This window comes from Pituophis catenifer, unplaced genomic scaffold (assembly GCF_029215685.1).
Source record: "Pituophis catenifer annectens isolate HBS135680 unplaced genomic scaffold, rPitCat1.0.hap2 SCAF_5, whole genome shotgun sequence".
Lineage (NCBI taxonomy): Eukaryota > Metazoa > Chordata > Lepidosauria > Squamata > Colubridae > Pituophis > Pituophis catenifer.
Genome location: NW_027256885.1, coordinates 6,731,365 through 6,803,453, shown reverse-complemented (window position 1 = coordinate 6,803,453; position 72,089 = coordinate 6,731,365). Strand labels below are relative to the sequence as shown.

Here is a 72,089-nt window from a genome sequence, read left to right as displayed (position 1 = left end):
GACTTTCGAAAAGTGGATGAAGGAGAGAGGTATCCTCCATTTTAAATCATCCCCTCGAACTCCGTCCGAGAATGGCATTGTAGAAAGGAGAAATGGCGTGCTGCAGAATGTCATGAACTGCCTACTTGCAGATGCTGACATGAGCCAAGTTTTTTGGGCAGAAGCGGTCAAAATGGCTAATTATCTAGTCAACAGGACGTGGAGTAGTGCCATTAACCAAACCCCATACTTCCTGGTCCATGGAAGGAAACCTAGCCTCTCACACCTGAGAATTTTTGGTTCCTATGCCTGGGTCCATATTCCCAAGCCCCTCAGAAGAAAGGGGGGCAAGGCATCAAGGAGGCTCAGATTTATAGGTTATGCAACCGGCAGCAAGGCCTCTAGGTTTGTAGACAAAAATAACCTTGTCATTGTCTCTAGATCAGCTTCCTTTGAGGAGGGGTCAAATTGGTCAAAAATTCATTCCAATGAACCTGGTTATTCCCCTATTAGAAGCGACACTGAACAAGCAGCACCACCTGAAGAGGATGAACCAACAAACTCCAAGCAACTGACCAGCGAAGATCCAGATGGTGATGAATCCCTACCTGACTCTGACGACTCAGACAAGGAATCCCTGGGTGACTTCACACCTCCTGCCTCACCTAAACGACCATATCTTCGCAGCGCCTGGGACAGAGGCCCGCCCCATTTTGATTGGAAAGATACCTCCGGCAGCTCCAATTCTGACACCGATGCTCCGGATGACAATGATGATGGTGAGTGGCAATTTCCCAGACGGTCAAAACGCTCCAATAAAGGGGTGCCACCCAAAAGGTTGGACATTGGCTGTGTTGCCTCGGTCAACAGCGTTACCATGGCCCCTAAAACGTACTCAGATGTCCTCCAGCTTCCCGAGGAAGAACAGCGCAGGTGGAGGGTGGCAATGGAGCGGGAAATGGACAGTCTCAAAAAATTGAAAGTCTTCATCCCCATGGAAGTCCCCAAAAAGAGGAAAGCAATTGGCACCCGTTGGGTCTACAAGGTCAAGCCAATGCCCAACAACAAACTCCTCTATAAGGCCCGGCTGGTAGCACAAGGCTACGCACAGTGCTACTTGCAGGACTTTGATGAAACATACTCCCCCACCGTGAGAGCGGAAAGTGTGAGGGCTGCTTTGGTCACCGCAGCAGCACATGGGGAACACATTTTTCAATTTGATGTGCAAACTGCTTATTTACACGCACATCTAAAACAAGAAATTTACGTCAGAGGTGCCCCTGGATTTCAACGGCAGGAAGGCCACACCTGGCTTCTGAAGAAAAGTTTGTACGGCCTCAAACAATCAGGCAGACTGTGGTACAAATGCCTGACTAAAACTCTCAAATCACTGGGTTTCCATCCATCTCCAGCTGATAAATGTACCTTCACAAGGGATACCAAAGGGGGGCTGGAGAAAGTCCTAGTGTATGTCGATGACCTTTTATATATAGGGCCTGACAAGGGGGGAAGTATTATATTTGCCAGGACCCTACAAAAAAAGTTCACTCTAAAGTCTTTAGGATATGTGGACAAGTACCTAGGCGTACAAATCATCACTACACCAAAAGGTTTTGCTCTCTCCCAAAAGGAAAAGATAGAGGAACTCTTGGTGAAATGTAAAATGGAAGATAGCAAGCCAACGGCTATCCCAATGCAGACCGACTATTATGGATTGGCACACAAGGATAGCCCAGAGTTCCAAAATAATACTCTATTTAGGTCAGTGATTGGCTCATTACTATATATAAGTAATTGGAGCCGTCCAGATATTGCCCTGGCTGTAAACCTGCTATCTAGACAAGTGGAACATCCTACCCAGTTCCACTGGTTGGCCATTAAAAAGCTACTAAGGTATCTCAAGACCACAGCAGATTACGTGCTTCGCTTGGAACCTGAGAATAGAGACAAGGCCCAATTAAAATGCTTCGCGGATGCGGACTGGGCCGGAGATACCAAGACACGTAGGAGTACTTCGGGCTTCTTGGTACTATTAAATGAGGCACCCATCCATTGGCATGTGGGGCAACAGAAATTTGTTTCGTGCTCCACCGCTGAGGCCGAATATGCATGCTTATCAGAGGCAGGGAACGATCTGATATGGTTTGATGCCTTAATTTCTAGCATCTGGACACCACCGACTTTGCCCATCCAAATTATAGAAGACAACACCGGGGCCATAGGCATTGCCAAAGCCTATGCGGTGGGAAAAAGGTCCAGACATATTGATATCCGCTATCAAAATGTTAGGCGACTAGTAGAGATGGGGTTTATATCTTTATCACATTGTCAGACCAAATATCAAACAGCTGATATTTTCACAAAACCTCTACCAGCAGATAGGCACAAAGATCTGTGTAAAAAGTTATGTCTCACAGGGTAAAATCTGTTGTGCATTGCATTTGTATGTTTGCATGCCATTGGCTCGCAAGGAGGGGAACTGTCAAGTATTTGCAAGCCATTGGCACATATATCATACAGACACTAGTGGAGGCAGAAAGTGCCCCCACCCCTATGTGGAGAGGAGGGGCTTACACTGAGTATAAAACCCCCTCTAACCTTTCCACCAAGCTCTCTTTTACGTTTGTTCTCCATGAGACATGATCTTTGATAGGGGTAGTCACAAACGCTGTGTGCCCCCTATCCTAATGGATATTAAGACAGCCTTTGTATATAGTTAATATGTTTTGTTATATGAATAAATACATTTATCACATTTATTCATGCATCTGCCTTTGGACTCTTCTATGCTCCTGGGTGTTTCTATGATCCCAATTTCCACAGAATGCCTTATATAATTTGTTCCATAGTGACAATATGGCTGCAACCAGCAGATTGTCAAGAATTTTCCATAACTATAAACTCAAACCTGGTGTCAAAATGGGGGAACATTTGGCAACGCTTAAAGCCATGAGGGATGAGCTTATACAGAGGGGGGAGCCTGTTTCTGAATCCACTTTAATTAGTGTGATGTTGAACTCCCTAGACAAATCCTGGAGTCCCTTTATTATTTCTCTAGAAGGGGTTTCTAGGGAACAAAGAACTATAGAATACTTTTCTGGCCGCTTTATTGAGGAAGATTTAAGGCGCAGAGATGAGGAACAACAAGAAATGAAGGAGGCATATCACAGACCTAGGCCTCAGAGGAGGCGCCAGGACACAAGTGAAAGGATTAATACCCTTCCCACCTGCTTTGACTGTGGCATACAAGGTCACTTTAAAAGGGAGTGCCCTCGCTCTAGGGCCAACACGGCTGGACTTAAGCACAATAAAAATAAAAGAGGCCGTGGAAGAGGGGGAGGTGGTCATAAAGGATACCAATTCTGTAGTGTCACTAGTGACAATCACACCTCCCAGGTAAAGGATGCTGAGGGGCTGTGGCTTCTTGATTCAGGTGCATCAACGCATATAGCCAACACGAACCAACGATTTAAGGTTTTACACCCACTCAAGTCCTCAGTAAAAGTTGCCACTGGGGACAAGGCAGAGGTAACTGGGGAAGGTGTGATCAATGTGCCTGGTATAGGAGATATCACAGGGGCACTGTTTGTTCCCTCAGTCAAGAACAACCTTTTAAGCATCTTAAAATTGACTGAGGATAAAAATGTAAAACTGGTTTTTGAGAAGGGTGGAGGTTATGTTTTCGAAAATGGGGGTGTTGTTGGCGATATTGTAAAAATCAACAATTTGCCTTATTTTTCCCCAAAAGCACAGGTCAAAAGGCACAAGAAACCTAACAAGAGGGCTCAGGGAGCTAACGCCCAGATAGAGCAGAAAGCTTCTGTGCAAACCCCCAGGTTGTCCAAACTCAAGGACCCTGGACCTAAAACCAATGAAGCTTTTAAACCAGCTCCTAGGACATCCAAAGCCATTAAGGCTGAGCCCATTAAGGTCACAACTCCTCAGCCAACCCTGAGGAACTCTAAGGTGACCATTAATCCAGTGCCTACTCTCATTACTGAACAGACCAAGGCTTGTAATGGTAAGATACATAAGGTTGACAAAGTATGCATGGGTAAACCTTTACATTTGGATTGTGCTCATATATTACACCGCAGGCTCGGCCATGCCAGCTTCCCGGTTATTAAGAAAATGCAAGATTTTTCTGATGGGCTTAAGATAAAGAATTGTAATACCTATTTGGAATGTGCCATCTGTAAGGCAGCAAAATCTAAAACTGCTGCTATACCTAAGGTCTCTTCCCGTCGTGCAAGGTACCCTTATCAGCTGGTACACATGGATTTGGTTGGTCCTTTTAGACCCTCCCTTGGTAGGGGGCGTTATTTTTTAACGGTAGTAGATGATTACTCTCGTTATGGCCACGTATTTATTTTAAAGGACAAAACTGAAGTCTTTACCAACTTCAAATATCTTTACAACCAGATCCAAACGCAACACAAGGTGTGCATCGCTCAGGTGCAGAGTGATAGGGGGACTGAGTTTACATCCAAGACTTTCGAAAAGTGGATGAAGGAGAGAGGTATCCTCCATTTTAAATCATCCCCTCGAACTCCGTCCGAGAATGGCATTGTAGAAAGGAGAAATGGCGTGCTGCAGAATGTCATGAACTGCCTACTTGCAGATGCTGACATGAGCCAAGTTTTTTGGGCAGAAGCGGTCAAAATGGCTAATTATCTAGTCAACAGGACGTGGAGTAGTGCCATTAACCAAACCCCATACTTCCTGGTCCATGGAAGGAAACCTAGCCTCTCACACCTGAGAATTTTTGGTTCCTATGCCTGGGTCCATATTCCCAAGCCCCTCAGAAGAAAGGGGGGCAAGGCATCAAGGAGGCTCAGATTTATAGGTTATGCAACCGGCAGCAAGGCCTCTAGGTTTGTAGACAAAAATAACCTTGTCATTGTCTCTAGATCAGCTTCCTTTGAGGAGGGGTCAAATTGGTCAAAAATTCATTCCAATGAACCTGGTTATTCCCCTATTAGAAGCGACACTGAACAAGCAGCACCACCTGAAGAGGATGAACCAACAAACTCCAAGCAACTGACCAGTGAAGATCCAGATGGTGATGAATCCCTACCTGACTCTGACGATTCAGACAAGGAATCCCTGGGTGACTTCACACCTCCTGCCTCACCTAAATGACCATATCTTCGCAGCGCCTGGGACAGAAGCCCGCCCCATTTTGATTGGAAAGATACCTCCAGCAGCTCCAATTCTGACACCGATGCTCCGGATGACAATGATGATGGTGAATGGCAATTTCCCAGACGATCAAAATGCTCCAATAAAGGGGTGCCACCCAAAAGGTTGGACATTGGCTGTGTTGCCTCGGTCAACAGCGTTACCATGGCCCCTAAAACGTACTCAGATGTCCTCCAGCTTCCCGAGGAAGAACAGTGCAGGTGGAGGGTGGCAATGGAGCGGGAAATGGACAGTCTCAAAAAATTGAAAGTCTTCATCCCCATGGAAATCCCCAAAAAGAGGAAAGCAATTGGCACCCGTTGGGTCTACAAGGTCAAGCCAATGCCCAACAACAAACTTCTCTATAAGGCCCGGCTGGTAGCACAAGGCTACGCACAGCGCTACTTGCAGGACTTTGATCAAACATACTCCCCCACCGTGAGAGCGGAAAGTGTGAGGGCTGCTTTGGTCACCGCAGCAGCATATGGGGAACACATTTTTCAATTTGATGTGCAAACTGCTTATTTACACGCACATCTAAAACAAGAAATTTACGTCAGAGGTGCCCCTGGATTTCAACGGCAGGAAGGCCACACCTGGCTTCTGAAGAAAAGTTTGTATGGCCTCAAACAATCAGGCAGACTGTGGTACAAATGCCTGACTAAAACTCTCAAATCACTGGGTTTCCATCCATCTCTAGCTGATAAATGTACCTTCACAAGGGATACCAAAGGGGGGCTGGAGAAAGTCCTAGTGTATGTCGATGACCTTTTATATATAGGGCCTGACAAGGGGGGATGTATTATATTTGCCAGGACCCTACAAAAAAAGTTCACTCTAAAGTCTTTAGGATATGTGGACAAGTACCTAGGCGTACAAATCATCACTACACCAAAAGGTTTTGCTCTCTCCCAAAAGGAAAAGATAGAGGAACTCTTGGTGAAATGTAAAATGGAAGATAGCAAGCCAACGGCTATCCCAATGCAGACCGACTATTATGGATTGGCACACAAGGATAGCCCAGAGTTCCAAAATAATACTCTATTTAGGTCAGTGATCGGCTCATTACTATATATAAGTAACTGGAGCCATCTAGATATTGCCCTGGCCGTAAACCTGCTATCTAGACAAGTGGAACATCCTACCCAGTTCCACTGGTTGGCCATTAAAAAGCTATTAAGGTATCTCAAGACCACAGCAGATTATGTGCTTCGCTTGGAACCTGAGAATAGAGACAAGGCCCAATTAAAATGCTTCGCGGATGCGGACTGGGCCGGAGATACCAAGACACGTAGGAGTACTTCGGGCTTCTTGGTACTATTAAATGAGGCACCCATCCATTGGCATGTGGGGCAACAGAAATTTGTTTCGTGCTCGACTTCCGGTTTGCTGCTTGTCCCTGCTGGACGCTCCTTCGGGATCGTCGAACCCACTGCCTGTAAGAGCCGCCTTTTTCAGCGGAATGGCGGCTCGAAAAAACTCCGTTTCCATTAGGAAACGGAGATAGAGCCGGCTGGGGTGGGTAGAGTCCTTTGCCTAATCCCAAAAGTTTTTTATTTACTTTTGGGAGGGAGCGGAAGAGACTCCCCGTATCCCCAGCCGATGCTCCGGGCTCTGGGAAATCTCTGCTACACGCAGAGCTAGGGGGCAAAAGCAAGCCTGTAAATCTGTCAAATAAATTAATTAAAGAAGATATGAGTTGGACCTCTGATCCTGAAGCGCAAGTATTCTTTTTATTCTATTTTGCCTAAGAAGTGAAGTGAAGGGAAAAAAAAAGTTTTTTTTTTAAAATGGCGATTGCTGCTGCGGCTTGAAGAGAGGCTGAAAGGGAAACTCCTTCCGTTTTCAATTACAAAGTAGCAGAATGAATATTTTTGGCTGTAACTGAGGCAAAATCTCACTCTCACTTCTGTTTTTTTTTTTTTTTTTCTTCTCTTTGAGGATCTGATATTGATCTTGGTTGGAAAAAAGTTTTTTTTTTCTCTCTTTTCCAGTAAATTTTGTCTGCGTGGAAAAATGGCACTGAGACTTATAAAACTAGACAAACAGGCAGTGGGGGGGGATTCCCCCATTAATAAATTACATCAAGTTTTAACTCTCCAGTCTCAGAAACCTGACTTTAATATAATAGAATTTCTTCTTGAGGAGATTGTAAGAAGGGATGAGATTGTGAATCAGCAACTTGAAAAATTTAAGTTGGAAATCAAAGAAATTGGTGAATTGGTGAAATCTAAGTTTGGCTTTTTGGATCGAAAGATTCTAAAAGTAGCTAAAGGCTTAGCAGACTTTATGACTCAGTTGGAAGCAAATACTAACTCTAAAATGAAAGAAACTGAGGAGAATTTGGATGACAAGATCCAAAAAATTAAAAAGGATTTGGTAAACATTCAGGATAATAGTTCAGAAGACAAACTTAAAATGGAGGCTGATCAAAAGTCTGTTAATGAAGAAAATGTACAATGTACAAATGTACAACAGAGGATTGAAAGAGAAGTTTTAATGATCCAATACAATTTTACAGAATATGCAATTAGACTGAGAGGTTTGCAGGAAGATGACAGAGATGATTTAAGGAAGATATCCTCTGAAATTCTGGCTGGGATTTTAAAGGTTCAACCTGATGAAGTGTTTTGCAGGATTGACAGAATTTATAGAATAAACTCCTGGTTGGCAAAACAAAGGCAATTGCCTAGAGATGTGGTGATTTATTTTACAGACAAAGAAATTAGAAATAATATTGTCCAGAATTCTTATGATTCTGCTTTGCAATTTCGTGGAAGAAAGATTTGGATTTTTAAGGAACTCCCGCCCAAGATGTTAATGGAGAGGAAGAAATTTGGTTTTCTAGTGAATGAGTTAAAAAAAAGGAATATTCTATTTAGGTGGGACGTCCCAGTTGGTTTAATATTGAGATACCAAGGAGTAAGATACCAACTGAATACTGTCGAAAAAGCGGAAGAATTTTATCAAAAAATTTTAAAAATAAATTTAACATCTTTAGGCATAATACAGGACAAGCAAAAGGAGTTGGAAATAAAGGGAAAACATCAAATTACAGAGGCTGTGGTAGATAAACTGTCTTTGGACTCTTTGGATACCCCAGCTGGACTGTCTATAAATTTGAGAGCAGTGTCATCTGATTCTAATGTGATGAACTATCAACTTACAGACAAGTGCGCAAATCAATTAGTTGATATACAAGTGATGGAAAAGACATATGAGATAATAAAACAAAACCAACAAGATCAATCTACAAAGCAGAATGACAACCGAACAGCTGATACACAACTTGTAGGAAGGAAATCTGGATGGAAATGCAACCCGCAAAAGAAAAAGAAAAGAAACAGATCTTGTAGAAATAGTAGTTTCTAAACCAAGCAACAGTGAAGCCAGGGATTTTAAAAAAATAAATGAATATGTGAAAAGATATTGGAGGCGAATTATTGTTTAACACTATCTTGAGGAAAGTGGCAGATCTCTGCAATGCCGTGATTTTGGGATGTGGAAAGAGCCTTATACTGTTGGATTTGAACTATCTATTTTGGATTTCTTTTACCGATAAATATATTATATCTATTTTGAGTTACAAGGCAAGAGAGTCATGCTGGGGCATGCAGAAGATCTGGCTGTTACCCACTAAGATGATGGGGATTTATAATCCTGATGAAAACCACAATTACAACTATATGGAATATAATTATAATGTCACTCGGGTGGTTGTTTTTACTTTTATATATACATGAGGATATTCATTATTGATGGGGGCAGAAGATGACTGAAGATTTTGAATAAACTGTTGCACCAGGATGCTATGTTACCCTATTATGGATGACGGATTTAATAATCTAGTGGAAAGACATCAAAGAAGATACTAAATGAATTATAAATTTAAAGTTATTGTCTTTTCTTTTTTTTATAAAATGGAATGTATATATAGACATATGTATATTTTAGCAGAGTGGGCAGTGGATTATATTTAGAATTGTAGTGCATGGTAATCTTGCAGGAAACTGGGTTGAAATAGGTTAGTTTAGTGATTGATTAGTTTAAGAAAAAGGATTTTTAAGTTATATATTTCGGGGAGTGGAAGAATTGGATAGAACTGAATAAATGTTAAATTTGGAGAAGGCTGCTTTGAAATGTTAAATTAATATATATAAAAGTAAAGGTTATGTTGTTGTAATAATAATAATATTTTATAAGTTTGGGGGAGGAGAAAAAGGGTAGATTGTGAAAAGCGGAGAAAAGCGGAGTTATAAGAATACTATGCTAAGGGTCAGTATTTTGAGGAGTGAGTAAGGGTATGGTAAAATATTATGTAATTAATTATGAATTAGTTTATTGTTGTGAAGAAGAAGTCACAGGGGGGGATGGGTGGTGAGGGGGGGTTAGGGAAGAAGGGAGGAAAAGGGGGAAAAACTTGTATTCGAAAAACTTTTTCAATAAAAAAAAAAAAAGAAATTTGTTTCGTGCTCCACCGCTGAGGCCGAATATGCATGCTTATCAGAGGCAGGGAACGATCTGATATGGTTTGATGCCCTAATTTCTAGCATCTGGACACCACCGACTTTGCCCATCCAAATTATAGAAGACAACACCGGGGCCATAGGCATTGCCAAAGCCTATGCGGTGGGAAAAAGGTCCAGACATATTGATATCCGCTATCAAAATGTTAGGCAACTAGTAGAGATGGGGTTTATATCTTTATCACATTGTCAGACCAAATATCAAACAGCTGATATTTTCACAAAACCTCTACCAGCAGATAGGCACAAAGATCTGTGTAAAAAGTTATGTCTCACAGGGTAAAATCTGTTGTGCATTGCATTTGTATGTTTGCATGCCATTGGCTTGCAAGGAGGGGAACTGTCAAGTATTTGCAAGCCATTGGCACATATATCATACAGACACTAGTGGAGGCAGAAAGTGCCCCCACCCCTATGTGGAGAGGAGGGGCTTACACTGAGTATAAAACCCCCTCTAACCTTTCCACCAAGCTCTCTTTTACGTTTGTTCTCCATGAGACATGATCTTTGATAAGGGTAGTCACACACGCTGTGTGCCCCCTATCCTAATGGATATTAAGACAGCCTTTGTATATAGTTAATATGTTTTGTTATATGAATAAATACATTTATCACATTTATTCATGCATCTGCCTTTGGACTCTTCTATGCTCCTGGGTCTTTCTACGATCCCAATTTCCACAATGTCTATATCCCCAATAACAAGACCACTCAACCACTGGCCAGAGATAAAAATCAGGTCCAGAGTGTGACCTCCCCTGTTAGTAGGGCCATGAACTAACTGGGTCAGGTCCATGGCCGTCATGGAAGCCATAAACTCCCGAGCCACCTCAGACGTTTCACCAAGTTGCCTTTCCTACCAAGGAAGATGGGATCCTAAACATCCCAGGATCCCCTTCCCAATGTTAGGATCTCATCTACTAATGTCCCTCCATTAGCCTCCCTCCCCTCCCTCATTGACTTTGCTAACATTAGGATCTCCGCTGCCCCATCCATCCGTTGGCATTCCCCACAGACAAGGAACTTCTTGCTCTCGGCTGCTCCCTGACCCGCTTCCCCACCACAGGCCCAGGAGGAGCTCTGCCCTCGCCCCGCTCCACCCTGCGGCCCTGGGGAATGCCCGCTTGGGGGTCCTGGGGCTTCTGTGGGGTCCCACCTGGTTGGAGGGATCAGGAATACTGGGTGGCAGGTGGATCTGCCAGTCCTCCTCTGCTTCTGCTTCTGCTTCTGCTTCTGCTTCTGCTTCTGCTTCTGCTTCTGCTTCTGCTTCTGCTTCTGCTTCTGCTTCTGCTTCTGCTCCTGCTCCTGCTTCTGCTTCTGCTCTGCCAGATCTCCTCGGCCTTTGAACTGCGGGTGGAGTTTATCTTGGGAACAAAGTCCACAGGAAACCTGATGAGATAATCGACCTTTCCAGCTGCATCTCATCAGCTCTTCTGGGTTTCCTATCCTAAAAAGGGTCCCTGAAATGGGGACCTTTCCTCCCCGTCCTTGGAGGTCTTCTTCAGTGTCTGCTCCAGCCTGGGAGGCTGGGGGAAAGGATGAGGGAAGCAGAGGGTCTTCCTCAAAGCAGGAGACCCTGGGAAGCCCCTTACCTGCCCTTCCCCCTGAGCCTGGCGAGAGGGTGCAGCTGCAGCCCACTTCCTCCAAAGGCTGGACCACCGCTCTGTCCGTCCAGTCCCAGGTTCAAGGCTCAGCCTGGGAATTGTAAGGAAAGCCTCGTCTTCTGCTTTCTCTTCAGGGCGTTCAGAAAACGAAAGAGAAAAGACCAGGAAAAAACAAACAAAAACGTTCGTTTCCTCTTGAATGATTCACGTTGAAGTCTCTTTACTTTGCAAGAAAAAATAAACAGGAAATGTGTTTGAGAAATGAGTTCCACAACCATCCAGCAGAGGGAAGCAAAGACCTCTCTTGGTCCTTCACTCCTCTAGGCAGATGTTTCCAAACTCCACAACTTTAAGATTTCTGGACTTCAACTCCCAGAATTAAACCATCATCATTGCAGACTGGGGAATCCTGGGAGTTGAAGTCCACAAGTCTTAAAGTTGCCAAGTGTGGAGACCCCACCCCCCCCGCTCTGTAGAGCTGCTTCTGCTCATAGGGAATTTGACTGACATTCCTCCAGAATGTGGAGTATTCCAAGGGAGAGAAGAGTTGGGGTCTTCTGGAAGGAGGCAGTTCTTCCTCCCACTGCCCCCCGTCTATCTTCCCTTGTTAAGGTTAGAGACCCTCCCCACTCCCCACCCCATGGTTATCCCTCTGGGACCTCCAATTGGTCTGAGGGGAGGGGTCCAGAGGTGGACCTCAGACTTTGAGGCTCTCTCTGAAACAACTGAGATTGGCAGACTCCGATGATGCTGTCAGAAATCGCATTGACTTTCAGGAGTGTCTGTCAGATGTCCTCAAAAATTGATTTGATTTAGAGAAATGGCAAAAGTTGTGGTTGCAAAATTATAAAATAATAATGTCAACAGCATATAAGGAAAATTTGTATAGGATGTTTTACAGGTGGCATTTACCCCTGACGAGAATAGCCAGAATGTTCAAGAATAAATCCGAAAAGTGTTGGAAATGTCATCAGACACCGGGCTCATATTACCATATGTGGTAGAAGCTAAAAGATACTGGACTAAAATCCACACATGTTGGAAAAAATGACAAAAAGACACATAGACTTTAAACCAGATTTTTTTTTATTAGGTATGGTGCCAGAAACATACAATAGAGAATTGAGATATTTGATTGTGAAAGTTTTAACAGTGGCTAGAATTGTGTTTGCTAAAAATTGGAAAAATGAGAAAGTACCAACTCAAGACGAAGTTATCAGGAAGATTATGGAATGTGCTGAAATGAGTAGATTGACATTTGAAATTAGAGAACAAGAAGACAAACAATATTATAAAATATGGGATTTATTTTATCTATGGCTAGATAATAAAACATGGAAATGAAATATGAAACATGATCTGTATTTTATAAATATAATATTTGAAAATAATTTTTATGAAGCAATAAAGCCATAGTTAAATAAAGGATAAATGAGGATACTTATTTGTTTGATATATGAGAAAGCAGATACTTATTAAACTTTGAATATGGGGACGAAGCAGAAAAGATTTGTAACCGATAGACATACTGTTTGCAATTGTATTGAATGATGGATTGATGTTTTATGTTTTGTTTTTAAATAAAATTTTTTTTCAAAAAAAAGAAAGTTGAGATGGTGCCTCGGGCCTCTCTCTCTCTCCCTTTCCCTCCAGCCTCTCTATTTTTTCCTCAGGGTCTCTGTCTCTACTTTTCCCTCAGGCCCCAAAAAACCAAAGGCACGGGTACAGTATAGGTGGGACCTCAATCAACAGTAGTAACTGTGAGAGGATCTTGGAGTCCTAGTGGACAACCATTTAGATATGAGCCAGCCGTGTGCAGCAGCTGCAAACAAACCGACACAATCCTAAATTGCATTAACAGAGGGATAAAATCAAGACCACGTAAAGTGTTAATACCACTTTATAAGGCCTTGGTAAGGCCACACTTGGAATCCTGCACCCAGTTTTGGTTGCCACCATGTAAAAGAGATGTTGAGACTCTAGAAAGAGTGCAGAGAAGAGCAACCAAGATCATTAGGTGGCTAAACCATAGAAAGAATGGTTCCTGAAATTGGGTCTGTCTAGTTTGATGAAAAGAAGGACTAGAGGTGATATGATGGCAGTGTTCCAATATTTGAGGGGCTGCCCCAAAGAAGAGGGGGACAACCTATTCTCCAAAGCACCTGAAGGCAGGACAAGAAGCAATGGGTGGAAACTAATCAAGGAGAGAAGCAACCTGGAACTAAGGAGGAATCTCCTAAGGGTGAGGACAATAAATCAGTGGAACAACTTGCCTCCAGAAGTTGTAAATGCTCCAACACTGGAAGTTTTTAAGAGGAGATTCGATAACTAATTGTCTGAGGTGGTATAGGATTGCCTGCCTAAGCAGGGGGATCGACTAGAAGACCTCCAAGGTCCCTTCCAGCTCTATTCTGGTTGATTGGATGTCTTTCTAGATATGGAGGTGGATCTTCTCAGCTTCCTCAGAGATCCAGCAGGCCTCACCTCTCACATTTCCTCTTCCTTGACTTTAGAATCACCGAATCCCAGAGTTGGAAGGGACCTGCTCAGTTTCAGCAACTGGCCTTTCTCCTCCCCTGAGGGCAACTCTGAAAGAGGAAGTTGAAGTGGAAAGTGAAAGCCCCAGTTCAGCTGAAGCATTTCCGAGAAATCTCCACAGATCCTGGAAAGCGAAAGTAGGGCTCATTGTTAAGCAAGGAAGCTGGCTTGACTGAAGGGTCAGCAAATAGATCCTGCCTCTGTGGGACAAAGATTTATCTCAGCGTCCCTGCTGCCGTGGGTCAGCAGAGAAAGGGGTCAGCCTTGAGGAGTCCCGCGGTTCCGTCAAATGAGATATTAGCTCGTTTTTTGGGGGGAATCTTCTGAACTTCTCCGAGAACTTTGACACTGAATGTCCTCAGAGCCGGCAAAGTTTTGAAGTAGCCTCTCTCTCTCTCTCTCTCTCTCTCTTTCTCTCTCTCTCTCTCTCTCTCTCACACACACACACACACACTCTCACACACACACCTTGTGGATTATGTGACTTCACCCACCCCCACCCCCTTGAACAATGTTCTGCAATTGACCCTTCTGCAGGGAGTGTGGAGTGTAGGTGGATGGATGGATGAATGGATGCATGGATAGATGGATGCATGGGTGGAGAGATGGATGGAGAGATGGATGGGTGGGTGGGTGGCTAGATGATGGATGGATGGGCACACAGACAGATGGATGGGTGGATAAATACATGGATGGATGGATGGATGGATGGATGGATACACAGATGGATGTTTAGATAGATGGATGACATGATCATACCATTCTTTCTCCCTGGGCTTGAGGAGATCACCAGTGACTGGACAATCAAGGAAGAAGTGATGGAGGATGCCTGCTGGATCTCTGAGCAAGCCAAGAAGTCCCAAAGGAAGTTCAAAAAAGACCTTGGATTGTTTGGACCTTCTCAAGCTATGGAACCTCCTTAAGAAAATGGGAGTCCTAGACCATCTTGTTGTCCTGGTGTGAAATCCATGCTCAGGGCTGGAAGCAGAGGCTGGACCAAATGCAATGGAGTAGACCGGAGGTGCCTACAAGATGGAGAGAGGTTCTACTGCTCCGTGGTGGCACCCTCTCGACTTTTGACCACGTCCTGCAGATACTCCTGAAAATCACGGTGATTTCCCCCATGATCCGAGTCCGAAAATCTCAGGAACTCACCCTCCTATCTCGGGAGAGACCCTCTGAAGTCCGAGGTGCAGCTGAGGACACACACACACCCCTCAGACCCACCGAAGTGCCCCGAGGGATAACCAGGAGGGGACGATGGAAGTGGAAAGGACGCTAATGTTGGCAGCGAGTGCCATCAGTGCAACGAAGACACTTCTCTTTCAGGTTCATTTTCCTTACATGCACAGACACACACACTCACTTTCTCCAGGTCCATCTTCCTTACACACGCACACATAAAATGCACACACTCACATCCTTTGTCTTCTTCAACAGGAACGCTCCGTTCCCCAAGTCTGACATCTTTCATGGAGAGCCCCCCACTCCTCCTCTCCCCCCAGGACCCCAGGTTGGAGCACGGTTAAAGGAAGGAGAAGCAGACCTTAAAGGGTGGGGAGTCACTGTTCCCTCCCCCTTTTTTTTTACAGGAAACCTTTTGAAGGAAGCGAAAGCCCAGAAGACTTGGAGCGATACCTTCTTGGGGCCAAGAATATTTGGCTGCTTCCGACTGTTGTGCAATCGTTGGACTCTGTTCCCATCGCCTACAGTTAAAAGGATGGAGAGATCGAGCAGAGAAGCAGAGAAGGAGAGCAGCAGATCCACCCTTTGCTGGAGATTCCTGATCCCTCCAACCAGGTGGGAGCTCTGAGAGTTAGGGGCAGCGGAGTGGAGTGGGGCGAGGGAAGGGCTTCTTCTGGGCCTCCGGTGGGAAGCAAGCCAAGGAGCTGCCCCTTCCTTCCTTTCTGGGGGAAGCAAATGGGTGGGTGGGGGGAGCTGAGACCCTCCTCTGAGGAAAAGCAAGCAGAGAAGGGAGGAGGGAGGTGGAGTGGAAGAGACAAACAATCAACCAATGGAACTGCTTGTTTTCAGAAGTTGTGGGGGCTTCATCACCAGACACTTTCAAGAAGAGATTGGACTGTCAGAAATAGGTGTGGGGGTCTCCTGCTTGGGCAGAGGGCGGGTTGGACTAGATGACCTACAGGGTCCCTTCCAACTCTGAATAGCCGAATTAACAGCCGAGATCCTAACATTAGGAACGGGACGGCTGGATCGGTCAGTCATCCGTGTTAGCAGCGGTAGAGGAGGAAGGGGGAAAGAACAGCAGAACAGAACAGAATCATAGAGTTCAAAGGGACCTCGTAGGTCATCTAGTCCAACCCCACACCCCTGTTGCCCAAGCAGGACACCCTACGCCATTTCTGACAGAGGGCAGTCCGGTCTCTTCTTGAAAGTGTTGGAAGAAACATCCTTCTAGGTTAGGCTCCAAGTGGGGAAAAGGACACTGGAAACATGGAGACTGCTTGGAAAGATGGTTTAATGGTGGACAGGATCACATGGCTTGAGTTCCTGAACAGAAAACAGTAAATCCTCGGGTTTTTATGCTCTCTCTGGCTCTGCATTTCTTGGGGCCCAGAAAGAGTACTCTGATTGTGTCATGTGTAAATGCCTCATTCTTGAATGAAAGAAATATATATCCATGGAGTGTCAAGAGTTAACTTATTCTCCCCTTCCTAATGTATTCCTCACTAACCACTCCCCACTTCTAATCCCGCCTCCCTAGTATAAAAGATGATGCACACTCATTCTCCTTGCTTCTATCTGCAATCACTCTGTGAATATAGAATGCCTTCTGTAAATAAACAATCTTCTATTTAAATATAAAAAGTCTGAATTCATTATTGAGTCTGATCCTCGAATTACGGCAACAATCTGGTAGCAGAGGATGGTTGGCTGACTCAATAAGAAACAGACATGCCAAAGAAAGAAAACTCCAGAAACAAAAGAGAAAGACCCAACACCAGGGCACACAACAAAGAAATGGAAACAGATCAAGAAATGATCGATGAATCTACAATAAAAATGACAAAAGAATCTGAAAACTTCACTACAGACGACGAAGAGGTAATCGATGAACCCAGCGACCAAGAAGCGAGCGAGACAGAAAACAGCACGCTCAGATTAGAAATACTAAGACTGCTGAAAAGCCAAAAAGACGACAAAAATCTCATCGCGAACCTCCAAGACATCATAAAAGATAGCGGAGCAGCGAGAGAAAACCACATCAACACACCAGAACCAAAAGACCACAAAATGGTAAGCGAATTACCCATAGATGAAAATATAACTAAAAGAAAGACTAACGGTCCTGCACAAAATTTTGAATGGCAGCCATCTTGGTTTTGTCAGCCCGCCAAAATGGCTGACCCAGAACCAATCAGAAAGCAGAGTTCAAAATGGCTGGCGCGAAAAGCTCTACACAGCATAAGAAATAAAAAAGAAAAATTCTACTCATCAGAAGAATCTGATACAGACACCGAAGAAACATCAACCGAACTACAAATCGAAACAGCTATGAAAACACTCTTCGCAGCCTTCGGCCCGAATCTAAAAATCTCAAAGAAATCAACGAAAGTACCAAAGACAGTCGACCAAATAACAAAGAAAAGACAAACTGCACTATCCAAAGGCAAAGATACAGAAGCAAACGAGCAAGCGTCTCAGCATCTATCCACTCCGACTCAACCGACGAGAGCGCTAACGCCTGAACCCAGAGAGCCTTGCAAGTACTTACCCACACCGCAGACGCTTCCGGGAGCCAGAAACCTCAACCGAGACAACTACGATGAGAAGAAGCAAGCTGTTGTGGCCCCGCCCTCTGAGCCTGTCCCATCGGAGGAAGAAAGCTCCGAGCATGAGGAAGAGGAGTCAGCCAGGCCTCCCTCTCCAGGCCCCTCCCCTCTGGCATTGTTTCAAGTGCCGGCTGAGGGAGAGGAAACAGCTGATTCGAGTCAAAGTGATAATGAAACATCATTCCTGGACGCACGCCTCCGAAGGCGTGATAAACGTTTGCAGCAGCTTGGGAGGCGTGCTAGGGATTAGAACTGAGTCACTGGACCACACCCCAGAGACTATATAATAGAGGGTAGTGGTCAAAGGATCCTTGTGACGAACAAAGCAAAACCTTGGAGTCACTAAAGCCTCGTCCGGAACTGCTGGGAGGAATATTATTTCTGTTTGGACTTTCTTGAACGTTCGTATCTTATCTGTCTGTTTGTGAAAATAAAGACCCTTGGCAGACGGTGTGTCTATCGCTGCCAAGTCGGAGATAAGACCTGGGTGCGTTCCAAAGTGTTTCCTTAACCCTCGACTGGCTGTGTGGGTGTGTGTGTGGGTACGGGGACAGATCATCTTGTTCGTCACCCCATACTCCATCGTTAACCCACGATGGACCAACAGCTGCAGCAGCAGATACAGCAGATGCTGGAGGCCAATCAGCTTCTGCAACAGCAAGTAGCACAGCTAACTGCCCAACTTGCTTTGGGAAATGCTCCTGCAGCTCCACCTCCTCCCCCTCCCCGTCCGAGATGCCCAGTGAATGTGCCAGATAGGTTTTCTGGGCAGCAGGAGATGTTTCCGGCCTTCTTGGGACAATGCCAACTGTTTATGGCAATGAGGCCGGAGGATTTTCCGGATGACCGGGCTCGGGTGGCATTTGTTATCAGCTCCCTCTCGGGCACTGCCGCCCGATGGGCCACGCCCCTGTTGTTGCAAGATAGCCCCTTGCTCCTGGACTTTCAGGGCTTTTTACAACACCTGCGCACCATGTTTGAGGACCCCCTCCGGGTGCAGATGGCAGCGAGGCGCATCAAGGACCTCCGCCAAGGCAAGCGCCCCCTGCAGGACTATATTGCAGAGTTCCGACTGCTAGGCCAGGATTCGGCTTGGAATGAGGTGGCGCTGATGGACGCTTTCCAGGACGGCCTTTCTGACGAGATGCAGGACGAGCTGGTTCGTGTGGAGGCGCCACCGACCCTCGACGCACTGGTGACCCAATGCCTGCGCATCGACGCCCGCTTGCAACGGCGACGGCCCCGTCGGGCTCTTCCGGAACCATCGACAGCGTCGGCACCCCCGCGTTTCGCACCGACAGCGCTCCGGACCGCACAGCGTTTTGTGGCGACGGCTGAGGAGCCTATGGAGCTCGGAGCAGCCAGACCTCAACTGACGGCCCAGGAGCGGATGCGGAGACGTCAAGGGGGGTTGTGCCTCTATTGCGGCGAGGCGGGACATTTTGCCGCCTCGTGTCCCCGGAAGCGGAGTGGACCGCTCAAGCCTGTTCCGGAGTCTCGGCGTGACCTGCCGGGAAACGGGCCAGGCCTGGCCTAGGGGAAACTCTGGGTCAGGCACGTGACCATGCCCCGCCGGAGTCGGCGGCTGTGGACTGTGAGCCCCCTCGGCACCTGATTTTGAACACCCGGGTGTTGTTGGCTAACCGGTCGGAGGGGCTCCAGGCGCACGCGCTGGTGGACTCGGGGGCCACCACGAACTTTATGGACCAGGCCTTTGTGGCCCATTACAAAGTCCCCTTGGTTCCAGTGGACCCTCCGTTGAGGGTTGAAACTATAGATGGGCGGGAACTCGTGGCGGGACCCATCAAAACCGCTACCCAGCCCTTGCGCCTCGCCATTGGAAACCACGAGGAGGCGATCCAGTTTTACGTAACGGCGGATCTGCACTTTCCCTTGGTCCTGGGGATGGCCTGGCTTCGGGCGCACGACCCTCAGGTGGCGTGGTCGAGAAACGCCATCTTGTTCCCGAGCCTGCAGTGTGTCGACCACCTTCGCCACACCTGCGCCGGCCAGGACGTCTCTGCCCCAAACGTCTCCTTGCCTCCGGAGCTGACGCCCTTCGCCGACGTGTTCAGCGAGAAGGAGGCGGACCGCTTGCCCCCGCACCGACCCTACGACTGTGCGGTGGACCTAATGCCCAACGCGCTCCTGCCCTCGGGACGCCTGTACTCCATGTCGGAGCCCGAGCTGGCCGCCTTACGGGACTTTCTGGAAAAGAACCTGGCCCGTGGGTTCATCCGGCCTTCGACCTCCCCGCTCTCGGCCCCGGTCCTCTTCGTTAAAAAGAAGACGGGGGACTTGCGCCTGTGTTGCGACTACCGGCGCTTGAACGCCATCACAGTGCGAAATCGCTACCCCCCTGCCGCTGATCCCGGAGCTGATGGAGAGGTTGCGGGAGGCCTCGATCTTCACTAAGCTCGATCTCCGAGGGGCTTACAACCTGGTGCGCGTGAGAGAGGGGGACGAGTGGAAGACGGCGTTCGGCACGCGGTACGGACACTTCGAGTATACCGTCATGCCGTTCGGGTTGACCAACGCCCCCGCGGTCTTCCAGCACTTGATGAACGATGTGTTCCGGGACATGCTGGATCGGTTCGTGGTGATCTACTTGGATGACATTTTGATCTATTCCCGGACCCCGGAAAGTCACCTCCAGCATGTCCGCCAGGTCCTGCAGCGCCTGCGGGAGCACCAGCTCTATGCGAAGTTGGAGAAATGCTACTTCTTCCAGACTTCCATAGAGTTCCTCGGGCACATCATCACCCCCGAGGGCATCGCGATGGACCCGCACAAGGTGGAGGCCTTGCGCAGTTGGGAACCCCCGCGTCGGGTGAAGGACGTCCAGCGTCTGTTGGGATTCGCCAACTACTATCGGACCTTCATCCCGGGCTTCACCACCCTGACCTTGCCGTTGACCCAGCTCCTTCGGAAGAAGGTCCCGTTCCAGTGGGGGCCCCCGCAGCAGCAGGCCTTCGAGGTCCTCAAGCAGGCCTTCCTCACGGAGCCAGTCCTGAGGCACCCCAATCCACACCGTCCGTTCGTGGTGGAGACGGACGCGTCCAACGTGGCGATTGGGGCGGTGCTGCTACAGGCTCCGGTGGATGGCGGCACTCTTTTTCCCTGCGCATACTACTCCCGGAAACTCAACCCTTCCGAGCGCAACTACACCATCTGGGAAAAGGAGTTGCTGGCCATCAAGGCCGCGTTCGAGGCTTGGCGACATCACCTCGAGGGGGCCCGACACCAGGTGGAGGTGCGGACGGACCATCGGAACCTGGAGCACCTCACCACGGCACGGAAGTTGAACCAGCGGCAGATCCGGTGGTCGTTGTTTTTCGCCCGGTTCAACTTCCACGTCACCTACATTCCGAGCAACCTCAACCAGAGGGCGGACGCGCTATCCCGTAAGCCGGAATACTTTTGCCCCAAGGACTCCCTTCCCCCCGGACGGTGCTGCCAGCGGACTCCTTGGCCGCGGTCCAGGAACCGGTGGACCTGCGGGCTCGGGTGCTGGAAGCGCAGCGACGGGACGACTGGTCGCAGCAGCGGAGAGCGGACGTCGGCCCCGCGTCCCCATGGACCGTGGAGGAGGGCTTGCTCAGACATCGGGGTCGGCTGTACGTGCCCACGAGTCCGCTCCGAGCCCTCGTCATGAACCAGTGTCATGACAACCCCGCGGCGGGGCACTTCGGCTTCTTTAAGACTTTGAACCTGGTGACGCGGACTTTTTGGTGGCCTCAGGTACGGCACGACGTGCACGCCTACGTGACGTCCTGTGTGACGTGCCGACAGGCCAAAGCCGCGTCCGGCCCCCCTCCCGGACTCCTCCAGCCGCTACCGACACCGGAGAGACCTTGGGGAGCCATCTCCATGGACTTCCTGACAGACCTGCCCCTGTCCGCTACGTACACGACCGTCCTCGTGGTGGTGGATGCGCTCACGAAGATGGCACATTTCATCCCGTGCCGCGGCCTGCCCTCGGCCCGCACCACGGCTCGCCTGTTCCTGCAACATATCTTCCGCCTCCACGGCCTGCCGGACCGGGTGGTTTCGGACCGCGGGGCCCAGTTCATGGCTCGCTTCTGGAAAAGCCTGATGGCCGCGCTGGAGGTGCAGGTGTGCCTGTCATCGTCGCACCATCCGGAGACTGACGGGGGCACGGAGAAGGTCATCGGCATACTGGAGCAGTACCTCCGCTGTTTTGTCAACCAGCAGCAGGACAACTGGGCCGAGTACCTTCCCCTGGCGGAGTTCGCTTTTAATAACTCCCAACACACCTCCACCCAGATGACCCCGTTCCATGCCAACGTCGGATACCATCCACGGCTTTTCCCGTTGACCATCATGGACTCCCCTGTTCCCGAGACCCGGGACTTCCTCTCGGAGCTGCAGGCAGTGCAGCAACTGGTGCGGCGGCAGCTGATCCGGGCGAAAGAGGATTATAAACGGTTCGCCGATCGCGCCCGCCGGGCGACGCCACCGCTGGAAGTAGGAGATCGGGTGTGGTTGTCCACGAAACACCTCCCCACGGACCGGCCGGTGAGGAAACTGGCCCAACGCTTTATCGGTCCCTTCCCTATCGAGGCGGTCATCAATCCGGTGGCCTACCGGTTGACTCTACCCCGCTCCATGCGGCTCCACCCTGTTTTTCATCAGTCCCTCCTGGTCCCTGAGGCCCCCGCGAGCCATCTCCGCCGCCCGCCGACGCCTGCCCCCCCAGCCGCAGCCGACGAGGACGATGCCTCGACGTACGAGGTGGACAGTATCCGGGACTCCCGTTGGCTGAAGGGGCGCTTCCAATACCTCATTGCCTGGAAGGGGTACGGGCCCGAGGATTTCACCTGGGTGGACGCATCTGCCGTTCAGGCCCCTGACCTGGTGCGGGCTTTCCACGAACAGTTCCCGTCCCGACCCCATCCCGACCGTCAGACCCGGGGGAAGGGCCCTGCGGTGGGGGATAGTGTTGTGGCCCCGCCCTCTGAGCCTGTCCCATCGGAGGAAGAAAGCTCCGAGCATGAGGAAGAGGAGTCAGCCAGGCCTCCCTCTCCAGGCCCCTCCCCTCTGGCATTGTTTCAAGTGCCGGCTGAGGGAGAGGAAACAGCTGATTCGAGTCAAAGTGATAATGAAACATCATTCCTGGACGCACGCCTCCGAAGGCGTGATAAACGTTTGCAGCAGCTTGGGAGGCGTGCTAGGGATTAGAACTGAGTCACTGGACCACACCCCAGAGACTATATAATAGAGGGTAGTGGTCAAAGGATCCTTGTGACGAACAAAGCAAAACCTTGGAGTCACTAAAGCCTCGTCCGGAACTGCTGGGAGGAATATTATTTCTGTTTGGACTTTCTTGAACGTTCGTATCTTATCTGTCTGTTTGTGAAAATAAAGACCCTTGGCAGACGGTGTGTCTATCGCTGCCAAGTCGGAGATAAGACCTGGGTGCATTCCAAAGTGTTTCCTTAACCCTTGACTGGCTGTGTGGGTGTGTGTGTGGGTACGGGGACAGATCACAAGCCCCGATCCACACCTGGACACCTAAGGTCGAGCCAGAGAGCGAGTCATCAGAGGAAGAGCACTGCGGGGGAGCTGCAGCGGCGAGAACCTCCCCCGACAGCTTCAGGAACGAAATGATCTACGCGCATGCGCAAATACACCCAGACGAACATAGAGATAATAAAGAACAGAGGGAACCATTCAGACTAGTCGCGAGTATCCCTACACCATTCTGCAATTATCAGCATATACAGGACCATGGACAGCCTCCAGCTGTAAGTAATGCAACAAATAACATTGGAAATTTGCCTAATGATTTTCCAAAATTGAGAATAGACGGTGTTAACTTACAGAAATGGAGTCAGCAACTCCAGGTTGTTTTCTTAAAAGAAAATTTATTGTTTTTCATAACTAACCCTCCTAAAAAACCATGGACACTAAAATTGGACTATCTACATCACAGAGCATTTTATTTACTAATCTCTAGTATATCACCTGCTATTTATCATAGTATTAAGCATAACCTAACTGTCTCAGAAATAATTCATTGTATGTTTAAACTGTTTCATAGTGAAAGTGTGGCAACCACAACTAGAATGTCTAAAACCTTTTTCTCAGCCAGGATAAAACCTGGGACTACTATAAGTGAACATTTACTATTACTGAACACAACTAGAGCAGAACTTCATTTAAGGGGAGAAATAATATCTGACCAGACAATGAAAAGTGTTATTATTAATTCATTAGACCCATCATGGGACAACTTCATATCACATTTAGATACAATTAACTTAGGCTATCTATCTATAGAGAGTTTATCAAATAGATTAATTGCTGAAGATAATTTGAGAAGAAGCCGCTACAGTACACACAAAGAGCATAGACAGATCAAAAGGGTAGTATTCCAAGACAGGCATCAGGACACAATAGAGTGTTATAACTGTGGGTCTAAAGAACATTATAGGAGAGACTGTCCAAAACCTCCTAGAGAGAGACAAAGACATGACACAAGAAACAGATATCACGATAGACAATCATCCATTGACAGATATAGACACAGAAATTCACCAAACTTTAGAGAACATAGAGGGGGCAGAGACAACTCAAGGGACAGGAAGTCCGGATCATTGTACGGATTAGATAAACACACAATAATCAAAAATCAAGACTCAAAGGACAATGCTTGGCTCATTGATTCCGGAGCAACAAATCACACAACACACGATAAGAAAATATTATCTTCCTTCGTCGAAGACAAATTTGTAATTAAAGTAGCAAACCAAGAGGAAGTCCAAGTTATTGGAAGAGGAAATGTAGAATTACCCGGTCTAGGGAAAATAGAGGGGGTTCTATTAATACCCAAAATACCTCACAACATTCTCAGTGCAATAAAGCTAAGCAGGGACTCTAACATAAATATAATATTCTCAAAGGGAAAAGTAACTCTAGAGAAAAACAAAATAAACATAGGTAATATAATTACCAAAGGAGACTTACCATATTTAATTACAGAAGAAAAATGGTTACACAACATTAATTCAAACGTAGAAACTAACACTAGCACAGAAACAGAAAATGATATAGATAGTGACAATGAAGAACATGAATCAGAACATAATGATGAAACTACATCTGATAACAATACATACACTAACAAAAAACCCATGATTGGAAAGCCAATTCATGATGAATGTGCACATATATTACATAGAAAATTAGGACATGCCAGTTTTCCTGTAATACAAAAAATGATTGAACATGCTGAAGGTGTTAAAATAAAAGACTGTAAAAATTACCTGGAATGTTCAGTATGTAAGTCTTCAAAACTGAGAACCAAGCCCAGACCCAAAAAGGCAACAAGATCATCAAATCATATTTTTAGTCTAGTGCATATGGATCTAGTTGGCCCATTAACTCCATCAATTACATACAAAAAACGATATTTCCTCACTATTGTAGACGACTTCCGTCGTTATGGCTTTGTCTACACCTTAAGACATAAAGATGAAACATTTCAAAAATTTAAAGAATTTTATAAACGTGTGGAAACACAGCATCACACACAAATCAAACAAATCATGACAGACAGAGGGTCTGAATTCATGTCAAGAGAATTCTCTCAATGGCTAAAATCAAAAGGAATGTTGCATTTCACCTCTAGTCCTTTCTCTGCTTTTCAAAATGGAGTAGTAGAACGATGAAACTCGACACTGCAAACTATGATTAGGTGTACATTAGAGGATGCTGGGTTAGGTAAGCATTTCTGGTCAGAAGCCCTATTATATTCCAATTATACACTCAACCGACTTTGGTCTAGCGTCATAAACAAAACACCATACGAACTGATGTATAGTAAAAAACCTAAGATAGCCCACATGCATGTGTTTGGAGTTACAGCAGATGTACATATACCGAAACAATTAAGACGTAAGGGGGATAATGTGTCCAGAAGGCTTAGATTCATGGGTTATGAAACAGGTACAAAAGGATATAGATTTATTGACAATAACAACAAATTCATAATCTCTAGGACCGCTGTATTTCACGAACAGGCCAATTGGTCTAAAATACATCTCAATGAAATACTCCCAATGACAAGGCCTAATATTAAAACACAAGGTAGAACAAAACAAGAAGGGCAAACCTGTAACACACAAAAAGACAACACCAAAACGTGGATAGGAAATTGTCCCAAAATCAAAATAGATTCATTAACACAAAAGGAGGCAAGATATTTACATGATAACAATGATAGACCAGAAAGAACAATTAGATGTAACAGAAATCAAGTACCTGAACGATTTAAAGATTACATAATGCACATACATAATGAAACACCAACACCAAACACATATGAAGATGTATTAAAACTCCCTTTGGAAGAAAGAAACAAATGGGAACTAGCCATGGCCAAAGAAATGGACAGTTTACGAGAACTTAACGTATTCACTCCAGCACCAGTCCCAAAGGATAAAACAATTATAGGCACTAGGTGGATATTTAAGATTAAAAATCTAGAAGGGGGTAACACATTATATAAAGCAAGATTGGTAGCACAGGGTTTTGCTCAAAGATACCCTGAGGATTATACCGACACATATTCTCCCACAGTGAGAACTGGAAGTGTTAAGACAGCTTTAGTGATAGCCTCAGCTCTTAATCTTGAAGTTTTTCAATATGATATACAAACTGCATATCTACATGCGAAACTTGATAAAGAAATATATGTAAGAGCTCCACATAGCAAAAACACAAATAGAAATGAAACATGGTTACTGAACAAAAGTTTGTATGGATTAAAGCAATCCGGCAAACGTTGGTATGAATGCTTGGTCAACGTACTCAAGACCATGAACTTCAATGCCACAACGGCAGACAATTGTTTTTTTGTTAGAAGAGAAGGTGAATCTTTAGAATTTGTATTAATTTATGTGAATGACATTTTGTATATTGGCAAACATAAAGACAAGAGAGATATTTTTGTAACAAAACTAGGAGAACATTTCTCATTAAAGTCATTGGGGAAAGTAAACAAATATCTTGGAGTACACATTAGTAAGACCGAGAAAGGATTTAGATTATCTCAAAAAGATAAAATAATTGAGCTCTTGAACAAATGTAATATGAATAATGCAAAGCCTTGTGACACCCCAATGCAGACTGATTTCATAAAAAATATGAATGAATCATCTCCTGAGTTTAATGACAATACGCTTTATAGGTCAGTTATCGGTTCTCTTTTGTATATTGCTAATTGGACCAGACCTGATATTGTTCTACCCCTTAATTTGTTGTCCAGATATGTCAGTAAACCCCTAATTTACCATTGGGAAGCAATTAAGAGAGTGTTGAGATATTTGAAACACAGCTTAGATTTCTGTCTATTGTTAGAACCAAACAATGTTAAAGAGCCTATCCTCACTTGTTACGCTGACGCTGACTGGGCAGGTGACACTAAGAGTAGGAAGAGCACTTCCGGTTATGTATTCTTCCTTAACAACTGCCCAGTCTACTGGTATACTGGGAAACAGGATTTAGTAGCTACTTCAACCACTGAAGCAGAGTATATTTGTCTGTCAAAAGCATCTAACAATCTCATCTGGTTCAATGATTTATTGACTAATGTTTGGAAGAGTCCATCACAGCCCTTCACTATATATGAAGATAACAAAGCTGCAATAGAAATATCAAGAGCAGACGCTATTGGCCAAAGATCTAGGCATATAGATATCAAATACAAACATGTAAGACAATTATCTCAAAATGGATTCATCAAAGCTATTCATTGTGACACTACAGAGCAAATAGCTGATATATTGACTAAACCTTTACAATCCAAACAACATAAATATTTAACCTCAAAATTGTATGTTCAATATTATTCTAATTCTGAATGTAATTATTGTTGTGTGTCAAATCGGCATTTAGAGGGGGATTTGTCATGTGTAAATGCCTCATTCTTGAATGAAAGAAATATATATCCATGGAGTGTCAAGAGTTAACTTATTCTCCCCTTCCTAATGTATTCCTCACTAACCACTCCCCACTTCTAATCCCGCCTCCCTAGTATAAAAGATGATGCACACTCATTCTCCTTGCTTCTATCTGCAATCACTCTGTGAATATAGAATGCCTTCTGTAAATAAACAATCTTCTATTTAAATATAAAAAGTCTGAATTCATTATTGAGTCTGATCCTCGAATTACGGCAACAGATTGGTTGTCAGACTCCCAGGGGGTGGGGGTCTTGCTGGCTGATGGTCACATGTGCTTCCCAGGTCACATGTGGTGAGTTTCTGCTGATATTGTGTAGAGAGCTAATCCTATCTTTGATGGATCTTTGGCAATTCCTACTATGGCTCTGCCTGAAGGAGGCAGATCTTTGTTATGTAGAATAGACTGGCCCAGGCCTTAATGGCCCATTGACAAAGGGTAGGGGGCAGGAAGGTGGGAGCTGCTTTGTCTGTAAAATATGCTTCTCATATTTCTCATCCAGGGAAATATAATATTCTGCCTTTTTCATATTTCCTAAAATATTTCACTCTTCCAGGAAAGGGGTGGGTGCTAACTTCCTACAAAAGCTTCCAGGGATGAAGCCCCGATGTTGTTGTTTCACTCAGTGCAAACTTTGACATGTAGTGCAAGGTGGAACAAGGGTGAGCCAGAAGCACTTGTGTCATGGGGGGGGGGGGGAGAATAGGCCAGATCATTTGGGGAGGGGGCTGGCTCCTTTTCTGAAGAGTCCTTTCCAGGCAGCCAAAGGAGGGGAGACCCAGGATCGGGGTGCAGGGAAGGGACACTGCCTCCTAAAGCCCCTACGCCCTTGTGACTCTCGCTCCCATCTCCCTTTCTCCCCCCTCAAAGCTCCCCCCCCAGGAATTGTTCCAGTGAGATTTCAAAGACCCCTGGAGGGATCAGGATTTGCCCTCCGTGCAGGGGGGGGAGGGGAGAATGGTGGGCACACAGGCGATGGAGGGGGGGGGCTTGGCTGAAACTTGAGTGCTGGGGGGGGGGCTCCAGGAGAGGGAAAGGAGGAAGTTTGCAGCCGTGTGCATGTCTGAGCACGTATGTGTGTGTGAGTGCATTTTTCGACCGGCTGGGGAACTAAAAGAAAATTTGGGGATGTTCACCAGGGACCCTTGTGCTTAGGGGAAGGAAAGAACTTTTCTGGGTACCCTCTCCAACCACCCTCCCCCCTCCCAAAACACCAAAAGCAAAAAGCAGCTTTTCCCCTATTGGGAAACAGAGTCCCGATCCTGCATTGCCCTCTGCTGGCGAAGAGAGGAACTGCATTGATCCCAACTGCTGCCTAAAGGAATGTCTATGGAGATTCTCCATCCTCCAGGTTGCGGTTGTCCCAAAGATGCTTTTTTTCCAAGAGCCAACTGGACTTCCTTGTTTTTTCTTTCTCTGAAGACATTTTGCTTCTCATCCAAGGAGCTTCCTCAGCTCTGACTGGGTGGTGGGGAAGGGAAGGATTGATCCTCCTTGCAGACAGCTGGTCATTTGCATCCTTTTAGAGCAGGGGTGACAAATTCAATTTCATTGAGGGCCGCATCTGGGCTGTAGTTGACCTCGGAGGGCTGGGCAGACATGGCCAACTGGGTGGGCGGGGCCAACTGGGTGGGTGGGGCCAGCTTGCTGCCACTCCCTAAACTCCTGGCATGTTTCCTCTTCACATTGGGTAGACCAGGACAGCCCCGCGGCCGGATCCTACTACTTTGTGGGCTAGATCTGGCCCGTGGGCTTTGAGTTTGACGCCCCTGTTTTAGGGAGCCATTGAGGCCCCTTGGAGGACACTTTGTCTGTGTCCTCAGGGTCACCTGAGTGGTGCAGGTGGGTGTGGGGCCTTCTTGGAGCTGCTGAAAGGACTGTGCTGAAAATTGGGCGGACTTGTTGCCGTTCGCAGAAGTGGCGTACAACAATGCCGTGCATTCTAGCACTGGACTAACTCCTTTCCAAGTTACCAGCGGCATGGAATTTGTCCCCATGCCTGAACTGCTGAGAGAACCCCCCCTCCTCCATGTCATTGACAGAATGGATGGATTCATTGAGAAAGGGGTGGGAGAATACAGAAAAAGCGCTCCCCGAAGCAGCGGCTGGATATAAAAAACAAGCAGATAAGCACCGCTCGCTTCAGCCCCCCTTTCGGGTGGGGGAGAAAGTTTTTATCTCCACTAAGTTTTTTAATGTTTTTAATTCTTAAATGTTTTTTATAATGTTTTTAAATGCATTGTGAGCCGCCCTGAGTCTTCGGAGAGGGGCGGTGGAACAAATTGAATAAATGAAATGAAATGAAATGAAATGAAATGAAATGAAATGAAATGAAATGAAATTAAATAATTAAATTAAATTAAATTAAATTAAATTAAATTAAATTAAATTAAATTAAATTAAATTAAATTAAATTAAATTATTAAATTAAATTAAATTAAATTAAATTAAATTAAATTAAATTAAATTAAATTAAATTAAATTAAATTAAATTAAATTATTAAATTAAATTAAATTAAATTAAATTAAATTAAATTAAATTAAATTAAATTAAATTAAATTAAATTAAATTAAATTAAATTAAATTAAATTAAATTAAATTAAATTAAATTAAATTAATAAAATTGGGACCAAAGTTCTTAGGCCCTTTTCCCATAGTAAAAATAATTAACCCTGTGACAGTGCAATTAAGCCCCCCTCGCATATTAGGGAAAATGCACCCCATATTTCATTGTAGTTTCCGTTGGATCTAACATAAGACCCCAGACCCAACCGCCTCCTCCCCCCATTGTGGTTGGAAGGAGAGACCCGTTACGAGATAAAGAGGATATTAGACTCCAGAATGTATAGAGGTCAGTTGCAATACCTAATACAATGGAAAGGGTACCCTTTGTCTGGCGCCACCTGGGTAAAAAGCCGGAACGTCAAAGCAGATAGACTTATTAAACAATTCCATGATAAATACTCAGACAAGCCAAAGGGTCCCCTGGGGGGGGGGGAGTTAAATGTGGATAACTCACCCGAATGTTATTTTCTTTACAGGACACGTGTCTCTTCTGTGGGGGGGGCTGTCATGCCTGGAAGCCATATTACCTGTGTGCCTTGAGGATCCAGGCCTGCCACAATCATACCGTGGGAAGTTTGGAGGGGGGATTGCATGGCTGAAGTAGAGATAGGCATAGTAAACTGCTCTAAGAGAAGTTCAAGGCCATGGTGTCCGGCAGCTGTGCAAAGGAGAAATGGGATGATGTCTTCTGTTCGGGAAAGAACTGATTGGAGCTGTGTGGACATGTGGGAGATATGGGCAAGGTCTTGAACTTTCTTGTGCGTGAGGAAAACCCGGAAACTTTCAGATTCGGGTTTCCCCAGATGTGCCAATATGGCATCCCTAATAAAAGTTAGCTTTGAGGAACTTCAAGCCTCGGAGTTTGATTTCATTGGGGGTGTTACTTGGAACCCTGACAGACTGTGTTGTAGACTGGAGATGGATGATGTTGCATTCCTCCTCCTCTGTCGAGAGAGGGTTGTTTGATTTGGACATAGATGGCCTCTTGCACTCCTCTTGCAAACCAGTTGTCCTCCCTGCCCAAAATGTGGACTTTGCTGTCTTGAAAAGAGTGGCCTTTGTCTTTCAAATGCAGATGGATTTCTGAATCTAGTCCGGATGGGCTTGTTCTCCTATGTTGTACCACGCATTTGTGAATTGGCTGTTTTGTTTCCCCAATGTACAGATCTGCACATGGCTCACTGCATTGTACTGCATATACCACATTGCTCAGTTTGTGTCTGGGTGTTTTATCTTAGGGGTGGACAAGCTTCTGTCTTGGGTTTGCTTAGTGACCATTCACCCAGGAAGACCCTCTGCAAGGACGAGCGGAGGATTTTGCACAATATCTGCACGATAAAATCGCTCAGATTCGGGAAGGCTTGGATTCTAACTGGGTTAATTCGGATGAAATGACGAGGGCAGATCTTGAGGACATTATCTGGGATGAGTTTGATACTGTGACTCCTGAGGACGTGGACAGGTTACTGGGGAAGCTGAATGCGACCACATGTTTATTGGACCCGTGCCCTTCCTGGCTAGTGCTGGCTACCCGGGAGGTTACACGTAGCTGGCTCCAGAGAATTATTAACGTTTCTCTGAGCGAGGGATTCTTACCTCCCACCTTGAAAGGGGCAGTGGTGAGACCCCTCCTTAAGAAGCCCTCTCTGGATCCGGCTGTTTTAGCAAACGACCGTCCAGTCTCCAACCTTCGCTTTTTAGTGAAGGTTGTCGAAAGTGTGGTGGCACGACAGCTCTCACAGTACCTGGATGAAGCTGTCTATCTAGACTTGTTCCAGTCTGGCTTCAGGCCTGGATACAGTACAGAAACAGCATCGGTCACGTTGGTTGATGATCTCTGGAGGGCTCGGGATAAGGGATGTTCCTCTATCCTGGTCCTATTAGATCTCTCAGCGGCTTTTGATACCATTGATCATGGTATCATGCTGCACCGGTTGGAGGGGCTGGGAGTGGGAGGCACCGTATTACGGTGGTTCTTGTCCTACCTCTCTGACAGGTTGCAGTCAGTGTTGACAGGTGGACAGAGATCGACTCGAGGCCCCTTACTTGCAGGGTGCCACAGGGGTTGGTCCTCTCGCCTCTCTTGTTCAACATTTATGTGAAGCCGTTGGGGGAGATCATCCGTGGTTTTGGGGTGCGATGTCATCTGTACGCTGATGACACTCAGCTGTACATCTCCACCACAAACCACCCCAATGATGCCCTTGAAGTGATGTCCCGGTGCCTTGAGGCCGTACGGGTCTGGATGGGGAGAAACAGGCTTCGACTCAACCCTTCCAAGACTGAGTGGCTGTGGCTGCTGGCGTCCCGGTACAGCCAGTTAGTCCCATCACTAACTATTGGGGATGAGTCATTGACCCCCGCAGAGAAAGTTTGCAATTTAGGCATCCTCCTGGATGCACGACTGTCTTTAGAAGATCATATAACAGCCATGGCCAGAGGAGCTTTCTATCAGGTTCGCCTGATTCACCAATTGCGTCCCTTTCTAGACCGGGACTCATTACACAAGTCACTCAAGCCCTCATCATTTCCCGACTTGACTACTGCAATGCTCTCTACATGGGGCTCCCCTTGAAGTGCACCCGGAAGCTCCAACTGGTCCAGAATGCGGCCGCACGAGTAATTATGGGAGCAACATGGCGCTCACATGTAACACCTCTTCTACGTGAGCTGCACTGGCTTCCGGTGGCCTTCCGAGTGCGCTTCAAGGTGTTGGTTCTTACCTTTAAAGTGCTCCATGGCTTAGGATCTGAGTACTTACAAGACCACCTGCTGCAACCGATAACCTCCCACCAACCAATACGCTCTCACAGAGTAGGCCTACTCATAGTACCATCATTAAAACAATGTCGTCTAGTAGTTCCAAGGGAGAGAGCCTTCTCTGTGGGGGCACCTACTCTTTGGAACAAAATACCCCCTGGAATACGAATAATCCCAGATCTTCGCACTTTCTGACGTGCCCTGAAGACCTTTCTGTTTCAACAAGCAGGGCTAGCATAAACATATAAATTCTATGCCAAGGTCTTAGCAGATACACTAAATTGACTCAATTTATTATTTACTGTTTATAAAAAAAAATATTATATGTATATGAAATCTTATTCTGTTCACCGCCCTGAGTCCTTCGGGAGAAGGGCGGTATAGAAATTCAATTAATAATAATAATAATAATAATAATAATAATAATAATAATAATAACAACAACAACAACAACAACAACAACAATAATCCCCTTTTGACAAGCAAAGTGAATGGGGATATCAGATTCACTTTGTGACTACTTTAAGAGCTGCAATGATTCACTTAACAAATGCGGCAAGAAAAGTCATAAAATGGAGACTCACTTAGCATATTTCTCATTTAGCAACTTAAATTTGTGGCTCAATTGTGGTTGTAAGTTGAAGATTACCTGTAACCAGGGGTGAAATGCTCTGAAGTTTGCTACTGGTTCACTTCACTACCGGTTCGCTTTGCGCGGTGTGTGTCAAACGCGCATTTCGTGCGCATCGACACTGCAGGTGCTACCATGCAGTGCTGAAAAAGGAGGATTTAGAAGCCTTTTCTGAGTCTTCAAACGTAAGTAGAACAGCGAGGGGGGAACCGCTAGAAAGCAGGATTTCCTGCTTGCTAGTGAATATAAATCACGTGGCACAGCTGATCGTTGGAAATACAGGTTCAACTGAACCGGTAGCATTTTTTTTACTACTGTTTCACGCGAACCGGTAGCATTTATTACTACTGGTTCAGGAGAAATGGTCTGAACCAGTAGCATTTCAACCCTGCCTGTAACCTGAAGAAAAAAGGCCCCCTCTATATGGGAACCTCAAGGCAGTTTCAGCAGTGCCACCATGGTGACTGCTGCCCCTGCCCCACTGCTCTGTGCGGACGGGCCCTTGCTCTGCCAAACATAGATGGGCAACTCTGCCCACTCAGAAAGTGTACCACCTTCAGTGTGTGGAGTGAGGCCTGTGTCCACAGCAGTCCCCTTGGGAAGTCCTGGTTCTGCTGGCTCCTGCAGTGGCCCTTCAGCTGCCCACCACATTTGTGGGTCTGCAAGAGACACACGTAAAGGAATTGTCAAGATATTTAAATTTATAAGTGAAAAACTGGGGGTTGTGTAAAGAGTCACAACACAAAGTGATTGCTGATTGATTAAAGCAGGGGTCCCCATCCTTTCTGGGTTGGTGGCCTGAGGGGGAGGGGCCTTTGGGCCACGCATGAAGAGGAGAATGGCGAGTGGGGCCAAATGGGGCCATGAGCGTGCACACGAATAGGGCCTCTAGTGCCTGCACTGTTGTTAAGGAATTTGCAGTGTAACCCTTGAGTAGCAAGGGTGTACACATGAAAGTGGTTGAGAGTAGTTATGAATAAGCACAGTCACCACACAGATACACTGAGTTGTGTTATAGTTTACTTTCAGGAAAAAGTAAAGCACAGTCCAATAAACAGTCCAGGTCATACACATATAAATCAGGAGATAGCCAAAACAACAGTCCAGGGATAATCCAATAACAAAGTCTTTTTACCAGTCATCTTAGTCATTCACAGTAAACAGGTCTTCTGGATTTGCAAACAGTAGCATACAGAGATATCAGAGAGCAAGAACAACAAACAGTAGTCCCGCCTGGACTACTGCAATGCTCTCTACATGGGGCTCCCCTTGAGGAGCACCCGGAGGCTCCAGCTGGTCCAGAACGCGGCCGCGCGGGTGGTTATGGGAGTGACGTGGTGCTCCCATGTGACCCCCCCCCTCCTGCGCGAGCTGCACTGGCTCCTGGTGGTCTTCCGGGTGCGCTTCAAGGTTTTGGTTACCACCTTTAGAGCGCTCCATGGCATCGGACCGGGGTATTTACGAGACCGCCTTCTGCTACCAATAGCCTCTCACCGACCAGTACGCTCCCATAGAGAGGGGCTTCTCAGGGTGCCGTCGGCCAAACTGTGTCGACTGGCGGCCCCCAGGGGGAGAGCCTTCTCTGTGGGGGCACCTACCATCTGGAACAAGCTCCCCCCGGAGATACGGAGGATCCCGGACCTGCGCACGTTTCGTTGTGCTCTCAAAACTTTTTTATTTCAGCAGGCTGGCCTGGCCTAACTCTCCTCTTTTAAATTTTTAATTCGTTTGATTTTATAAATTGGGTGTTTTAATCTGTGTTTCGGCCAAAATATTTAATAATTTTAAGGGACTTTTAATATTTGTATTATCTGTATTTTATCTTGGCTGTTCACCGCCCTGAGTCCTTCGGGAGTAGGGCGGTATAGAAATTTGATTAATAAATAAAATAAAATAAATAAACAAAGAGAACAAGCCATGTTTCTAGCTCCCTCTTAAGGACATTAGCAAGAGAGCCAACCAATCAGGACACAGTATGATGCAATACAGCAATCTTAAAGCTACATTGATAGTTTATATATTGCCAACCCAACAAGTTAGATAATAGTCATATTCCTAACAACTATGTTTGGGCAATGCTAGTGCCTGTGTGACACTGTGACCTTAGCACGACTGGGGGCATATGCTCACAGTGATGATAGCACCTATAGCACACTGTGATGTTAGTGTGAGTGGGGATACATGCACTCATGACGATGATAGTGCCCACACGACAGCTTGGTGCTAGCATGAGGGGGGGGGATGTGTGTTCATAGTGACATTAGAGCCTACATGACTCATGTCATCGCTAGCGCTGGCATGACACCGGAACACTAGCACGATTGGGGGGTCATGCTCCTGGCGATACGACATGGCATCTCTAGTGCCCGTTCGACTCAAGGCAACACAGACTGGGCACCCCTGGATTAAAGTGAGCTGGCTACTGCATGAGGCAATCTGAGCTGTGATTGGTTGCCTTGAGTGAAAAGGGGGTGTTTCCTTGTTTCCCGCCTTTATGCTCTGGGGGTCCTGTATGCCAGTAGTCCCCAGCTGATACCAATCGGCGGCCTGTTAAGAACTGCTCCATGCAAGTGAGCAAAGCTTCATCTGTGCGTATGAGGGATCTAGGTAGCGTGTGAAACCATCCTCCCCAACCCTTGCTCCCCAAGTCCATGGAAAAATTGTCTTCCACAAAACTGGTCCCCGATGTCCAAAAGATTGGGAACCACTGCAGTCTGCTCTCTGAGATTTACCTCATGATGTTCCTGCTGTGTTGATTTACTGAACGATTCTCCTGGTTGCCTCTCTTATTGACCATGAAGATATTCATTTACACAAAACCATGTTCAGTGTCAGGGTCTCTGACTCCATTTGGACTCTGGCGGCCCAATTTCCTGACAGGAATGCCCTTCCCCAAACTCTTTACAAGGGTGGTCTTTGGTTGGTGTACCCAAAGGCCCTTTCTTGGAATGGCTTTCGGTGTTGGAGATGGGGGAGAAACCTGGGGAAGGGGCTTCAGGAAGGGTTAGAAAGTGTCCCCAGCACAACTCAAAGACATCAGTTAGTCATGGCCTCCTATGGATGGTTCTTGTCTCTTGCAGGTCAGTAGAAGAGTCAGCAACACACAGGAATCTAGCATGGCCCAGACAGAGGATGCCATTGAGACCCCAGCATTGGGCCACCCCTTCCAGCTGGGGATGCTTTACGACTGTCGCAAGGATGCCCTCATCCCAGGTAGGAGCTAGAGAAGAGGTTGATGGGTTTTGGGAGGGAAGGAGGGAGGGAGATGGGTGCTGCCAGAAATGCGCCTGCTAGTAGCAGCTAACTAAGTAGGACCTTCTAGCTGGAATGCGTATCCATCCGTTGGCCAGGCAGACAGGACGGCTGGCCTTGACTACCAATCAGAGGGTAGGTTTCCAAACCAATGTCAGTGAAATGATTTGGAAAATGGCTTTAAAAAGGAGTGAAATTTCCAAGGGGCTGAAGTGAGGGGTGTTATTCTCAGGTTGTGGTACTGGTGCTTTTCTGGGGGGGCGGGCAGTCTGAACAGAGAATAAGCCTCTGAACCCCTGTTGAATGACGTGGTTTCTCTAGGGAATTGGAGATAGGCCACAAGAGCAAGATGTGCAGAGCAATTCCCATTCCTCTCTACTCAGTCAAAAGCCTTTGGATTTTGCTGTTTTTTGCAAAACAGGAATGAAGCTTCCCTGGTGATGGCCGAACAGAACAAATGAGGAAACCCTACATCCCTACAATAATATATCACTTGTCTCACCTCTCTGGAACTCCTCTTTCCAGCTGCAGGTGTTTTGGAAGATGGTGTTCAATTCATGTTTTCTTTTGATCCATACAGGAGTCACCCTTTGGGATTACAGCTCTCTTCAGAAGGACCTGACCATCAAGCCTCAACCCAAGACAGAATCTGAAATCATTGTTTCTGACAGCATAGATGACAAGGCCTCCGCCCTGGACATCTCAGCCTCCCTTAAGGCTAGTTTCTTAGGAGGGCTGGTTGAAGTGGGAGGGTCGGCCAAGTATCTTCGCGACACCAAGCAGTCCAAGAAACAGGTCAGAGTCACCATTCAGTACAAAACCACCACCAAGTATGAACAGCTGACAATGAGCCACCTAGGAATCCAGAATATCTCTTACCCAGCAGTCTTTGAGCATGGCACAGCCACTCACGTGGTCACTGCCATCCTCTATGGAGCCCAGGCCTTCTTTGTCTTTGACCGAGAAGTTTCCTCAACGGAGACAGTGAAAGATATTCAAGGAAGTCTCCAGCTTACAGTCAAGAAGTTGATATCCATCACGGGAGAAGCAGAGGTCAAACTGACTGAGAAGGAGAAAGAGAATGCTATGAGATTTAGTTGCAAGTTCCACGGAGACTTTTCTTTGGAGAAAAATCCAGTGACTTTCCAGGATGCCATGAAAGTATATGAAACTCTACCAAAATTGTTAGGGGAACATGGGGAGAAGGCTGTGCCTATGAGGGTCTGGCTCTACCCCCTGACCAAGCTGGACACCAGAGCAGCTAAGATAGTCCGAGAAATCAGCCTAGCATTGATCTTTGATGCTGAAAAGATCTTGGAAGAACTCAATGAAATCCAGATGCAAAGCAATGATCTGTCCAAGAATCCCATCGCTGAGACCTTCCCTGAGATCAAGAGGAAAATCCAGAACCTCAAGGATCTGTGCAAGCAACACAGGCAGACTTTCCAGAAAGAGCTGGCCAGAATGTTGCCTTCCATCCGGGGAGGAGGGCAGGAGGAAGGGACCCTGATGGACATCTTGATGTCAATCAACCAGTCACCCTTCAACAGCCAAAGACTCCGTGAATTTCTGGACACCAAGAAAAGAGAAATTAACTTTGTCAAATCTTATCTGACTATTCTAAGTGAAATGCAAGTTATCTCATCTCAGAACAAGTTGGAAGAAATAGTTCTGGACCCCCAGAATGGATATGTGGTCTCCTTTATATTCACTTCTTTACATGAAGAGGAGCCATTTCTGTTGAGTTTACAGGATTGGCTTTGTGAGAAATTCTTGCCAGAATCACTTAAATCAACAAGGTCCCCTCCTAAGGTCAAGAAAGGCCTCGCTTGGTTTGAGGACATGGAGCTGACCCATAAAGCCCGCCAAGCTGCCAAATCCATCAAAGACTTTTTCAATATCAATCAATCAAATGAAGAAGTCCACTTTGTTGTGGCTTCACTCTCAGATGTGGACACCCCAGGAGCCTCAATATACTTTTATGAAGATGGAAAGCTGGTCAGCAAGAATTTTGAGTTGCCCTCAAAACCTCTCCCTTTCCTGATCAGTGAACTAAGACACGACAGCATTCAACTGAAGTTTCAGCCAGCTGAATATGGAAAGGCTTCCATCTCCCAACTATCTGGTAGAGTACAAGGTTGCAGGAGAAGAAAACTGGAAGACTGTGAGGACAGAGGACACCAGAGAGATGTTCCTGCTGAAAGATCTGCCTCCAAACACAGAGTACCAGTTCCTGTATGCTGCTTATTGCAAGGTAGGCCATGGTAGAACCAGTGACCTGAGTCCACCCATAAAGACCCTTCCCACCAGCCCTCCTGAGAAATTAAGAATGGTCACTGCAGCACCTTCTGTCATCTCTGTGGCCTGGATGAGTCCCAGCATCGTTGCCTCAGGAGTTGTGGTCAAGGAGTACAAGGTGGAGTACAGAACGGTGGAGGCTGGAGTTGGGAAGGACCAGTGGATTGGAAAAAGGACTGGGAGGGAAACAGAATTTTATCCCATTGAAGGTCTGAAGCCCCAGACGGTGTATAAAATACGGGTGTCAGCTGTGTGTGATAATGGAGCTCTGGGTGTCCCCAGTGAGGAGGTTGAAGTTTCCACATCACTGGAAGAAGAAAGTGTAGATAATGTAGCTCGCCAGTTCCTTCAGGAAAGCTACCTGGTGGAGGACAGAAAGCCATTAGTGTTTGCCCTTCCTCTGGAGAAAGTCCCTTTAGATGCCTCCAGATCCTGTCTCATGTATCAGCTTGGAAAGGAAAACCCGGAAGTGCCGAATAAAGTGATCCTGGTGATGGGAGCAACAGGGTGTGGGAAAACCACTCTGATCAACGGGATGATCAATTATATTCTGGGTGTCCAGTGGGAAGATAATTTCAGATTCAAAGTCATTCATGAAATAACCCAAAGAAGTGAAGCTGGAAGCAGGACATCTGAAGTTACAGCCTACGTGGTGAACCATCAGAAGGGTTTCCAAATTCCCTATTCTCTCACAATCATTGACACTCCAGGATTTGGAGGCATGAGAGACACAGAAGAAGACAAACTGGTTGAGAAGCAGTTCCTGGAGTTTTTCTCCACCCCAGGGGGCATTGACCACATAGATGCCATCTGCTTGGTGGCCCAGGCCTTCCTTGCCCATTCAACTCACATCCAGAAACGTGTCTTTGATTCCATGCTCTCCATGTTGGGAAAAGGTGTGAAGGAAAACATCCAACTCCTGGTCACCTTTTCAGATGGGGGGACTCCACCTGTCCTGGAGGCCCTCAAGGAGGCTGACCTGCTGTGTGCTCAGGATAAGTTGGGAATCCCTCTGCACTTGAGGTTCAACAATTCAGCCCTCTTTGCTCCCCGAGAATATGGAGGAGGCCACAATATTATTTATGGAATGTTCTGGAAAATGAGCACTGAGAGCATGAAGAATTTCTTTGACTCATTAAAAATGCTGGAAACCAAAAGTTTAACCTTGACCATGGAGGTCCTCAAGGAACGTCAGGAGCTGGAAGCCGCTCTTAGAAGACCTCCCCCTCCTAAGGTTGAGCAAGTCCACCCAAATAATTTCCAGATTAGTATTGATCCAGCAGCCATCGGGAAGACTTCAGTCTCCAGGTACCAGGTGGAATATCGGATTGCAGGAGATAATTGGAAAAGTCTCCATACCGAAGGCCCTAAGGATCAATTCATTCTGGAAGATGTCCACCTAAATCTTCAGTACCAATTCCGATGCGCTGCCGAGATTCAAGTAGGACTTGGTCAATGGAGTGAGGTGATCACTTGCATCTGTCCTACAGGATGGCCTGCTGAGGTAACCTGAGGGGGAGGAGGAGGAAGAGGAGGAGGAGGAGGAGACCCCAGAATCCCTGTTTGTCCCCCCTCCAAGGAGCAGCACCCTACAAGTTCTATGTATCCCACGTCCCAGTTCATACCTTTACATATGAAACCCCCAAAGTGCAGGCAGGATCCTAAGAGTGGAAGGGCTGTAGAAAAAGGGGGTAGAGTGGCAGGAACATATGGGTCATCCTCAAGGGCAGTGAGGAGGGGGCAGACCTTTTTTTAAAAAAAACCCATGCCTTCTTGTGTCTTCTGAGGGAGGGGAATCTGATTTCTGACAATCTCTAAGCAAGGCTGCCCCTCCTTTGGCTTATTCCCTTTTGCTTTTCATGCAGAAATCCCGAGTTTTGTGCTGTGCGATGTGTCTGGAAATGCCTGGAAGCATCCAAGGTAAAGTCTTGGACCCTGGAGGGGTGGCAGGGTGGGGTGGGAGCTATTGTCCTGGCTGGAGGGACAGGCCATGATGGCCATATGCTGCTGACTGGATCCCCTTCTTGTCTCTTCTCCCCTTTGAGTCGTAGGGCCTGAATGTAGGATCGTCCTTTTGGGCGAAACCAGAAGTGGAAAAAGTGTGATAGGAAACACAATCCTGGGAAGCGACGTCTTTGAATCTAGGACGGACTTCCATTCAGTCACCAAAACTTGCCAAAAGGGTGAAATGTGGCTGAATGGCACGAAGATTGTGGTTGTTGATACATCTGGCTTTTTCCATACCTGGTTTCCACTGGAATCCAATCCAGTTACAAAGTCTGTGAGCTTTTGCTCCCCAGGGCCCCATGTTATTCTGTGGGTCGTTGGTCCTTTTTGTTTCAGCCACAAGGAGAAGGACGTGGCTCAGCTGATCAAAGAAATGTTCAGCCTTAAAGGCAAGAACTATATGATCATCTTGTTTGTTAGGTGTTTTGTGCCAGCCATGGCAGTTTCCTCAAAGGCCACCAGATGGGAGCAAAGAGGCACCTTTGATCCCACTGGTGGGTCAAGGGGCTCCAGCCCCTGCAGCCCCATTGGGGAAAGTTAATGGCCCTCCGGCCCCCTCACACACCTTGTAAGGGAGGGGCCAGGGGCCCCTATAAGAACCCCTGCACAGGGGCTGCTTCCCCCCCTTTTTTTGCCCTTTTGCTTTTACCCTTTTGCCTGCTCTTGTTCTAGTCTCCTATGGGACTGACCCATGGGCTCAATCCAGGCATGGATGCCTCCATGCCTGGGACCTTATTTTACTCTACTTTTACTTCTAAATAAAGACTTAATTTGATTGCATCCTTGCGTGCTGACCTTTTCTTGGAAGCGCCCTCAACGAACCATCATTCTTCGTGAGATCCCTCACATTGTTCACTCACAGAGAGCACCTGGAAGGGAAAACTCTCGAGAGATTTATAGCCAAGGGAGGTCCCTTTCTTAGCGATCAAGTGTCCCAGTGTGGGAACCGGGTCCTTGCTTTCAACAACAGGGCCAAAGGAGAAGAACGAGAGGCTCAGGTGGCCCAACTGATGACCATGATTGATGACCTGGTGGAGAAGAACAGAGATGCTCCTTGTTACACGGAAGGCATGATAAAAGCAGTTATAGAGAACTACAAAGAAAAATATGCCTCCTCCCTTTTGCTTTACACTTTACACTTTACACTTTGAATTACAGCCAGAAAATTTTTTATAAATGAGCTTCCAAGATGGCAACTCTGCAAATGGCCCCAACCCTGTGTTTCTTTTTTTTTCAAAAAAAAATAATAATTGTAATTTTATTAAAACACATATTGCACATTTACACAACATACAACATATAAATAACTTTTCATATTTAAGCATTGTTTCATAGTGGTCTTCCAGTTATTACTTTAATTCTTCTTCCCCTTTATCTTAATCTATTACTCCATCTTTTCCCTTTTTTCCCCCTTTTTCCCCTGTGAGAACTATACATTTTAGTTATGTCATTACTATTATACATTTCTACCTTCATATTATATACATTTTTATTCCACTCCGGACATATGATACATCTCTATTTTGTACTTCTATTTTTCTCTCCTAATAGTTATTGTTCTTTATTGTTAGTCTTAAGCCAGTTATACCATTTATTCCATATTCTATAATATTCTGTCTCTTCTTTTTCCTTGATTTCTTTTGTTAATGATAGGTGTTTTGTGCCAGCCATGGCAGTTTCTTAAAAGGCCACCAGATGGGAGCAAAGAGGCACCTTTGATCCCACTGGTGGGTCAAGGGGCTCCGACCCCTGCAGCCCCATTGGGGAGAGTTAATGGCCCTCCGGCCCCCTCACACACATTGATAAGGGAGGGGCCAGGGGCCCCTATAAGAACCCCTGCAGAGGGGCTGCTCTTTGGCTCTTGTTCTAGCTTCCTACGGGACTGATCCATGGACTCATTCCAGGCATGGATGCCTCCATGCCAGGGAACTCATTTTACCTACTTTATTCCTAAATAAAGATTTAATTTGATTGCATCCTTGCGTGCTGACCTTTTCTTGGAAGCGCCCTCAACGAACCATCATTCTTCGTGAGATCCCTCACAGTTAATCTGTCCATCTCAGCACATTCTAAAATCTTATCTATTAGTTCTTCCTCCGTTGGGGTTCTTTCCTGTTTCCAGTTTTTTGCATATGTTATTTGTGCTGCTGTTAAGATGTGTAGCATCAAGTATTTTATTTCTTTGGAATATGGTTTTGTAAAAATTCGTAACAAGAATGTTTCTGGTTTCTTTTCTATTTGTTGTTCTGTTATTTGTTCTATCCATTTCTTAATATTTGACCAAATTTTTTTTTGCTGCCGGACACGCCCACCATAGGTGATAATATGTTCCTTGAGATTTCTTACATTTCCAACAAATTGCACTGTTGTTCGGGTGTATCTTTGCCAGTCTTGTCAGTGACAGATGCCATCTGTAAAACATCTTCAACTGATTTTCCTTGTATGCCGCCGATAGTGTTAATTTTGCATTCACTTGGCACATTATTTCCCACTTCTCCAAATCTATTGTATAATTAAAATTCTGCGCCTATTTAATCATTGTATTCTTCATTGTTTCCTCCTCCATTTTATATAGTAATAAAATTTATAAATTTTACTAATTAGTTTTTCTTCCTATTCTAATATAATTTTATCTAATTCTTGTTTCTCTCTTTGAATTTTGTGTGTTTTTGTATGTTCCTTATATTTAGATTGAATTTGTGAGTAGGTCCACCAATCGATTTCTCTATTCAGGTCCGTTTCCAACTCTTGTTTTGGTTTCAATTTTCCTTGTTGTTCTATTAAATCTTTATATCTTACTACCTTTTTAAGTTCTGTTAAATTTGGATGTCTTACTGCTTCTAATGGTGATGCCAAGCCAAATCGGTATTTTCGTGTAGTACTGTTTTTTAATCTTTAACCAGGTTTGTAATAGTGCGTTCCTTATTGTATGTCTTTTGAAATAGGTATGCATTTTGTATTTTCCGTCCCAGAGGAATGAGTGCCAAACCACTTGTATTTCATGTCCTTCAATTGTTAGTATTCTATTATTTTTAAATTCCATCCATTCTTTTATCCAGGATAACTCAGCCGCTTGATAATAAATTTCCCATTCTGGGAGTGCTGTTCCTCCTCTATCTTTTGTGTCCTGTAGTAATTTAAGTTTAATTCATGGGCGCTTCCCCTGCCATATAAATTTGGATGTTATTTTATTCAATGTTTCAAAAAAGTTTTTTTCCAATTTTATTGGTATGATCTGAAATAAAAATAGAATTTTTGGTAAAATATTCATTTTAATAGTGGAGATCCTTCCCATTAGTGATATCTGTAAATTTCTCCAATTGTCTAAATCTTTCTTTATCTGTATTATTAATTTATCGTAATTATTTTCTTTTATTGCCGAACTTCTTGCCGATAGCCAAATCCCTAGGTATTTTATTTTCTTAGTTGTTTGAATTTGTATAATATTCTCCAATTCTTTTTCTTGTTCCTTTGTAAGATTTTTTGTTATTAATTTCAATTTGTTTTTATTTATTTTTAATCCTGCCACTTCTCCAAATTCTTCTAATTTTTTGAACAGTTTTGGTGCTGACTCTAGTGGTTCTTCTACTATAAAAACAAGGTCATCAGCAAAGGCCTGAACCTTATATTCTTCTCTCCTCTCCTTATCCTTAACCCTTTAATTTCCTGGTCTTCCCTGCCCTTTATTAGAATGATCTCCAATGTTAAAATATACAATAGTGGAGAAAGTGGGCATCCCTGCCTAACTCCTTTTGTTATGCTGAATTGAACTGTAGTATCATCATTCATAATTATTCTTGCCGTTTGTTTTGTATAAATTTCCTCTATAATTTTTTTGAATTTTGCCCCGAATTGCATAATTTTTAGTTGTCCCATTAGAAATTTCCAATTTAGATTATCAAATGCTTTTTGGGCATCAAGGAAAACCAGTGAAGCTTGCTTTTCTGGATGTGATTCGTAGTACTCTAGTAACCAAAACACTTGGTACGATTTCTTAAACTTTGGCTTCAGCTCAATGTCATTTTGCAGCTCTATTAGTTGTTCCTCTACTACCCCATGTTCCTCAGTATCTGAAAATGGATTTATCACCCAATCTGGAATTTCCATCAAAAGAAGATCCTGATATCGCTCAGACGTATCTTTATGCAGCATGTCCAAATGGTCATGAAAAACTTGCAGATCATCATCTTGTATCCCACCTTTCTCTTCTAGTTCAGACAAGCTCAGAAATTGGTATAGCTTGCGACGGCCTATATTGTGCTTGAATAAAGTTAACTTTGAAATAAACATAGAGATGACAGATTTGGCCTTAATAAGATTGACCTCATTTCCTTGCAACTGCAAATTCACTTCATTGAACTTTGCAAACAGTTCTGATAAATAAGCAATGTCATGCCTGATCTCTTTGAGTTCCTCACTGAGCAAAGCATTCTTGTCTTCAAAAAACTCCACAACAGTGTCAAAAAGATTGTAAAAGTGTCTCACCCAGTTGCCTTTTGATAGCCAATGAACTTCTGTATGAAGCAGCAAACGATCAAAATCTTCATCATTCTCAACACAGAGCTCTCGGAATAGTCAATCATTGAAAGCATGTACTTTAATTTTGTTCACTGCATTAATGACAGTGTGTAATGACTTGTGTAAGCAATCACTGAGGTTTTTTGCAATCAGATTTTTATTTTATTTTATTTTATTTATTTTAATCATATTTATATGCCGCCCTTCTCCCATAGGACTCGGGGTGGCTCACAGAATAAAAACAACATAACAATAAAAATGCTAAAACAAGCCAATTTAAAACCCCCAGACAATTAAAACCTCATGGCAGATCAGGCAATTTGCTGAAAAAGCCATGTCTTCAGGTCAGCGCGGAAAGTGCGGAGGTCGGGGGCCGTCTGGAGCCCGGTGGGTAACCCATTCCAGAAGGTCGGTGTGGCCACAGAGAATGCCTTCATCCTGAGGGCCGCCAGCCGACATTGTCTGGCTGACGGCATCCGGAGGAGGGCAGTCCTATATGAGTGCACTGAGCGGTGGGAGGCCAGTAGGAGGTGGTCCTGCAAGTACCCTGGGCCCATGCCATGAAGGGCTTTATAGGTGAGTACCAGCACCTTGAAGTGGATCCAAAGAGCCACCGGCAGCCAGTGCAGCTCGCACAGGAGAGGTATTACACGGGAATAACAGGCAGCTCCCATAACAACCCGTGTGGCCGCATTTTGGTCCAGCTGGAGCCTACAGATGCACCCCAAGGGCAGCCCCATGTAGAGGGCATTGCAGTAATCCAACCGAGAAATAATGAGAGTATGAGTGACTGTACGGAGGGCATCCCTGTCTAGGAAAGGGTGTAACTGGCGCACCACGCGAACCTGTGCAAAAGCCCCCCTTGTCACGGCCGTCAGATGAGGACAGCCGTGCATCAAGGAGGATGCCAAGATTACGAACCCTTTCAGAGGGAGTAAGCAACTCTCCCTCATCAGAAGTGATGGGGATACTAGATCAGGAGATGCCGGTATCCACAGCCACTCAGTCTTGGAGGGGTTGAGTCTGAGCCTGTTCCTACCCATCCAGACCCTCCAGGCACTTAGACATCATGGAAAGGGCATCCCTGGGTTGATCCAGGGTGGAGATGTACAGTTGGGTATCATCAGCATACTGATGATACCTCACCCCGAAACTGCGAATAATCTCACCCAGCGGCTTCATGTAGATGTTAAAGAGCAGGGGGGAGAGAACTGACCCCTGTGGCACCCCGCAAGTGAGGGGCCTCGGGGAGGATCTCTGACCCCACCGCCCAAACAAACTGCATACGGCCCGAGAGGTAGGAGGAGAACCATTGTAAGACAGTGCCCCCCACCCCCAACCCCCAGAGCCGTCGCAGAAGGATACCATGGTTGATGGTCTCGAAAGCCACTGAGAGGTCAAGTAGCACCAGAATGGAGGAATACCCCCCATCCCGGGCCTGCCAGAGATCATTCACCAGGGCGACCAATGCCGTTTCCGTGCTGTGGCCGTGCCTGAAACCCGATTGGTACAGGTCTAGATAATCCATTTCCTCCAGGAATTGTGGAAGTTGGTATGCCACCACAGACTCAACAACCTTCGCTATAAAGTGAAGGTTGGAGACAGGATGAAAGTTAGTCAGGGAGGCCGGATCCAGAGCAGGCTTCTTGAGAAGGGGACGAACCACCGCCTCCTTAAGTACGGCGGGGAAGACCCCATCCCTCAATGAAGCATTGATAATCGCCTGGATCCAGTCTCCAGTCACCTCTCTGGTTGCTGCAACAAGCCAGGAGGGACATGGGTCCAACAAACGTGTGAAAAGTGAAAAGTTATTTATTTAGGAGATAAAAACCGGGAAACAAATGGGTTGTTTCCTTGGTAACAGTCCTTCTGAGAAAGGTCTTGGAATCATAGCTGGCTGAATATGAGCCAGCAATGGCTGCAAGGAATATCAATGCAATTTTAGGTTCCATCCGTTGTAATAGAGCTTCAAATCTTGAGAAATAAAACTTCATTTTAGTTTGCTTTGGTCAGAAAATATATTTAAAATACTGGTTCCAAGACATGGAATGGTAAGACATATCATTCTGGATACTCTCTGGAGAAAGATTTAAAAGTATTGGAACATATTCCCAAAAGAGCAACAAAGATGATCAGGAAACTAGAAACCAAGTCCTTTTAAAAAGATGGAAAGATGTTTTTATCCTTGAAAAATTGTGACTCTCTCTCTTGTTCTCATGGGTTGAAGTAATAGCCAAAAGATATCCATGTTGCCAGTTGAGTGCTCCTTTCACATCTCCATTAAGTTGCCCACCGAAGTGGTACCCACCCACCTGTCTACTCACAATTGCTTGCTTTCGAACTGCTGGGTCGGTAGGAGCTGGAGCAAATGACAGGAGCTCACCACATCACCCATCTTCAGGTCTCGAACATGGGCTGATTGTCAACCCACCTTATCCTAATCTAGTATAGTTTATTGAATAGCCCGAAGGCCTTTTCAAACAAAACAGAAAATGTGGAAATTGGGATCGTAGAAAACACCCAGGAGCATAGAAGAGTCCAAAGGCAGATGCATGAATAAATGTGATAAATGTATTTATTCATATAACAAAACATATTAACTATATACAAAGGCTGTCTTAATATCCATTAGGATAGGGGGCACACAGCGTGTGTGACCACCCCTATCAAAGATCATGTCTCATGGAGAACAAACGTAAAAGAGAGCAAAGTGGAAAGGTTAGAGGGGGTTTTATACTCAGTGTAAGCCCCTCCTCTCCACATAGGGGTGGGGGCACTTTCTGCCTCCACTAGTGTCTGTATGATATATGTGCCAATGGCTTGCAAATACTTGACAGAAAAGAAAAAGGGAAAAAGATAAAACAGTTACAAAAATAGCAATCTAAAAATATATGATAGATGACATTAAAATTTTACAATATCAAATTTCAATAGCTAAGTTCCCAAGACTATGTGGAGGCCCCCAATCTGTCCACAATCCTGTCCACTTCATCTATGGAAACAGGGTCAAAGTCAACCCAGATGTTACCTTCAAGACTTGCTCCCACCTTCTCGTTGGATCCTGCCCAGTCAGAATCTAAACCTGTCCGGATCTGAGCGACTTTGTCATGCAGAAATTGTGCAAAGTCCTCAGCACTTCCTTGTAAGGGGTCCTCCCTCACTCCCTGATTGAGAAAAGAGCGGGTCGAAAGATTTATACGATCTGAAGAGAAACCAGAGGAACAAATTAGTAAGGAGGAAATCGAAACAGCGAATACGGAAGAAGAAACATCTCAAGAACAAAGCACAAGGGAAGATATAGAAGAGGAGAAGAAAAAGGAAGACACAGAAGAAAAAGGGAAAAAAACTAGACCAGTAAGAGCAGTAACCTTAAAGGTAAACAAGAACTAGAGACCAGAGACCAACATCAGGAATGAACGATACAAAGATAATATCGTTAAATGATTATAAAAAGAGGAAGATAATATTGTCGAAACTGGCGAAACAGAATCCCGATATAATTTGTATTCAGGAGGTGCATATAAAAAAAGATGAAGCCAATTATCTAAATTATACCAAATTTGGTAAAGTATTTGTTTCACTAGCTGAGAAAAGAAAAAGGGGGGTTGCTATTTATGTCAAGAAAGGAATAGAAGCAGAATGTAAATATAAGGATGAAAAAGGGAGAATACTAATAGTAGAAATAACGAGAGGTAATTCTAAGATGTTATTGGTAGGGGTTTATGCCCCAAACAAAAAACAAGGGAAATTCTATCGGAAATTGCATGAACAGCTGGCAAAATGGGCACATAATGAAATATGCATGCTAGGGGACTTTAATGGAATTGTTGACCCAAATAAAGATTATAAAGTGATATAATTAAAAAGAATAAAAGATCTCCCTTACCAAAGACCTTTTTTGACTTGGTGGACGAGATAAATCTAATAGATATGTGGCGTACTTTACACCCCCAGGATAGACAATTTACATTTTACTCAATGCCACAGAACTCCTGGTCCAGAATAGATATGGTCTGGGCTACCAGGAAACTGGGCCTAGAAATTAAAAAGGTCGATATGTGTACAAATGCCTGGGCAGACCATAAGTTTCTTGAAGTTAGTTGGCACCACGATACCAAGAGAAAACAACAGAGATGGAGCTTAAGGACCAACCTGCTAAATGATAAAGAGTTTACACTGAAACTGAACGAAGAAGTTAAGCGCTTTTTTATAGAAAACGGGAACCAAGAGACAGCCAAAGAAATTGTTTGGGACACCATGAAGGCTTATGTGAGAGGGGTAGCCATCTCATATACAGCCTTCAAAAATAAGGAAAAAAGAAAGACCAGGGAAGAGCATACCAAAAAGCTATTACAAGCTGAAGACGAACTTCAGCAATGCCCGGGAGATGAGGCGATTAAACAACAGTGGTCGATGGCGAGACACAGACTGAATTTATTGGACCAGGAGGAGATGGCAAAAAAAAAAAAAAGATCCAAACAATATTGTTTTGAGAACGCTAATAAGTCGGGGAGATGGCTGGCTTATAAATTAAAAAAAGAGAAGGAAAAAAATCAAATATTAGTATTAGAAGACTCTCAGGGTAATCTTCTGACGAAGGAAGAAGATAAATTAGAAAGCATAAGAAAATTCTACGAATGCTTATACAAAAATGAAGAAATTGAGTCAAACAAGGTAGAACAGTATTTGTTGGAAGCCAGCTTACCCCAAATCACTGAAGAAGAAAAGGAAATGTTGAACGAAAAGATCACTATAGAGGAATTAAAAACTGCCCTCTCTAAAATAAAGAAGAACAAAACCCCAGGCCCAGATGGTCTCCCTGGGGAAATATATCAAAAATTTGATGAAGCCCTGAAACTAGAACTATTAGAAATATTTAATGAGGCCTTAGCTGGTATAACAATACCAGATACCTGGAGGGAAGCGTATTTGACGCTCATACTGAAAGAAGGTGCCGACCCGAAGCAGATATCTAATTATAGACCCATCTCATTGCTGAATGCAGATTACAAACTGTTCATGAACATAATTGCGGAGAGGGTCAAAAGAATTTTAAATCGGTGGATCCACAAAGATCAAAACGGTTTTCTACCAGGGAGACAGATCAGAGACAACTTGAGAATAGTATTGAACACCATAGAATTCTATGAACAACATCCTGAAAAACAGCTGGCCCTAATGTTTGTCGATGCCCAAAAGGCGTTCAACAATTTGAATTGGACTTTTATGATTAACCAAATTGACCTAATGGGATTCGGGATGAATTTTAGGAAGATGATCGAGAACATCTACCATAAACAGAGGGCAAACATATTAGTGAATGGAGACAAAACTCAGGTATTTCAGATCCAAAAAGGAGTGAGGCAGGGATGCCCCCTATCTCCCCTACTTTATATTCTGGCGCTAGAGGTGCTACTTAGAAAGATCAGAGCCAATAAAGAAATTAAAGGATTAAAGATCAGGAAGGAAATATTCAAAACCCAAGCTTTTGCAGACGACGTAGCCCTCATAATAGAAGATCCACTAGAAACCGGTTTAAAATTAATGCAGGAAATACAGGATTATGGAGAAGTGGCGGGCCTTAAACTCAATAGGAAAAAAACTAAAATAATAGTGAAAAATATGACAGATCCACAAAAGAAGGAATTGGAAGACTTATTAGGCCTCCAGGCAGTTAAGAAAATAAAATATTTGGGAATATGGATCACTGAGAAATTCTCCTCATTAAAAGAAGATAATTATATCCCCCTACTGCAGAAAATATATCAAGACCTTGAAAGATGGAAAAGGCTAAAATTGTCTCTGATTGGTAAAATAGCAGCGATTAAAATGAACATCTTACCTAAAATTCTGTTCCTATTTCAAAATATTCTGATAACCTTAGATAAAAAATTATTTCTGGACCTGAACAAACACATTAGAAATTTCCTATGGGAGGGTAAGAAATCGAGGATCTCCTTTAAGATACTCCAAGGGAAAAGAAATTTGGGAGGATTCGGGCTCCCCGATTGGGAAATATATCAAAAGGCGGCGAAAATAATTTGGATCAAGGAGTGGATCAAGTTACGAAATAGGAGAATCCTGACATTAGAAGGACATGACCTATTAGAAGGATGGCATGCCCACCTATGGGATACAAAGAACAAGAAAAAATCCTACTTTCATAAACACAAAATTAGGGAGACTCTTATTCGCACGTGGAAGGAAATTAGACAGAGGATTTATACTAAGGTACCCAACTGGCTTTCTATTATGGAAGCGCTGGCGGCCCCAAACAGGAGAGACGACTATAAATTGGGCACATATAAGGATATTCTTGATGAAAAGGGGAAGCTCAAACCTTTGGATTTATTGAGGGACCAGGGTTTCAACTTGGATTGGTGGAATTATCTGCAGATTAATTCAAGATTCCAAAAAGATAGAGACAAATTTGGTATAGAAGCTAAATTTGGAAATTTTGATAAAATTATTTGGGGAATAGACAAGAAAATGTTAGCAAAAATATATATTTTTTTATTAGATGAGGATAGGGCAGAGACCATAGCAAAAAACCAGCTAAATATTTGGGAAAAAAACCTGGGATATAGACTAAATTTTAACGACTGGGAGATGGCCTGGAATAGGAACTATAAAATGATGAAATCGGCAACATTTAGAGAAAACCATTATAAAATGTTACACAGGTGGTATTTAGCACCAGCTAGGTTAGCGAAAATGTTTCCCAATTTCTCAGCTACGTGTTGGAAATGTGGAAAAACGGTCGGCACCTTCTATCATCTATGGTGGACCTGTCCAGAGACCAAAAAGTTCTGGTCAAAAATTCGATATTGGCTTTGTGAAATAACGGGACAGGAGATAGTTCTATCTCCAGAAATCTTCCTCCTGGGTATAACCGGAGACGGCTTTAACAACAACAAAACTCAACTCATAATCCAGATTACAACTGCGGCTAGATTAGCTTTTGCAAAATACTGGAAAAATAAATCCATACCCCCAGAAGAAATACTAATAAACAAAATCCTAGAGTGCGCAGAAATGGCAAAATTGACGAGTGAGATAAATAATGAGGAGAAATCTAAATATTATGAAGTATGGGGAAATTGGTACAATTGGTTGAAGAATAAGACAAAAACATGATTTCAGGATATGACTTGTTATGCACTCGAAATACGAGCTATATTGTATAGAATATTGAATAGATAAAGATGAAGTTTATTTAACGGATCACCCCAACGATGCCCTTGAAGTGATGTCCCGGTGCCTGGAGGCCGTACGGATCTGGATGGGGAGGAACAGGCTCAGGCTCAACCCATCCAAGACCGAGTGGCTGTGGTTTCCGACGTCCCGATATAGTCAGTTGACGCCATCTCTGACTATTGGGGGCGAATCACTGGCCCCCACAGAGAGGGCTCGCAACTTGGGCGTCCTCCTGGATTCACGGCTGTCTTTAGAAGAGCACTTGACGGCCGTGACCGGGAGGATTTTCTATCAGGTTCGCCTGATTCGCCAGTTGCGTCCCTTTCTGGATCGGGACTCGTTACGCACAGTCACTCATGCCCTCGTCACCTCCCGCCTGGACTATTGTAATGCTCTCTACATGGGGCTCCCCTTGAGGAGCACCCGGAGGCTCCAACTGGCGCAGAGTGCGGCCGCGCGGGTGGTAATGGGAGAGTCATGGCGCTCCCATGTGACACCTCTCCTGCGCGAGCTGCACTGGCTCCCGGTGGTCTTCCGGGTGCACTTCAAGGTTTTGGTTACCACCTTTAAAACGCTCCATGGCTTAGGACCTGGTTATTTACGGGACCGCCTACTACCACCAATAGCCTCCCACCGGCCAGTACGCTCTCATAGAGAGGGACTCCTCCGGGTGCCGTCAGCCAAACAATGTCGGCTGGCGACCCCTAGGGGGAGAGCCTTCTCTGTGGGGGCACCTACCGTCTGGAATGAGCTCCCCCCAGAGATACGGAGGATCCCGGATCTGCGCACCTTCCGCCGCGCTGTGAAGACTCTTTTATTCCATCAAGCAGGCTTGGCCTAATCTCCTCCCTCTTTTAATATATAAATTTTAAATCTGTTCTTAAATTATTGGGGTGTTTTAATTTGTCTGGGCCAAAATGATTTAATTTGATTTTAACTGGTTTTTTAAATTTTTGTATTTATGTATTTTATTGCTTGGCTGTTCACCGCCCTGAGTCCTTTGGGAGTAGGGCGGTATACAAATCAAATAAAACATAAAACATAAAACATAAACGTATGATTCCGTAAATTGTATAAACACTGTACCTCTGAAGGACATAGAGATTGTATATTTTCTTTTATAATGACAAAATTTAATAAAGTATATTTAAAAAAAAAAGAGAGAAAAGAGCGGGTCACTCGGAACAAGGCCGCTGGGTGGATTTTCTGCAGACGCAATGAGAGCAGCAAAATAGTCACGTTTTGCTGCTTCCATCACCACAAGATAAGACCTAATATGGGTTCTTAACTGTGTTCGATCAGATTCGGAACGGGAAGATCTCCAACAGCCCTCTAGGCGTCTCTTCCGACGCTTCATCTCCCGCAGCTCCACAGAAAACCATGGAGCTGCCCAGGATCCCCGTTGGAGGAGAGGCCGCAAAGGGGTGATTCGATCCAGCGCCCCAGTGGCAGTCCATTCCCAGGCATCCACCAAGGCCTCTGACGAATCGTGGGATAGGTCAGTGGGAAATGTCCCAAGCTCCGTCAGCAACCTGTCAGGGTCCATCAGGCACCTGGGGCGGAACCAACGAGTCGGTTCTGCCTCCCAGTGGTGGGGGTTGACGGATGAAAAGTCTAGCTTAAGAAGGGAATGGTCGGTCCATGACAGGGGCTGAATAGAAAGTTCACCCCTACCCTGAGCATTTATTTAAATTTAATAAAATAAATAAATATCCACTGCCCAGAGATGAAAATCAGGTCGAGTGTGTGCCCACGCTGTGAGTTGGGCCCTGTACAACTTGAGTCAGGTCCATGGCCGTCATGGAGGCCATGAACTCCCGGACCAACTCAGATGTCTCACCGGCTGACGGGAGATTAAAATCTCCCACAACCGTCAGGTTGGGGAGCTCAACCATCAGTTCGGCTAAGACTTCGAGCAGTGCGGGCAGGACTGAAGACACGCAGCTGGGAGACAGGTACTTAATCAACAGAGCCGACTGCACTCCAGCGTCCCACTTCAACAGAAGTGATTCACACCCGCCTATCTGAGGGACAGTGACCTCCCTAGGTCTCCCTAGATGTTGGCGATGAATGACACAGTGAATGGTAAAGACATTTAGCACTGTTTTTTTCAAGTGAGCAACAAACCCACGGTAGTGACCAGTCATTGATGGTGCACCATCAGTTGCACAAGCAAGTATGTTGGTCAGTGGAATTTCCTTGTCTTCGAAAAACTGCTCAACATTAAATATTGACTCCCCTTTAGTATCTGTTTTTAGTTGCCTCGCAAATAACAACTCTTGAGTCAAACTTTCATCTTTAATAAAGCACACATAAGCAAGAAACAAAGATTCATTGCCTGGCAAAGTTGATTCATCCAGCTGTAATGCAAAGTCTGTTGTCTGTAGTATGCTGCACAATACACCTTCCACATTCTCAGCCATTTCATCTATGCGTTCTTTGCGCTGAATTGTTGCTGAGAGGAATTGTCTTAATTATACCATGTGGTGACTTATGCAAAACAGTACTCAGAACCTCACTAATGGCTGGTAGGATGAGTTCTTCGCCAATAGTATGTGGCTTTCCAAACTTAGCAAACAGCAATGAAATGTTGTATGATGCACGCAAACCATCAGTGTTTTGTTGGGAAGCATTGTAAAACATGTGTGACAGTGTTGGGCGCTTTTGAAATTTGTCACGAAGTGATTGAAAAAAAGTTAGGTTCTTGTCTGCCTTGTCAGGATGTGCCTTCTTCAAATGTTCGTTCAGTCTGGAAGGCTTATTACCTCATTAGGAAATACTTTTTCACATAGTAGGCACTGTGGCAGCTGCTGGTTTGATGGTGCTGGTATAAATCCATACTTCAGATATTCCACACTGTATTGTCCACATTTCTTCTTTGATTTCTCTGCTTCTGCCATTTCTGCTCTGAAAATCAGAATACTTACAATAGTGATGGCAAACCTTTTTGAGATCGAGTGCACAAACCGCAACCCAAAACTCACATATTTATCTCGGAGTGCCAACACAGCAATTTACTGTACTTTTCGGAGTATAAGACGCACTCCCCCCCAAAATAAAGAGATTGGAAATGTTGGTGCATCTTATACACAGAATACAGCCATTTTTGGCCTCCTGAAGCCTTATTTATTTATTTATTTAGTCACATTTCTTGCACCGCGTGTGAAAAACGGGCATGTTTTTTGCAAAAACAGGGTGCGCAGAGTCTTTGGGAGGCCTGCAGGCTGCTCCAATACAAATCTATCCCTGTTAACACTAAAGAAATCCCTTGAATCAACCAATCTAGAGCAGTGATTCTCAGCTGGGGGTTCCTTTTGAATTTGCTGACCACCAGCGAGTGGGAGAAAGCAATTTCACAGAGGAGGGGATGGAGAGGGCTGTGGGATGAATTCACATCCACTCCCAGACCCCCTTTCTCTTTCTCTCTCTCTCTCTCATTTTCTATCTCTCTCACCTCATGGGCCAGCCAGTATCTTGGAGCTGAGAGGAAGTCAAGCATCTCCCTGAGAGACCGAGGTGCGCGGAGCACCAACAAGGGCCAGAAGAAGTATGGGAGCGAAGCACTACTTGAACTTGCACAGCATGAGCATTCGCCTTGGTATATTTGCGGCGCAAGGCAGCCCTTGTTTCCTGCCACTTGGGACTTAAAGCAGTAAACAGCGGCTGGTTCGGGAAGCAGCTGGATTTTGCTTTCCATTGTGGATGCCAGATCGACTCCCTGCAAGCTCTCATCTCAAGGAGCACTCGCTTGAAGTGGCGCGGGAAACTTTGGCCCACTCCTTGAGACGAGAGCTTGCAGGGGGCCGATCTGGCATCCATAATGGAGAGCAAAATCCGGCCACTCACTGGACCAGACGCTGTTTATCACTCTGAGTCCCAAGCGGTAGGAGACGAGGGCTGCCTTGTGCTACCGGCTGGCGCAAATATAAAGAGGCGGAATGTTGTTGCCGCACAAAAGAAAGTAGTGCTTTGCTCCCGTAGCTTCCAGGCATTGCAACCGCCACTTCAGCCTGCTTGCGCCGCCCCCTTCCTGGCCACCACAACAGCACCATTATTTAATTTCAGACAGCAAGGGCTGCGCTCCTTTTTGCGCATTGCACGTGTCACCCCAGGATAGAGATTTCCAGCCCCGCCACGGCCCATCCATATTCCAGAGCTGTAATAGTCTCACTCACAGGACTGGCCCGTTGGTCATCCCAGAGCAGCTCCTCCACCCGGGTGCATTGGCCTGCCGGGGAGCAGGCAGCTGCCCAGCAGGCTGGTGCACCCGGGTGGAGGAGCTGCTTCAGGATGACCAACGGGCCAGTCCTGTGACTACTACAGTCCCACCCAGAGGCCTTGCAGGAGAGATGTAGGCCCGAAAGATGGCTGAACTTCCCCACCCCCACCCCTGGCAGCCGTTCAGCTCTTGGTCTTACCTTCCAGTTCCAACTCGTGTGGCTCACACTGCTCTCCTCAAGGTGAGGTTTTCGCTCGGCCTTAAGAGTGGGGCTGGCGTGTAGGTGGGGTGATGTGGGCGGTGCAGCCATGTGTTCCCATGCGGAGCCCGGATTAATTGCTCTTGGGGGCAATATCCGGCCCAGGAGCCATAGTTTGAGGGCGAGTGCAAAAAAAAATGCAGTTGCGGGGGGGGAGCCCACCTCCAGCACTTCTCTGCCACCCCAGTTGCCTCTTAGCGCCCCCCTGCCGCCCTCTCTTGCCTGTTAGCACCCCCGTGCAACCCCCCTTGCCTCTTACCGCTCCCCTAAGTCATCCCACCGTCCCCCAGGGGGGGTACCGCCCACTTTGGGAACCACTGGGTTAGATGGAGAAACAAAACCTCCATGATTCCACTGAAGACTGTGAGAGCCTGAAACTTTTTCAAGGATATCGTACCAGGTGTGGAATTGAAGCAGACAGTTCCCATCTCAAAGTGAAATTGTTTCCATGGACTACATGAGAGGTTGAGGTTTTGAATGTGGAAATTATTGTTTAATTCTATGAAATGGTGTTTGGGAACTTTGGAGTTAGTTTTGCTTCGACATTACCATGCAGTGCATTCAATAAACAGTACGATTTTTGGAAACAAGAGTTTTATTTGGATTCTCAAGCTGGATGTTGACATTAAGATTTTACACTCAAGACAAGAAAAACCAACTGTACAGGTACAGGTTAGGTGAAACTTGGTTTAATGCCAGTAACCATGAGTGGGATCTTGGAGTGCTAATAGACAATCCCTTAAATATGAGCCAACAGTGTGTGGCGGCAGCCAAAAAAGCCAATGCAATCCTAGGCTGCAGTAATAAGCGATAGAATCAAGATCAGGTGAAGTTCTAACACTGCTTTACAAAGCCTTAGTAAGATAACATTTGGAATTTTGCTTCCAGTTTTAGTCACCATGATATATATAAAAAAGATGAGACTCTAGAAAGAGTGCAGAAAAGAGCAACAAAGATGATTAGGGGGCTAGAGGCTAAAACATACAAAGAACATTTACAGGAATTGGGTATGTCTAGTCTAATGAAAAGAAGGACTAGGGGAGAGATAATAGCAATGTTCCAATATTTGACGGGCTTCTAAAAAGATAAGGGGGTCAACCTATTTTCCAAAGCACCCGAAGGCAGGATAAGAAACAATGGCCAAGGAGAGAAGCAACCAATTGTATAATTAAGGAGAAACTTCCTAACGGTGAGGACACTTAACCAGTGGAACAGCTTCCCAGCAGAAGTTGTGTGTGCTCCATCACTGGATGTTTTTTAGTGAGATTTCACAGCCATTTGACTGAAATGGTATAGGGCCGTGATGGCAAACCTATGGCACACGTGCCAGAGCCCTCTCTGTGGGCATGCATGCTGTCACCAGCTGCTCTTCTGGAGCAGCTGGTAACAGCCAAAAAACAGGCCATTTTCCGGGCTGTTTCCGGGCTGTTTTCTGGGCCATTTTCAGGTCATTTTGGAGGCTATTTTTCAGGCCATTTTCAGGCTGATTTTTGGGCCGTTTTCAGGCTCTTTTTGTCCCAAAAATGGTCCCAAAATGGCCTGAAAATGGCCCAGAAAATGGCCAAAAACCAGGCATGTGCATGCTGGCCCGCTGGTCTTAACGGGTGCTGGAACACCAGAAAATGCCCTGAAAACAGCCCCCAAATTGGCAAAAACAATGTTGGCTGTCGGCCCCTAGGGGGAGAGCCTTCTCTGTGGGGGCACTGACGATCTGGAACGAGCTCCCCCCAGAGATACGGAGGATTCCGGATCTGCGCACCTTCCGCCGTGAGCTGAAGACTCTTTTATTTCATCAAGCTGGCCTCGCCTAAATCTTCTCCCTTTTAAGTGCAAATTTTAAATTTTAATGTGTTTTAAAATATGGGTATTTTAAATCATGGGTATTAATTCAGCCAAATTTATTTAATTCATTTTATTCGATTTTAAATTTTTATATGTATGTGTTTTATTTCGTGGCTGTTCACCGCCCTGAGTCCTTCGGGAGTAGGGCGGTATAGAAATTCAATTAAATAAATAAATAAATAAATAAATAAATAAATAAATAAATAAATAAATAAATAAAAAACAGGCTGTTTTCTGGGCCATTTTCAGGCCGGTTTTTTGGGCCAAGTTTGGGCCAAAAACAGCCTGAAAATGGACCAAAAAACACCCAAAAATGGGCAAAAAAGAGGCATGCGCACCCCAGCCAGCTGGTCTTTGGGTCTGCGGTTTGGGCAGTCAGTGCCGAAAAGGTTTGCCATCACTGGTATAGGGCCTCCTGCTTGAGCAGGGGGTTGGACTAGAAGACCTCCAATGTCCCTTCCAACTCTTATTATTCTATATTCTGTGTTCTAATCCAGTCCTCACCATGTGAACCATGTGAACTCTGAAGAACCAAAATCAGAGATTCATGGCTGAGTCTTCCTGACCAACTCCTTCTCCCAGGAATCCAGTTTCTCCCCTTGGACAACAGGACTTCCTTCAAGGGCATGTGAAGATCATCCCCCACATTATCAACTGGCTCTACCAACCTTTGAAAGCACAGACTCTTGGGGCTTCCCCATCTGTCAGTCCTTCGAGGTAGACCAGGCCTGGAAACCAATAATACAAGAAATATTAGAGTTTGACTTTATGGCACTGGGTTATAGTAGCAGAGTCTTGAAAGCGTCTCCCCTTCACTCCCTCTGGAACCAAAGAGCATCAAGGCCTCGTGTAACTTCTCGGGAAGCCAGTACCAACCAGGAGGGACACGGGTCCAATAAACATGTGGTCACATTCAACTTCCCCAGTAACCTGTCCACGTCTTCAGGGGTCACAGGGTCAAACTCATCCCAAATAACATCCTCAAGACTCGCCTTGACTGAACTTACCCAGTCAGAGTCCAAGTCTTCCCGAATTTGAGCAATATTGTGCAAAATCCTCAGCTCGACCTTGCAAGGGGTCTTCCCGTGCTCCCAGATGGAGGAGGGAGCAGGTCACCCCAAACAAGGCGGCTGGGCGATTATCTGCTGATGCAATAATTGCTGAGCACATTGTAAGCCGCCCTGAGTCTTCGGAGAAGGGCGGCATATAAATCAAATTAAAAATAAATAAATAATAATAATAGCGGAAAAATAGTTATATTTTGCCGCTGCTATTGCCACTAAGTAGGTCTTAATATATGACCTCACTAGTGTTCGGTCACATTCGGAACAACTGGCTCTCCAACTACTCTCTAAGCATCTTTTCCGGCGTTTCATTTCTTTCAACTCCTTGGAAAACCACAGAGCCGGGCAACTTCGACGCCGTGTCAGAGGCCACAAAGGCACAACCTGATCCAAGGCACCAGCGGCCATCCTATCCCAGGTTGCCGCCAGGTCTTCAATCGAGTTGTGAGCTAGAGTCTCAGGAAATGGTCCAAGCTCCATCCGGAATCTGTCAGGATCCATCAGGCGCCTGGGGCGGAACCATTTAATCGGTTCCGCCTCCCTGTGGTGGGGTGTAGCGGACAGAAAGTCAAGCCTAAGGAGAGAATGGTCTGACCATGACAAGGGTTCGATGACTATATCCCCTATATCTAGGCCATTCAACCACTGGTCAGATACAAAAATCAAGTCCAGAGTGTGTCCCCCTGTGTGAGTAGGGCCATGAACTAACTGGGTCAGGTCCATGGCCATCATGGAAGCCATGAACTCCCGAGCTACCTCAGATGTTTCACCGATGGACGGCAGATTGAAATCTCCCATGACAAGAAGCCTAGGAGTCTCAACTGCCATCCCGGCTATTACATTGAGGAGATCAGGCAGGGCTGCTGCTACGTGGCAGGGAGCCAGGTACATAATCAGCAGGCCCATCTGTAACCCATGGCCCCACTTCACGAGGAGGGACTCACATCCGGCTGTCTGAGGAACAGTGGCTTCCCTAGGATCAAGACTCTCCTTTATAATAACCGCCACCCCTCCACCTCTACCCTGAGCCCTTGGCTGATGGAATGCGCGGAAACCTGGTGGGCACATCTCTACCAGGGGGACTCCCCCTTCATGGCCCAACCAGGTCTCTGTAATGCCCGCCAGGTCCGCTCTCCCCTCCTGAATTAGTTCACAAATTAGGGGGGCTTTGTTAGCCGCAGACCTGACGTTGCATAACATCAGCCTAAGGCTCGGGCCCTGAGACTCTGAGCAACCCAGGGAACGAGAAGAGCTTTGGGGGTCGGAGCATGACACCGCTTGAAGACAGCAGTTGCGTGCTCCCCTAGCATGATGTGGCCCCCTGCTCCCACCATATCTGCCCCTCCCAACCATGACCTTGATGGAGCAACCTCTTTCCATACAGGTATTAAGCCCCTCCATTCCCAGATCCGCACATCCTATGGTATAACTCTGTGCCGGATCTGGCATCATCTTTAAAAAATCATATTTTAATCCCTTCCTCTGTGGGTTGCCCCCCAAATCCACATGACCCACTCCGCTCCCATCTACCCCCTTTTTAGAAATCTTTAAAATATTGGATAAGAAATTAGATAAAAAGACCCTCAACCCCTTCTTTGCAACATGCCACCTCTCGGGATTCCAAAATCCGTCATCAAGGTAGGCCCTCGATAATGTGGAGGGCCAGGTCTGTGAGAGGGGGGAGTCTTGCAGACCAAGAAGCTCAGCCGCTGAGTACATCTGGTGACCAAGGGGTGATCTTAGAATGGCCAAGAAGATGACATAAGTTCTGAAAGTCCTGGAGAGAAGGAAGATGTAAATCTAGCTGTTGGTAGAAAATGCTATATTGTCCTCTAATAACAGTAGGAGGAGTCTTATGTTGTTCAAGAACACCAAGGAAATAATGTCAAGGCCACCCTCTCACAGTGGCTGGCTAGAGTATAAATGGTCTGATGTGCCAATCCATCTGGTGGTGAAGAGCGATGTACCAACTCCTGCAATATCTGCATCCTAGCTGTTAAACTCTCCGTCCGACTGAAAGAGTTGATGGAGTATAGGGCCGGTTTGTAGGATCCTGTTGGTGGTGATGTTATGAGAAGATGAGATGTATTCACAATGGAATACTAGGAAGATGTATTTGCTGTGGGATAATCAGTTAGATGGTCAGTGATAGATGTATCTTCTGAGACCAGATGAGGGGTGTGTGTGTAATATGAGGTGGCTGAGATTATAATTCTACAATCGTCTGCTCGCCTTTTCAAGTCATCAGGTCGTGGGTTTTTTTTTTTTAATCTCAACTGGTTTTGATATAGATCACATGTCATTATGGGAACCACCCCTTCAGTAAAAATAAGTATCCTATGACAGTCCGGGGGGGTGGGGGTTCTGTGGTGGTAAGTTATAGAAAAAATATCCCTGCAGCATCAATCAAGGGCTGCAAAGCTGTTACTGGTTTTTCACATGTTGTTAATGGCCAGCGCAGCACCCTTCCAACACCATTACTGTTGCCGCTGTCCAGGGTGCTGTAGTCTTGTAATGGAGGCTCCAAAAGTAATAGGACATTTCTGTTGCCTGGACAAGGACCACCTCACCGCCGACGTTGTCGCCGCCAACCACAGCATTGACAGCAACCCAACCATCACCAACAGGAAGAAAGGCAGCAAGTCACCACAATTTGGGCGCTGCTGCTGCCTCCGACCTTACAGCCATTGGTTTCCTCATCCTCGCGACACAGAGGAAACGCCGGTAGAAAAGAAATGCCAGTCCCGCCCCAGCCATGGCACCAGGGAGAGCAGAAAAGCTCTCAGCTGGCCGGCGGGAAGTTCAGACAGCCGGGTCGGGGGTAATGACGATCCGTCTAGCCCCAAAGACTTCAGATGGCCCAAAACCACCCCCATCGTTATCGGGGCTCAGGGAGGTGGCGCCAACTTGATCACGTGCACGAGGCTACTAGTATGATAGTATGACCCAGGTATCTGGTGGCATTTCCAACATTTAGTGGATTTATCTTTAAACATCTTTGCCAACCTCGTTGGTGCAAGATGCCATCTATAAAACATTTTATACAGATTTTCTTTATATGCAGTTGACATTGTTAATTTATAGTTCCTGTCCCACAGCTTCTGCCGTTTATCTAATTCTATTATATAACCAATTTTTTTTGCCCATGTTATCATTGTCTCCTTCACTTGTTCATCTTCCAGTTTAATGGCTAATAAGTAGTTGTTCAGCTTTTTTTTATCAATCTTTCTTCTGTCCCTGTTAATATCTTATCTAATTCTGTTAATTCTTTATAAAAACTATATCATTTAGCATCTTTCTCATATCTAGAATGTATCTGCACTTGTGAATACCATGCCATGTCGATCCCTTGATCACTCCATTCTTGTTTAGTTTTGAGTTCTCCCTTTTCATTCAAAATATCTTTATATTTAACAATATTTCCCATGTTAATAACTTTTGGATGGATCAGTGCTTCCATTGTTGAAAGCCAAACTGGAATCCTCAAATAATGTTGTTCTCTAATTTTCTCCCACACTAACAATAGTGCAATCCTTATGTAATGTCTTTGAAAGTAACCATGTATCTTACTTTCCCCATACCACAAGAAGGCATGCCAGCCCAGTTGTAAGTCCCTCCAGAACAGTGGTGAAATCTAATTTTTTTTACTACCATTTCTCTGGGTGTGGCTTGGTGGGCGTGGTGTGGCTTGGTGGGCATGGCAGGGGAAGGATATTGCAAAATCTCAATTCCCACCCCACTTTGGGGCCAGCCAGAGGTGGTATTTGCTGGTTCTCTGAACTACTCAAAATTTCCGCTACCAGTTCTCCGAACTGCTCAAAATTTCCGCTACCAGTTCTCCAGAACCTGTCAGAACCTGCTGGATTTCACCCCTGGTTTAACCCCTTTCCAGATCACCAGTGGCATGGAATTTGTCCCCATGCCCAAGCTCCCCAGAGAGCCACCCTCCTCCATGTCTTTGAATGGATGGAGTCCCTGAAAAAAGCCTGGGAGAACATGAACGAGCCCTTCAAGAAGCTGTGAAAACCCACAAAACCAAGGTGATGCCAAGAATTCGTCAGAGACAGCGCATATATCAAAGGTATTCAACTTTCTCTCCTGCTGTGCGTAGAGGGTACAAGACTCACTGCAGTACAAGAGTGTGCTCAGGACGCAGGCTCTATAGACCTGGATCTTTGTATGTTCCGTCAGTTTCTTATTAAGCCATACTCTCTTTGTAAGTCTGGAAAATGTGGTGGCCGCTTTACCAATATGTTTATTCAGCTCAGTATCTAAAGAGAGAGTGTCAGAGATAGTTGAGCCAAGGTACACAAAGTCATGGATGACCTCCAGTTCTTCTGCAGAGATTGTAATACAGGGAGGTGAATCCATGTCCTGACCCATGACTTGTGTTTTTTTCAGGCTGATTGTTAGTCCAAAGTCTTGGCAGGCCTTGCTAAAACTGTCCATAAGTTGTTGAAGGTCTTCAGCAGAGTGAGCAGTGACGGCAGCAGCATCAGCGAAGAGGAAATCCCGTAAGCATTTCAGCTGGACTTTAGATTTTGCTCTCAATCTAGAGAGATTAAAGAGTTTTCCATCTGATCTGGTCCGGAGGTAAATACCCTCTGTTGCAGTTCCAAAGGCATGTTTCATCATGACAGCAAAAAAGATAACAAATAAAGTTGGCGCAAGGACACAGCCTTGCTTCACTCCGCTTCGAATATCAAAGGAATCTAAAGTTAAGCCATCAAAAACTACAGTGCCTTTCATTTCCTCATGAAAGGACCTGATGATGTTGAGGAGCTGAGGTGGACATCCAATCTTGGGGAGAATTTTATAAAGGCCATCCCTGCTAACCAAGTCAAAAGCTTTCATAAGATCTATGAAGGCTACGAAAAGTGGCTGTCTTTGTTCCCTGCATTTCTCCTGCAACTGTCTAAGGGAAAATACCATGTCAGTAGTGGACCTGTTGGCTCGAAATCCACACTATGATTCTGGATAGACTCTCTCTGCAAGCACCTGGAGCCTCTTCAGTACGATACGGGCAAGCAGCTTCCCTACAACACTAAGAAGAGAGATGCCACGGTAGTTGTTACAGTCACCCCTGTCACCTTTGTTCTTGTACAGTGTGACGATATTTGCATCCTTCATGTCCTGTGGTACTCCACCTTCCCTCCAACAAAGACAGTGTCGCGATCCCCGCGACACTTCACCTGGTTGCCGGGATCAAAGACCCACTGAGACCACCGTGGGAGCTGCTACGGCCGGGGGGGGGGGCTGCGACGAGGCGCCGGACGCTGTTGTTTCCTGATGTCACTGGTGATGGGGGGGTGTTAGCCTAAACGTAGGCGGCCTGTCACAGGGGCGGTCGGTGAAAGGGACTGCTTTTCTTTTTGCTGTAAACGTTCCTAAGGGGCGATGGCCCGGCAGCGCATGCGCAATGGATTCCGGAAGGGCGGTGGTATCCGTCCTTCTCTGGCGCGCTGTTTAAAAGGTGTTGGGAGGCAGCCGCTCCCAATGCCGACTTTGTGTATCTCCATACCGTCGGTTTGCCGTGCAGCGTAAGGAGGTGTCTTGCGAATAAACTATTACAGCAAGAGGTGGTCGAGTGTGCTTCTTTGTACCTTCCCACACCAACGCGCAACACGGTCCTGACAGAAAGTCGGCGTTTCCCTCCTCGCATTCGGCAGTACTCAGCAGCATGGCGGAGGGGTCAGCAGCTGGTTCCCCGGCGACCGAGGAGGTGTTGGAGGCGGACGTAGAGGGCTTGTCAGAGAGCCTGGCGGCCGAGGACTCAAAGCTGCCAGTTGTACGGCCGAAGGAGACCACGCCGCAGGCGGTCATTGCTACACCTGGTACGGAGGAATGCCGTCCCCGGCGTGAGGGAGCCCCGCCAGGTCAGTGGTTGCCATCCCCCCCTGACCTGGGCGGGTCGTCGTCGTTCCAGGGATGGAGGGAACGAAGGTGGACAGACGACGATGAATATGATACAAGCCATTCAACTGGGCTAGGGCCGTCCACACTGGACATCTTGCGAGAAAAGTTCAGGGAAGCAAGTTTCAGAGACGCCCCCTCGTGGCAGCCATGGATGTCAGAGCCACAAACATGGCAAAGGGCACCGCAAAGTATATCGGAATCGCATTTTCGTTTAACTAGCCCGAAGCTGCGTATTGAGAAGGGCCCACCTAGGCTCGAGTATCGGGAACAGGCAGCAACTGGCCCTGCTCCGGCTGTAACCCGTACGAGCCTGCGGGGCCAGGACTGGGAGAACATTCACGCAAGAGGCTCACACCCTGGCCAGCAGGGGTCGCGAGGACACAGAGACCAGCAGGGGGATGTCCAGCGGGGGGGATGATAGGGCTACCCAGGCTGTAGGGCCGGCGGCCCCGGGCCCCGGTTGGGGCCCTGGCCCTTGGCACGCTCCGCAACAGCTATGGGGGCCTCCTCCCCTACAGGCCACATTCGACGGCAGTCCAGACAGGGTTTCCTTATTTCTAAGTCAAATACTGAGTTACATGGACCTGTATGGTCACCTCTTCCCATCGCAATGGTCCATGGTGGTGGCCATCACCACTGTTCTAACGGGTGAGGTGGCAGACTGGGTCGCTGATCTGCATAACGACCATGCTAAGGAGCTGGCTGATGTGGGACTGTTTTTGGAGGCACTACGTTCTCGTTTTGAGGACCAATCACGTACTCAGTTATTAGAAGGTGAACTGGTGGCATTAAAGCAAGGGGGCCGTCCTGCCAGGCAATACGTCAAGGAGTTTCGGGCTGTGGCGGGCCGATTACGTGCGTGGCCTGAACGGCTCCTCATCCATCAATTCCGGCTGGGATTGGACCGAGAGTTAAGACAGGCATGCGTGTATAGAGGCTTGCCACTGAAACTCACGGAGTGGTTTAAGGCTGCCGTGGATTTAGATGTCGGATTACGGGAGTTCCGTCCCCGTGGGGTGGCTGGTTTTCCTACGGCCACACGACGCAGTACCGATAGGCCTATGGGTGCACGGGGGTTGGGTTCTTCTCCTCCCCGCTCTATCCTCCCAGTTGGGAGGGGTGCTATCCGTTGTTTCAGATGCAACCAGCTTGGACATCGCGCTGCTGACTGTCCTATGCCTCCTGTATCGACTGTTCCCTCCAAAACACCGTCCTCTACGGGGAGAAGTCGAGACCAGGTTTGCTCCTCATCGGAATGGTCCAAAAGCGCCACCCCTACGATGAAGCCGATGTCTGCTCATGGGTCAGCAGCCGAGTCGAGATCCCCTCCGCTCCAGGAGAGCACTCCAATGGCCTCGGACAGCAGTGACGACGATGCAGCCGGAGACCCCATGGTGAGTGGACCGATTCGACCTTTTATAATCCCAGTGGTCCTGCGGCACTTACGTACAGGCGGGGGTTTACAAAGTGATGCCCTCATTGATTCTGGTTGTACCCGCTGTCTCCTCCGGAGGTCTGTAGCCGTAGAACTGGGTCTACAGATGGTGCCTTTACCTGTGCCTATACGATTCGAACAAATGGATGGGTCTTTATTAGGGGGCAAACCAGCAACTCAGGTAACCGAGCCGGTCCGGTTGGAAGTGGGGGACCATTGGGAAAAAATCCGCTTTGTGGTTGTTGAGACTATGGTTGAACCCCTTATCCTCGGCCTAGCCTGGTTAGACAAGTGGAGGCCCACTATACGGTGGGAGGGTGGCTATCGGAGGTTGCGTCTGGGTCTTGGTCCTGATCCGGAGCCAGAGGAACCAGCTGGTAAAGCAGTCGGGGAAGGAAATGGCGGAGGCCAACAGTCACCGAAAGAATACCCTATGGAATATAGTGATCTATCGGCTGTCTTCAACGAAGAAGAATGTGAAGTACTACCACCCCATAGGCCAACCGACTGTGCCATCGAATTAAAGCCAGGGGTCCGCTTGCCGAAACCCCGTATGTACGCCATGACCAAACCGGAGTTAGAGGAGTTGAGGCGGTACATCGACAAAAACTTGGCCAGGGGTTTTATTCAGCCCAGCAGATCCCATATGGTGGCGTCCGTTTTGTTCCAGGAAAAGAAAGATGGAGGTTTACGTTTATGTGTGGACTTCCGGGACTTGAACGCTGTATGTGTTGAACATCTGTATCCCCTACCTCTCATGAATAACTTATTGGCCACCCTTTCAACTGGAAAGGTGTTTACCAAGTTAGACTTACGAGAGGCGTATTATTGAGTACGGATTAGACCTGGTGACGAGTGGAAAACCACTTTCAACTGTCCCCTGGGTAGTTACAAGTTCAGGGTGATGCCATTCGGTCTACAGGGAGCACCAGCCGTTTTCATGCAGGTAATAAATGAGGTCCTGCATGACCACCTATATCGGGGTGTCCTCGTTTACCTGGACGACATTTTAATTTATACAAAGACGATGGAAGAACATATAGTCCTGGTGCGACAGGTACTTGAAAAATTGTTGCAAGCGAAATTGTTTATAAAACTGTCGAAATGCGAGTTCCACCGCACAAAGTTGGATTATTTGGGGTATAGAATCTCAGGCGATGGGGTGGAAATGGACCCAAAAAAGGTATGTGCGGTGTTAGAATGGCAAGCACCGAAAACACGAAAACAATTACAGAGTTTTCTTGGTTTTGCGAACTTTTATCGCCAGTTTATACCAGCGTTCGCACAGATAGCCCTTCCCTTAACAAATTTACTTCGTACAAAGGACACAGGCCAAAAGGCACGGCCAGGGCAGGTAATACCCTGGTCCCTTGAGTGTCAGCAAGCATTTGACGGGTTAAAGACTCTATTTTCACAGGCTCCAATCCTGAAACATCCAGACCCCACCTTGCCTTTTGTGGTACAGGCCGATGCCAGTGATGTGGCTGTGGGGGCGGTCCTAATGCAGAGAACCACAACAACCGAATTAGTCCCATGTGCATACACGTCTCGTAAGTTATCCCCTACAGAGAGGCGTTGGGCTATCTGGGAAAAAGAAGCATTTGCTGTCAGGTGGGCTTTACTTACCTGGCGGCATCTATTAGAAGGCAGCGGAATGAGGTTCGAAGTGTGGACGGACCATAAAAACCTTGAAGCGTTGCAGACCCCAAGATGCCTGTCGCCAAAGCAAGTGAGGTGGGCACAGTATTTTCAACGCTTCGACTTCGATCTCAAGTACGTACCAGGGGGTAGGAATTTTTTGGCAGATGCTTTATCACGTCTTCCTCAATATAACAGTAAGAGAGAACAAGTCGTACAAGCCCTAATACCAGATGCCCAACAAGTGGGCCGGACATCTCAATGTACACCGTTCTCGTGGGAAAAGGAACTTAAAAAAGCATTATCGTCAGATATGTGGATGTTGGCACATAAATCAGTCCTAACACATAGGAATGGTTTCGCCTGGATGGGGGGCAAGCTATACGTACCCCTAGCCTTACGTTCACGTGTATTGCAGAAATGCCATGATGTGAAAACAGCTGGTCATTTTGGGTTTTTGAAAACATTGCACCTAATACGGCGTCAATTTTGGTGGCCTCGTATGAGAAAAGACATCGAGGATTATGTGAAAAGCTGTAAAGTGTGTGCAAGTGCTAAACCCCGGCCTGGGAAACCTCTCGGCCTTTTGCAATCTGTGGCAGAACCAAACCGTCCATGGGAGGAAATCGCTATGGATTTTATTGTTGAACTCCCGGAAAGTAATGGGTACAACGTGATATGGACTGTGATAGGTCTCTTTTCGAAACAGGCTCATTTCATACCATGTCGAGGGTTGCCGTCGGCCCGTAAATTGTCTAAGCTATTCTTGGTACATATTTACCGTTTACACGGGGCACCACGCCGTATTATATCGGACAGAGGTGTCCAATTCACCGCAAAGTTTTGGCGTACCTTTGTGACCATGATCGGTTTGTCACAGGGGTTAAGTTCCGGGTTTCACCCAAGTACAAATGGCGCTGCGGAACGGGCGAATGCTATGATAGAACACTATTTACGGTGTTATGTCTCATATCAACAGACAGACTGGGCAGAACTACTCCCTTTTGCTGAGATAGCCTATAATAACGCAGTCCATGGAAGTACAGGGGTCACCCCCTTCCAGGCAGTTTCTGGTAAAGAATTTTCTGCCATACCAGAACTTGACATGCAATCCCAGGATCGGGTAGCCCCCGGTACATGGGCCGCCCATATTGAGAGAGGATGGCCCCAGATAAAGGAGGCTTTAGAAAGGTCGACACATATGCAAAAACACCAAGCGGACAAACAGAGAGCAGACCATAAACCATTCGCGGTCAGAGATAGGGTCTACCTCTCCACCAAATACTTAAAATTACGGACACCGAGTCGTAAATTGAGCCCTAAATATCTTGGGCCGTTTCCTATCATAAAGGTCATTAATCCAGTCACCGTAGAACTCAAATTACCGCCATTACTTGGCAAAGTCCACCCCGTGTTCCATAGCAGCCTACTGAAGCCGGTAGATACACTCCGAGAGCCATTAACCAAACCTGGGTCACTGGGGGATGGTAGATATGAAGTAGAACAGGTTTTAGATTCAAAACTCAGCAGGGGAAAGTTAAAATACCTACTTAAATGGAAGGGGTATCCGTTCGAGGAGGCATCCTGGGTAGCTGCTACCGACATAAGCGCTAACCGCTTGCTCAACCAGTTCCATAGAAAATACCCCCATAAGCCAGGGCCCCAAAGTACAACACTGACACCGTGATGTGTGACTAACCTGTTTATTTGTGTGTTACAGGAGGGCCCCTGGTAGGGGGAGCCGCCTGTCGCGATCCCCGCGACACTTCACCTGGTTGCCGGGATCAAAGACCCACTGAGACCACCGTGGGAGCTGCTATGGCCGGGGGGGGTGGCTGTGACGAGGCGCCGGACGCTGTTGTTTCCTGATGTCACTGGTGATGGGGGGGGTGTTAGCCTAAACGTAGGCGGCCGGTCACGGGGGCGGTCGGTGAAAGGGACTGCTTTTCTTTTTGCTGTAAACGTTCCTAAGGGGCGATGGCCTGGCAGCGCATGCGCAATGGATTCCGGAAGGGCGGTGGTATCCGTCCTTCTCTGGCGCGCTGTTTAAAAGGCGTTGGGAGGCAGCCACTCCCAATGCCGACTTTGTGTATCTCCATACCGTCGGTTTGCCGTGCAGCGTAAGGAGGTGTCTTGTGAATAAACTATTACAGCAAGAGGTGGTCGCGTGTGCTTCTTCGTACCTTCCCACACCAACGCGCAACACGGTCCTGACAGACAGAAGATTTCATGCAGTTCAGTGGGGATGTTCTCTTTGCAGCACTTCAGAACTTCAGCAGGAATGTTATCTTTCCCGGGTGCCTTGCCAGAGGCAAGAGAGTCCAGGGCTGCATTTAGTTCTTCTAAAGTTGGTTCACTGTCAAGATCCTCCAAGACAGGCAGGTACTCAATGTTATTTAATGCTTCTTCAGTTACCACATTTTCTCTGGAATATAACTCAGAGTAGTGCTGCACCCAGCGTGCCATCTGCTGTGCTTGGTCCTGGATAACCTCACCTGTAGCAGACTTCAGAGGGGCAGATTTCTTCTGTGTTGGACCTAAGACCTGCTTGATGCCATCATACATCCCCTTGATGTTGCCTGTGTCAGCTGCTATCTGGATCCAAGAGCAAAGCTACAGCCAATAATCATTAGCACATCTCCTGGCGGTCTGTTGGAGTTGCTACAAGCAGTTTGCAGAACCTGTAGGTTGCGTTCACTGGAACAAGCTTTATATGCAATTAGAGCTCTCCCTTTTTCTTCGATGGCTGGCATCAACTCCTCCGAATGGGCTTCAAACCAATCTGCTGTCTTTCTGATCTCCTTACCAAATACTGACAAGGCGGTGTTATAAACAGCATTTTTGAAATATTCCCATCGTTCAGACGCATTTACTTCAG

At 46.2% G+C, this 72,089-nt stretch overlaps 2 protein-coding genes across 2 annotated transcripts; both read left to right on the top strand.

Moving 5' to 3' along the window:
• Positions 1-35,916: 35,916 nt before the first annotated feature.
• On the top strand, positions 35,917-39,086 carry LOC139317560 (stonustoxin subunit alpha-like). The gene is made up of 3 exons (XM_070944656.1): positions 35,917-35,976; positions 36,647-36,779; positions 37,399-39,086. The coding sequence occupies exons 1-3, from the start codon at positions 35,917-35,919 to the stop codon at positions 39,084-39,086; spliced, it is 1,881 nt and encodes a 626-aa protein (XP_070800757.1).
• Positions 39,087-41,017: 1,931 nt separating this feature from the next.
• On the top strand, positions 41,018-42,274 carry LOC139317559 (GTPase IMAP family member 9-like). Its single transcript, XM_070944655.1, has 3 exons — positions 41,018-41,036; positions 41,168-41,550; positions 41,990-42,274. The coding sequence occupies exons 1-3, from the start codon at positions 41,018-41,020 to the stop codon at positions 42,272-42,274; spliced, it is 687 nt and encodes a 228-aa protein (XP_070800756.1).
• Positions 42,275-72,089: the final 29,815 nt, after the last annotated feature.

Coding starts and splice junctions, on each gene's coding strand:
- LOC139317560 (XM_070944656.1), top strand. CDS start 35,917: ATGGCATCTCTAGTGCCCGTTCGACTCAAGGCAACACAGACTGGGCAC. Junction 35,977..36,646: donor CTGGGCACCCCTGGATTAAA/GTGAGCTGGCTA, acceptor TGTCTCTTGCAG/GTCAGTAGAAGAGTCAGCAA. Junction 36,780..37,398: donor CAAGGATGCCCTCATCCCAG/GTAGGAGCTAGA, acceptor TGATCCATACAG/GAGTCACCCTTTGGGATTAC.
- LOC139317559 (XM_070944655.1), top strand. Junction 41,551..41,989: donor TCTTGTTTGTTAGGTGTTTT/GTGCCAGCCATG, acceptor ACTCACAGAGAG/CACCTGGAAGGGAAAACTCT.